Genomic DNA, 72,089 nt, shown 5'->3' on the forward strand with positions numbered 1-72,089 from the left:
CAGAATCCCATGTGCTGATCAGGGGTAGAAGCTGTCAAAATAGGACACAATTGATGTGGAGCACACTACCCTGAATGTACATCTTTAAAAAAATGGTCTCAAAATGTAAGGCTGGTGCTAAGGGAAAGGTTGTTTATGATCCAAAAAAGCAGCACAAATCCTCTACTTCCTCTGATTTTTTTTTCCTTGCGCTGCAAGGATTACAAGTGGTTCTGTTTGTCAGCGTATTTCTAAAACGTTACTAAAGTTTGTAACTTAAGGAACACAGAGCTGCACAGATCTGACTGAGGAAAAAAGAACAACTCTGATTATCCAGCTTATTCCGTGGGTCACTGCACTCAAGCTGTGTCACTATTTCCTGCCCGTCTCAGTGAGTGTGAGGTCAAAACTTTTAATCCAAGAGTTAAGCTTTAGTCAATTATCGGTTAAGTCTTTTCCTTTTGTTGCCTGCTCACTTCTGACTGGCTGACACAACTGAACAGGAATGAGCATGTTGAGGAGGGACTTTGAATGGCATGCTCGGGCTGCAGCAGGCATGCACTAAAATCACTGATTTTATCGATGGGTAATTGAGGTCTATGAAATAGGACTAATCATGCCTAGTTAAACTGTCACAGCTTGTGAAGAAAGAAGCATTTTAAGTCTGGATTTGGTCATAAAAGCAACACTGAATATCAGGAGATCTCAGTTTGGTATTCAGTGTTGGGCTGATGGTTAGCCAACCTCGGGTAGAGCGTGGCTCGTGGACAAGGAACTTCATTCTCCTCTGGTCGTGCTGTGTAGCCTCTGATTGTATTCACCATCATGCTGAGAAGTATTAAGCCAGGGAGGTTGAAAAGGACTACTTCCCTACATTGGCGCTGGTTCCTGGCTTTAGATTGTCAACCCTGAACTTTCTCAATCTATTGGTGAAGTGTTCTGGATGCCAGAGTCCAAAAACTCTTATAACCTAATCCCAGTGCCTGGCCCAGCATTGCTCCCATCTGCTCAGTCACAAGCCAACTCCACCAGAACTTCCCTTAGACAGGCACCTCTTGGCCCATCCCTATGGTCACATCTTCCTTGACTCGGGTGATCAGCAAGCCAACCGCACTCCTTTATGGGTTTCTGTCATCTTGGGTTTAAGTGGCAATGCTATAGGTTTGGCCACAGGTTGATTAGTCACTATATATCTGAAGTCTCCCTTTTCTCACTTCTGCAAGAACAAGCCACCAAGTGTATTTTGTCATCACTGATGTACTTCGTCCAACTGCTACTCCATTTCTAATCGTCAGCACATTTTCATCACCCCACCTCTTGGAGACTGGCCCCACTCACTTTGATCTGAAAATCCTCTTATAAATAGTTCCATATCTGCAGGGGGGAGGAGAAGATGGTGGCGTGACGCAGCGCACACGACCGCTCCGAATTGATATCGTATTTGTGAAATAGGATGCCATGCACAATCCTGATTTAATGGAGACAGCGGTGAGAAGCAAGGAGGAACATCTGGAGAAACTTCTGAAATGCCTGCTTTGCTGCCGCTGCTACTGTGTGATCGAAAATCTCCGGAGGGGAAGGCCCCAAATCCTCAGCCTTGCCTATTGCCTGTTGTCGGGGCTGGGGTCGAAGCGCTCGGCAGAGATGGTGCTCGGTGTCAGAGAACTGGTTGGAGGCTTGAAGTTTTCAGATGGACTCGGAGTTGGACTGTGGTCGGGTGCTTCCAGGATGCTGCATCGGCAAGTTTGCGGCGCTGGAAGCTCATGGCAGGAAGAGTTTTCTTCCTTCAACCGTCTGCGTGAGGTGATGGGACTTTCGAGAGACTTTGAGACATTTTTTTTACCGTGCCCATGGTCTGTTCTTCCATCGCATTACGGTATTGCTTGTGCTGTTGTAACTATATGTTATAATTATGTGGTTTTTGTCAGTTTTTTTTAAGTCTTGGTTTGTCTTGTGTTTCTGTGATATCATTCTGGAGGAACAAATTGTATCATTTCTTAATGCATGCATTACTAAATGACAATAAAAGAGGACTGCGTGTCCTCAGAATCTAATCTAATCTAATATCTCTTGGAACTTAATACCTCTCCTATCAAGTGTATCGATATCTCTCCTAACTCAGTGTTAAATTTTACCTGACGCTCAGTCTCTCACTTAATGTCATCAAAAACGCAGGGCTGATTATTGACAGGAGGAGGAAGAAGAAAGGAGGTCCATCACCAGTCTTCATTAGGGAGCAGAGGTGGAGAGGGTCAGTAGCTTTAAACTCCTTGGTGCTAACAGATCAAAGGATCTGTCCTGGGACCAGCACCTAAGTTCCAACACAAAGTGATGTAGTAATCGACACTCAGTGGCCATTGTATTAGGTACCCCCGGTAACTAATGAAACGGCCACGGTCCACCTGTGGTTAGCTAACTAGCAGCCCAACACTGAATACAAAACTGGGATATCATATAACCATATAACAATTACAGCACGGAAACAGGCCATCTCGGCCCTTCTAGTCCGTGCCGAACTCCTACTCTCACCTAGTCCCACCGACCTGCACTCGGTCCATAACCCTCCGTTCCCTTCCTGTCCATATATCTATCCAATTTAACTTTAAACGACAACATCCAACCTGCCTCAACCACTTCTGCTGGAAGCTCGTTCCACACAGCTACCACTCTCTGAGTAAAAGAGTGTTGCTTTCCCTAACATTCCTAACATTCAGTGTTGCTTTTATGGCCAAATCCACACTTCACATATAACAACAGTGGTGTTGAATTACTGCCAGCTTGAACCAGTTCTGGTCACTTTTATTTGACCTCTCATTAACAAGGCATTTTCACTCACAGAACTGCCACTCACTGGTGCATCATTTTATTTTTTGTACCATTCTGTGTAAAGTCTAGAAACTTGTGTGAAAATCTTAGGAGATGAGCAGTTTCTGAGGTACTCAAACCACCCTGTCTGGCACAAACATCATTCCGTGATCAATGACTTGGATCACATTTCTTCCCTATTGGTTTGAACATCAGCTGAACCTCCTGACAATGCTTACGTGCTTTTATGCATTCATTTGCTGCCATATAATTGTCTGATTAGATATTTGCATTACTGAGCACGTGTACCTAATAAAATGGCCACAAAGTGTATATTTAATGTAAACCCCAAAAGGTAGGGTGAACTGATGCCCGGCACAGGTCTAAGTTTCATTACTGACCCACTGAGAGCCCTCATGATGGAATGCAAGGACATAGTCACATCCCTACGTGGTGCTGGATGGGATGGGTTAGGCCAAGGCTCAGTCTCACTGCAGGAAGATGTTTCCCAGGAGCTGCTCGGCCAAGTGGAAGATTAAGTGAAGTAAACAGGAAAACCAAGAAGTGATGTAAGCAGAGCGTTGACTGTAGTCCAAGCACGTCTACATACCAAGAGCCAATGAAATGTGAGACCAAATGATGCTTCAAGCACCACCAGTGGCAAAGGGTGTAATTACATCCCAATTTCCAATATAAAGTCATCAAGTTTATACTGTACTGGGGAAAAGTGAACACAAAAATTATTTCCAAGTTTATCCTCTAAAGAGGAAGAAAATGTTAAGGATTTATTCATTTATTTGCTTAATTTTGTATAACAATAGGCTTCAGAGCTGGGATGGAGAAAATCTACTTTCTCTTTCTCTTTCCTCCAGATCCACCTGACATCATTGTGCTCTTCCCCAACCGCCAATCCACAACACATTCCTGCCACTGGTTCCCCTACCCAACTCCCCCTTTATTCCATGATCTATCTTCCTCTCCTCCAGCCTTCTCTCACGTCCATCCATCACCTCCCAGCTTCTGACATCATTCCCACTCTCCTCATCATTTGCTTGTTGACCCTTCACCTGGATCCACCCGTCACCTGCCAGCTCTTACTCACCCCTTCCTTCCACTTTTTAAAAAAAAAGCATTTCTCCCCTTTCTTTCAGTCTTGTTAAGGGCCTTGATCCAAAACATTGACTGCCCATTTCCTCTATACATGTTTGCCCCATGAGTGTCTCCAGCACTTTCTGTGTTGCTGGACTAAATGTGATATACAATTTTATGGCTTTCGAGAACCATCTGCCCGATCTTCACCATGGGGTGGAGGAATGCAAATTGGGGATATGCAAGAGAACAGAATCTGAAATACAAACCCCATTTCTAGAAAAGTTGGGATATTTTCCAAAATGCAATAAAAACAAAAATCTGTGATACGTTAATTCACGTGAACCTTTATTTAACTGACAAAAGTACAAAGAAAAGATTTTCAATAGTTTTACTGACCAACTTAATTGTATTTTGTAAATATACACAAATTTAGAATTTGATGGCTGCAACATACTCAACAAAAGTTGGGACAGAGTTAAAAGAAGATTGAAAAGTGCACAGAATATTCAAGTAACACCGGTTTGGAAGACTCCACATTAAGCAGGCTAATTGGTAGCAGGTGAGGTATCATGACTGGGTATAAAAGTAGCGACCATCAAAGGCTCAGCCTTTGTAAGCAAGGATGGGTCGTGGCTCACCCCTTTGTGCCAAAATTCGTGAGAGAATTGTTAGTCAGTTCAAAAGGAACATTTCTCAACACAAGATTGCAGAGAATTTATGTCTTTCAACATCTACAGTACATAATATTGTGAAAAGATTCAGAGAATTCAGAGACATCTCAGTGCGTAAAGGGCAAGGTCGGAAACCACTGTTGAATGCGTGTGATCTTCGAGCCCTCAGGTGGCACTGCCTAAGAAACCGTCATGCTACTGTGACAATTATAGCCACCTGGGCTTGGGAGTACTTCGGAAAACCATTGTCACTCAACACAGTCCGTCGCTGCATCCAGAAATGCAACTTGAAACTGTATTACACAAGGAGGAAGCCATATATCAATTCTATGCAGAAACGCCGGCGAGTTCTCTGGGCCCGAGCTCATCTCAGGTGGACCAAAAGACTGTGGAACCATGTGCTGTGGTCAGATGAGTCCACATTTCAGCTAGTTGTCGGAAAAAACGGGCGTCAAGTTCTCAGTGCCAAAGATGAAAACGACCATCCAGATTGTTATCAGCGAAAGGTGCAAAAGCCAGCATCTGTGATGGTATGGGGGTGCATCAGTGCCCATGGCATGGGTGAGTTGCATGTATGTGAAGGTACCCTTGACTCTGAGGCATATATTAGGATTTTAGAGAGACATATGTTGCCATCAAGGCGACGTCTCTTCCCGGGACGTCCATGCTTATTTCAGCAGGACAATGCCAGACCACATTCTGCACGGGCTACAACAGCGTGGCTTTGTAGACACAGACTGCATGTGCTTGACTGGCCTGCTGCCAGTCCAGATCTATCTCCTATTGAAAATGTATGACGCATCATGAAGAGGAGAATCAGACAACAGAGACCACGGACTGTTGAGCAGCTGAAGTCTTATATCAAGCAAGAATGAACAAAATTTCCAATTGCAAATCTACTACAATTAGTATCCTCAGTTCCAAAACGATTAAAAAGTGTTATTAAAAGGAAAGGTGATGTAACACAATGGTAAACATGCCTCTGTCCCAACTTTTGTTGAGTGTGTTGCAGCCATCAAATTCTAAATTTGTGTATGTTTACAAAATACAATTAAGTTGGTCAGTAAATCTATTGAAAATCTTTTCTTTGTACTTTTGTCAGTTAAATAAAGGTTCACATGAATTAACATGTCACAGATTTTTGTTTTTATTGCATTTTGGAAAATATCCCAACTTTTCTGGAAATGGGTTTTGTAGACTTGGGAAGGTAGCAGATTTGAAAAAAGTTAGAAACAGGGAGACAGGCAGTGTTGGCAACAAGAGTAAGTGGTGGGTAAATGAGACAGTGCAAGACGAGGCATGGTTAGCAATACTTCGAGCTTGGGTTTATGGAGGAAGCAGGACAGGAGGACAGTCAGAATGGTTTGGAGGTAACAGGCACGAGGAAGAGCAGTGGTAGAGGAGTTGAGCTAGAGGCAGGTGAAAAATCAGGCAATTAGAAGCCGCTGCATCATACTGCCAGCGTTAATGGTGTGGAGTGTTGAGACATTTTGAAGAGCTTGTGCAAAAGCCCTTTGAGTCTCAGCAACTTTAAACTGTCTTGATGCCCAGCCACATAAAAATTAAGAGCCAATATAATTTAAGACAGGGATTCCTAACCTGGGGTCATAGCCCCCTTGATTAATGGTATTGGTCCAAGGCATAAAAAAGGTTGGGAACCCCTGATTCAAGGTTTGCCTGTGTACTGACACTGTAAACTGATGAGCAAGCTGTGACAGATGGTTCTTGGGAATAGCAGTGCAAAGAAGCTGTTCCCCTAACTGACAAGTTCCAAAATACAGTATGTTAACATGTTTTAATGAGTTGGAAAGAAAGTAGTTTTGTCTGGGGAAGTAGTGCAAAAATTTAAGGATCTTCAACCATTAAGTTATAGAGACTGCTGCAATGCATCAGCAGGGGTAACGATGCTCTTAGTACTGCTACCTTGCCACTTGTTTTAAAACACTATGCTGTATGACAGACCGACTTCAAGTTAATAAAAAGAACCTTGCATTTGACCTTGCATGCAAAATCTACCTTACTGAGGAATGTTAAAGAATTTCGGCAATGCAAGGCAAATATACCAACTCATGGTCAGTTACAGCTATATAGGACCCTGGTCAGACCCCACTTGGAGTACTGTGCTCAGTTCTGGTCGCCTCACTACTGGAGGAATGTGGAAACTATAGAAAGGGTGCAGAGGAGATTTACAAGGATTTTGCCTTATACTTTATAGTTATAGAGCATGCCTTATGAGAATAGGTTGTGTGAACTTGACCTTTTATCCTTGAAGTGGTGTGGGATGAGAGGTGACCTGAAAGAGGTGTATAAGATGATGACAGGCATTGATCGTGTGGATAGTCAGAGGCTTTTTCCCAGGGCTGAAATGGCTAACACGAGAGGACGTAGTTTTAAGGTGCTTGGAAGCAGGTACAGAGGAGATGTCAGGGGTAAGTTTTTTTTACAGAGAGCGCGCTGTGTGCGTGGAATGGGGTGACGGTGATGGAGGGGGCTACAATAGGATCTTTCAAGAGGCTGCTCGATAGGTACCTGGAGCTTAGAACATAGAACAGTACAGCACAGTACAGGCCCTTCGGCCCATAATGTTGTGCCGACCCTCAAACATGGAGCTTAGAAAATTAGAAAGCTATGGGTAACTCGAAGTAAGTTCTAAAGTAAGTACATGTTTGGCCCAGCATTGTGGGCCGAAGGGCCTGTATTGTGCTGTAGGTTTTCTGTGTTTCTACAGAACAAAGTCTCGAATTCCAAAGTGAAATACGAAGGCCACAGTTAGATTGGTGAAACGGCTGTGGCAGATGTAGCATAAACAGTTCAAAGCCTATCAGTTTATAATGGCAACACACACAAAATGCTGACAGACTCAGCAGGCCAGGCAGCATCTATGGAAAACGTACAGTCAACATTTCGGGCCGAGACCCTTCGAAGGTGAGGAAAACTACTCAAGTGGGTAAAAGGCATTAGGAAACATCTCTGAAGCAAGGTTCATTTCTGATTGGCTATGTCTTTCTACTTGTTCAGACTACAAGCTCTTTAAAAATAAACAGCTCTTGGCCTTATATCACTGCTTTGAGAATGCAAAGATAATCTGTTCTCTCATTTTAGCCATCACAAGATTAAAGTGTTGAAAGAGAATGCAATTTTGGAGGCACTGTCTAGGGTATCGCATGAGAATTCAGACAGAATGTGAAAGACATGATGCTCAGATTGAGAATAGATGAGTTACTGATTACAGCAAGGGAAATAGTTATCTGGGTATGCACCAAATGGCAAACTCCTACAGATACACAGACTTGTAGACACAAAGTCACTTTTCACAAGGAAAAACAGCATAATGTAAATCTAAATATCCAGTTAGAAGGATAGAATAAGCTAGACTTAAGCTTCTCACTTCATCACCCCCACCTTCCTCACCTCCCTCACCTATCACCTGCCAGCTTCTACTCCTTCCCCTTCCACCACCTTATTATTCCGTTCCCCTTCCTTTCCAGTTCCAATAAAGGGTCTCAGCCATAAGAAGTCGACTGTGTATTCCTCTCCATAGATGCCGGCTGACCTGATGAGTTCCTCCAGATTTTTTATTGGCATTATTCTGGACTTCCAGCATCTGCAGAATCCCTTGTATTGAGAGACTTGCCTTAGCAGCTCTCCATTTCTCTAGCAGGCTAGAATTCATTGTATCCCTAGCAAGAACAAGGACTCATGCAGTAGATTCAGAATGAAATTTATAAACACTCATTTTGTGATCAAATAAAACATGAAGATGCTCAATTGTTTTATTCAGCTTCAAGACAGTTGAAGGAATAAAAATGAAGCTGGCCATTGAACTTGGAGTTTGCCTGCTACACAGGTCCTCCAAAAAGAACACCCACATTGTGCAATAGTGGATCTGATGGGAAACCTGTGTTGGTTATTAATGCAAATGACTCACTTCACTGTGTGTTTGGATGCATGTTTGATAAGTAAATCAGGCTGAATTGCCCTCCAACCTTGCTATGGCAATTATATCGAATACATCTGCAGAAGATATACATAGCCTTGTTAGCTGCAGTTGCAAACAGGGCAGTCCCATGGGGCTGAATGGTACATGAAAGATGGTTGGCTCAGCCCACAGGCCAAGGACGTAATCATGATATTGACTGCAGTTTCTTCGTTTGCAATTGCTTCACCATAGCTCATCGACAGAGCGTCTACCGTTTCTACAGTGGAAAAGCTATTACATTATCCAGGAGCATTTAAGAGTAATTTCATAACAACCAATCTCAGTATTGTCCAGACTCGGTACTGTATAATATTCAGTGAAGCTTAAAGTGAGATTGACCAGGATAGCAATGCCAGATCTCAGAATTACAACTACACCGCCCCAGTTTACATTAACAACGGAAACATTGTTAGCTCTAATTGCAACCTCCCACCAGCTGCAATACTGAAGAAACTTCCTATATATTGCAAATAAACAGCTAGAAATTCTAGTTCAATTATCATTCAATCACACATGAATATAGCCAAATGAAACAGTGTCCCTCCGGGGCCAAGATGTAAAACAAATTACCAAAAACACAAGCACAAATAACACGTACACTTACAATTTAAGAAAAATATACAATCACAAAGAAAAAAATATAGCCCTCCTCCGAGTGTCCAGCTTGTACTTCTATGGAGCAAGCATCAGGGTCAGTGCCTAACCCTGAACAGATTCCAGCACGCCCATACCAGTCTCTCCCACACCACCTCAGTGTCTCCTCCCCTGGTCGACTGCAACAGGTGACTCTGTGGCCTAGGCCTATAAATTGGGGACTGCTTTGTTGAGCACCTCTCCTCCGTCTACGAGAAACAGAACTTCCCGATGGCCTCTGATCCCTGTTCTGACATGTCAGTCCATGGCCTCTTCTTGTCCCATGATAAGGCCACTTGCAGGAGGGAGGAACAACACCTTGTATTCCGTCTGGTTAGCCTCCAACCTGATGGCATGAGTGTCAACCTCTCCTTCCAGTTTACAAAAAACCCTCCCCCTTCCCTCTTCTATTCCCCACTCTAGCCTCTTATTTCTTCTCACTTGCCTATCACCTCCCCCTGGGTCCCCTCCTTGTTTCCTGTGATCCACTCTCCTATCCTATCAGATTCCTTCTTTTCCAGCCCTTTACCTTTCTTGCCCACCTGGCTTCACCTATCAGCTTCTAGCTATTCTCCTTTCCCTCCCTCTACCTTTTTGTTCTGGCATCTTCCCCCTTTCTTTCCAGTCCTGAAGAAGTGTCTTGGCCCAAAATGTTAACTGTATTCATTGCTATGGATGCTGCCCGAAGTGCTGAGCTCTGCCAGCATTTTGCGTGTGTTGCTCTGGATTTCCAGCATCTGCAGAATTTCTGGTGTTTATAACCTGCTTCAGATTCCAACCATCTTCTGGGTGAAAGATTTTTCTCAGACCCCCTCAGCTTCGTAATCTAAATCTTTAAGACACCTCTACTATGAGGAGAAAACATTTCCTACGCTCCGAGCCCCTCAATTTTGTATACTTAAGTTCCTCTTCCCTTCCTCGGCCTCCTTTGCTCAAGAGATCCCAGCCTATCTAACCTCTCATTAAACAATCATCTCAAAAACAACCTGGTGAATCTCCTCTCTACCTGCGGCAGAGACATTACGGCCTTCTTAGAGTGCCATCTAGTTTCCTATGGCAACGCTAGAATCAAAATTTGCCCCCTCATTCCAGTGCTTGAACCAACCACACCTAAAGCAGGATTCTGTGCCACCACATCATTCAAATCACCAATGACATTGCGGTAATCTATCCTTCTCAGTTGGTCTACGGGCTAACCATCTCACTGCAAAGCTCCTCTATTCTCACCAATTTAGAGAGTTAAATTTCCGGTTCTGTCAGAGTAACAGCCTGACTTGTCACTCTCACACTTATCCAAGATGGTTAAAGATCTCATTCATGCTGCACTTCTATTCCTTGTCTGTTGTTGTCCCATAAACATACCCCTGGCTTCTTTGCATGCCTACAAACACTCCCAAATTTGAATACCCAGTCATAAGCACTCATGCCTTTTGTTGTAGATTTTTCACCTTGGAAATTGCCACATTTTCTTACCCCCACTACAAAGTGTGGATGTATCATAACTTTTTCTCACACTAAGTTTCTCTCACAATAAGGAGTTGCTGTAGGAAGGAGGGCATAAGATATTTGGATCATTGGGCTCTCTTCAGGGGAAGGTGGGACCTGTACAGAAGCGATAGTTTGTACCTGAACTGGAAGGGGACTAATTTCCTAGTGGGAAAGTTTAATGGTGGGGTTTAAACTAGAGTTACAGGGGGATGGGAGCCAGAGTGCCTGAACAGTTAGTGGAGAGGCTGTGGAGATGGGTGTTTTTAAGACCTCGGACAAAGTCAGGAATCAAAAGGCAGCTCAATATTCCAGGCTTCCATTTTTCAGACACGACAGAGTGGGAGGGATTGAAGGAGGAGGGGTGGTGATACGAGTCAGGGAAAGTATCACAGCTTTGCTCAGACTGGAGAACTCATCTAGCGAGGCAGTATGGATGGAACTGAGAAATAAGAAAGGTATGACCACATTAATGGGGTAATTTTACAGACCACCCAACAATCCATTCAATTTAGAGGAACAAGTTAGTAGAGAGATCGCAGACTGCTGCGAGAAACATGAGGTTGTGAGAGTAGGTGATTCTAACTTTCCACATATTGACTGGGATTCGCATACTGTAAAAGGACAAGTGTGCAATACTTAATCTGCTATCAGGGAACCAGACAGGGCAGGTGACAGAAGTTTGTGTTTGGGAACACTTTGCATCTAGTGATCATAATGTCATTAGTTTCAAAGTAAACATGCAAAAAGATAGGTCTGGCCTGCAGGTTGAGATTCTAAATTGGAGAAAGCCCAATTTTGATGGCATCAGAAAGGATCTGGCAAGTTATAGATTGGGAGAGGCCGTTTTCTGCCAAAGATGTACTTGGTAAGAGGGAGGCATTCAAAGGTGAAATTTTGAGAGCACAAAGCTTGTATGTGCCTGTAAGAATAAAAGGTAAGGATAACTGGTGTAGGGAACCTTGGTGTTCTAGAGATATTGAGGCAGTGGTTTAGAAAAAGGAGGTGCATTGCAGGTATAGGCAGGTAAGAACAAATGCATCTGAGGTATAAGAAATGCAAGACAGCACTTAAAAAAGAAATCAGGAGGGCTGAAAGAAGGCACGAGGTTGCCCTAGCAGACAAGGTTAAGGGGACAGCACAGATTAATCCTAAGGGTTTCTGCAGATATGTTAAGAGCAAAAGGATTGCAAGGGACAAAATTTGTCCTCTGGAAGATTAGAATGGTAATCCATGTGTGGAGCCAAAAGAGGTGGGGGGAGATCTTAAATGATTTTCTTTGCATCTGTATTTACTCAGGAGAATGACAAAGAGTCTACAGAAGTGAAGCAAAGTGGCATTGACTTCATTGACCCTATGCAGATTACAGACAAAGAGGTGGTTGCTATCCTAAGGCAAATTAGGGTGGACAAATCTCCCGGGCTTGACAAGGTGTGCCCTGGGACCCTGCAGGAGGCAAGTGCAGAAATTGACAGGGCCCAAGTGGAGATATTTAAATTATGTTTAACGACACGTGACGTACCAGAGGATTGGAGGATAGCCAATGTTGTTCAGCTGTTTAAGAAAGGTTCTAAAAATTAACCAAAAAGTTATAGGCCAGTGAGTCTGACATTAGTAGTAGTAAAATTATTGGAAGGTATTCTAAAGGATTGGATATTTAAGTACAGGTGTCCCCCGCTTTTCGAACGTTCACTTTACGAAACCTCACTGTTACGAAATACCTACATTAGTACCTTGTTTTCACTTTCAGAAGGTGTTTTCACTGTTAGGAAAAAAAAATCAGCGCGCGATAAAAGGCAGAGCAGCCGCCCTTCCCGGATTCAGAACTGCATTCTGGCCGGCATTGCTTAAACACATGTCTGTGAGCAGCCGTTTGCAAGATGAGTTCTATGGTATCGGAAAAGCCTGAAATAGCTCGTAAGGGTGTTACACAACGTAAAACTAGACATAATTAAGTGTTTTGATCGTGGTGAATGAAGTAAGGACAACGTGAGTTTGCCTTGTGGAAGCTGATGAAGATGATGTTGAAGAGGTTTTGGCATCCCATGACCAAGAACTGATAGATGAAGAGCTGATGCAATTGGAAGAAAAAAGGATAACAATCGAAACCGAATGAGTAATGATAAAGTACGACTTTAATTTTGAAAGGGTACGTCGGTTTAGGGGATATTTGCAGGATGGTTTGCAAAAAACTGTGTGACAGAAAAATGCGCGAGGCTCAACAGTCAAGCAAGCCTTCCACATCAGCCACAGCAGACGACGAACCTCGATCTTCGACATCGAGGCGGGCAGTCATAGGAGAAGATGAGCTGCCTGCTCTAATGGAAACAGACGACGAGATGACACCTCAGTGTCCCACCACCCCAACCCCCAGGCCACGGACAGATAGGGCGATTCGCGGAGAATGCAGCGGTAGCCGGGAGGCACATAGCACATCTTTAAGAAAAAAGCCGAAATAAACATGCTAATTAATTAGGTGCCACCCGACACGTAATTGTCGGCCCAGATCAGAGATGACGCAATCGGAAATCGGCACTGATCTGGGCCAACAATTACGTGCCAGGCAGCACCTAATTAATTAGCATGTTTGTTTCCGCTTTTTTCTTAAAGATGTGCTATGTGCCTCCCGGCTACCGCTGCACCCCTGCAAGCTTCGCGGCAATGTATCGGTCGGCAGCCTGGAGGGTTGGGGCCACTGCACCACCCAAACTCCAACTCAGCCTAACACACCATCATCAGTGTCCTCGGCAAGCTGTCCTCCTGATTCCAGTAAGTGATACTACACTGTACATACATTATTTCTACTTTATATAGACTATGTATTTTTACGTGTTATTTGGTATGATTTGGCAGCTTCATAGCTTAAAGGCTACTGGAGAGCGCTTATGCCGGGTTTTTGCCAACAGCACTTGTGTGAGATTTTCTGCCGATGGTGCTTGTGTGAGATTTTCGCTACGGAGAACGGTGCAGTAATGATTGTGGAAAAGTATTTCTACTTTATATAGGCTGTGTATTTATCATATCATTCCTGCTTTTACTATATGTTACTGTTATTTTAGGTTTTATGTGTTATTTGGCATGATTTGGTAGGTTATTTTTGGGTCTGCGAACGCTCACAAAATTTTCCCATATAAATAAGAGGTAATTGCTTCTTCACTTTACGACATTTCAGCTTATGAACCGTTTCATAGGAACGCTGTACCTTCGGATGGCGGGGGAAACCTGTATTTGGATAGAGATGGACTGATAGTCAGCATGGCTTCGTGTAGGTAGATCATATCTAACCAATCTTGTCGAGTTTTTCGAGGAGTTGACCAGAAAAGTGGAAGAAGGCAAGGCAGTGGATGTTGTCTACGTGGACTTCAGTAAGGCATTTGACAAGATCCTGCATGGGACATTGGTCAAGAAGGTGCAGTTGCTCTGCATTCAAGATGAAGTAGTAAATTGTATTAGACTTTGGCTTTGTCAGAGAAGGCAGAGAGTGGTAGGAAGAGAGGGTGGCCTCTCACTGGAGGCCTGTGACTAGTGGTGTGCCGCAGGGATCTGTGCTGGGTCCTTTGTTGTTTCTCATCTATATCCATGATCTGGATGATAATGTGGTAAACTGGATCAGCAAATTTGCAGATGACCAAAATTGGAGGTGTTGTGGACAGTGAGGAAGACTATAGATGGATTGTAGCAGGATCTGGACCAGCTGGAAAAATGGGCTGAAAAATGGCATATGGAATTTAATGCAGACAAGTGCAAGTTGTTACATGTTGGTAGGACAATCCAGGGTAGGTCTTACACAGTGAATGGTTGGGCATTGAGGAATGTGGTAGAACAAAGAGATCAGGGAATACAGGTCCATAATTCATTGTAATTGGTGTAACAAGTCAATAGGGTCAAAAAGAAAGCTTTTGGCACATTGGCCTTCATAAATCAAAGTATTGAGTACAGGAGATAGGATGCTGTGTTGAAGTTGTATAAGACATTGATGAGGCCTAATTTGGAGTATTGTATGCAGTTTCTGGTCACCTACCTATAGGAAAGATGTAAAGAAGATTGAAAAAGTTCAAAGAAAGTTTACAAGGATGTTGCTGGGACTGGAGGATCTGAGTTATAAGGAAAAGCTGAATAGGTTAGGACTTTATTCCTTGTAACATAGAGATGGAGAGGAGATTTGATAGAGGTATGCAGAATTATGAGGGGTGTAGATAGGGTATATGCTTTTTCTACTGATGTTGGGTTGTGGGTTAAGGGTGAAAGGTGAAAAGTTTAAGGGGAACATGAAGGGAAATTTCTTCACTCAGAGGGTTGTGAGAGCGTGGAACAAGCTGCCAGTGGATGTGGTGCATACGAGAAGTTTGGATAGGTACATAGATGATAGGGCTATGGTCCTGGTGCAGGTTGATGGGAGTAAGCAGTTTAAATGTTTCAGCATAGACTCGATGGGCTGAAGGGCCTGGTGGTGCTGTACAATTTTTTAAAATGATGATGACTTCTTACTACTTTTGCTCAAGTTTCTGGTTATCTGCTCGTGATCTTAAGTGGCAGGGAGTTAGAGAAGTAGCACCTCGGACATGGCTGTTGCGAGCTTATTAAGCCCAAGCTGACAATACTACGCAGTGGTGGCTGATCTCTGCTTGGTATTGTTTTGCATGAATGACTAAAACACTGATGAATACTCAAGGTGTTTACACCAAGAGGACATTAAGAGGTAGTGGAAGCAATGGTGCAGGCATAGGACCAAAAGCCACTGCAAGTTAGTTTTCAGCCATTGACAAGAGTACAGCCCCACCCAGCCAGCACAGTTTCCTCAGAATGACACATCACTAACAGATTTCACCTTTCTGCATCTCACAGCCCACTTCCAAAAAATGTGAGGAAGGTGGTCTAATGTGGTAGAGAATTTTACTTTAAGCTTATTAATATTCTTGCAAAATTAAATGCTGGCAGTTTGCAAATGCAGAATAAAACAAACAAGCCCCATATCAGAAACAGGAACATGTCATTTCATCCATTTACCATTGGGAATATTCAATACAAGTTACCTTTCAAAAACTCATCCGTATATTTAAAATCTAATGCCGGGTTTAATTTGTGAGGTATTTGTTGATTGTTTTTCATATTCTCCAGAGGGAGGGTGAACAGCTAGAAGTCATGGTCCATTTAGATACCAGTGACAAGGTTCTGCACAGGAAGTTCAGAGAAGGAGAAGCTCAAGTCAGATGCATCAGCATTACACTGGAGTAGAGGGAATTACAGAGGCACGAGAGGAGCTGGCCAGGATTGATTGGAAAAGAACTCTGGCAGGGATGTTGGCAGAGCAGCAAAGACTGGAATTTCTGGAAGCAATTTGGAAGGGACAGGATATATACATCCCAAAGAGGAGGTAGATTCTAAAGGAAATATGACACAACCATAACTAACAAGAGAAATCAAAGCCAACATAAAAGCTAAAGAGAGGGCATGCAATAGAGCAAAGATTAGTGGGAAGTTAGAGGATTGGGAAGCTTTTAAAAACCAACAGAAGGTAACTGAAGAAGTCATTAAGGTAAAGGTGAAACACATAAGTCAGCTAGCCAATAATATTAAAGGGGATACCAAAAGTTTCTTCAGATACATAACATGTAAAGGAGAGGCAAGAGTGGATATTGGACCACTGGAAAATGATGCTGGAGAGGTAGTAATGGGATGGGGGGGGAAGGGGTAATAATGAAATGATGGACAAACTGAATAAGTATTTTGCATCAGTTTTCACTGTGGAATCATCAGATTCTGAAATGGTTCCAGAAGCCTAGAAAATTGCAAATGTCACTCCACTCTTCAAGGGAAAGAGGCAAAAGAAACTATAGGCCAGTTAGTCTGACCTCAGTGGTTGGGAAGATATTGGAGTCGATTATTAAGGATGAAGTCTCAGGTACTTGGAGGCACATGATAAAATAGGCCATAGTCAATATGACTTCAGGGGAAAAATCTTGCCTGACGTATCTGTTGGGATTCTTTTAAGTAGTAACAAGCAGGTTAGACAAAGGAGAATCTGTTGATGGTGTGTACTTGGATTTTCAGAAGGCCTTTGATAAGGTGCTGCATATGAGGCTGCTTAACAAGTCCATGGTATTACAGGAAAGATTCTAGCATATATAAAGCAGTGGCTGATTGGCAGGAGGCAAAGATTGGGAATAAAAGGAGCTTCTTCTGTCTGGCTGCCAGTGACGAGAAGAGTTCCACAGAGGTCTGCGTTGGAAGATTCTTTTTACGTTATGTCAATGACTTGGGTGATGGAATTGATGGCATTGTTGCTAAGTTTTCAGACAATGAAGATGGGTGGAGGGGCAGATAGTTTTGAGGAAGTAGAGTGGCTACAGAAGGACCTGGATTAGGAAGAATGGGCAAAGAAACAGCAGATGGAATAGTGTCAGGAAGTGTATGGTCATGTACGGTCATGTACTTTGGTAGAAGAAACAAAATGGTTGACTATTTTCTAAATGAGAGAAAATACAAAAAAACTGAGGCACAAAGGGTCTTGGGAATCCTTGTGCACGATTCCATAAAGTTTATTTTGCAGGTCAAGTGTGTGGTGAGGCAGGCAAATGCAACATTAGCGTTCATTTTAAGAGGACTAGAATATAAAAGCAAGGATGTAATGTCGAGACTTTAAAAAGCACTGGTGAGGCCTCACTTGGAGTATTGGGAGCAGGTTTGGGCCTCTCATCTTAGAAAGAATAATCTGAAACTGGAGAGGGTTCAAAGCAGGTTCACAGAATGATTCCAGGACTTAACTGCTTGTTATATGAAGAGCATCTGATGGCTCTGGCCCTGTATTCACTGGAATTCAGAAAAATGAGGGGTGGCCTCATTGAAACCTATTGAATGAATGGTAAAAGGCCTCAATAGAGTGGATGTTTCCTATGGTAGGAGAGTCTTAAGACCAGAGGACACAGCCACTGAATAGAGGGGTGTCCCTTTAGGATGGAGACTAGGAGAAATTTCTTTAGCCAGAGGGTGACAAATCTATGTAATTCTTTGCCACAGGCAGTTGTGGGAGGGGGGCAAGTCTTTATGTATATTTAAGGCAGAGGATAAATTCTTGATTGGTTAGGGCATGAAGGGATATGGGGAGAAGGCAGAAGCTTGGGGCTGAGAGGAAAATTGGATTGGCCATGATGAAATGGCTGAGCAGATTTGATGGGCCAAATGGCCCAATTCTGCTCCTATATTTTGTTATGTGTGACAACCATGGAGGAAAAAAATCCTATGCTGATCTGATTTGACTATTCCAATGCTTGAATTCGGTTTACCTCATTCACCAAATTTAAACATACAACCCACTATGTTTAGGCATTACATGGATACATGCTGCATGTCTAAATGCTTTACCTAGGAATGAATTCAGCAAGCATATTACCAATGCATCCATCAAGGACCCCCTCTCTTGTCACTGTTGTCATTGGAGGGGGGGTGCGTGTGGAGGAACATGAGCATTAGGTTATCACGCCACCAGGTTCAGGAACTGTTACTATTGTTCTATTTGCAGTTTGTCTCCTTTTGCACATTGTTTGTCAGTCTATATGTGTAGTTTTTCATTGATTCGATTATAGTTCTCTTCTTCTGTGAATACCTGCAAGAAAATGAATCTTAGTATATAGTGACATAGTGATAATAAATCTACTTTGAATTATATTCAACAATTGTTTTGATAAATTCCACCACTGAGCAAAGAACTACAATGCAAGACAGACCTGGGTTCAAGTACAACAGTCATTTTTAGTCTTTCCCTTCAAACTTTGTGGGACTACACCCACTTAGCTCATTAATCTGGAGTTGGGTGTCCACCCTTGTCTTTTTATTGGCAGACAAACTCATGGAATCCATCAGTTCCAAACTTTAGCCATCTCAAAACTCATCTATGTCCAAGCTTGCAGTCTGCTTTATTTTTTCCTTTTTCTATCTTCTCATGTCTTACTACAGAGAAGTACAAAGGAATCATTCAGAATTTTGAAGCCAATCTTCAGCAAAATAACTTGAAGTATAATATGTAAACACCAGCCTTTCTTTGGAAAAAGGTTAACTAGTTCCTTAATTAAAGATAAACATCTGGTTCTAGAATTAAGTGCTTTTGCATTTTCTTCCCCCAGTATTTTAAACCAATGTGTGCATGTTAATTCACAATCAACAAGTCTTCAGATTCTGAAACATTTTATTGATTTTTTCATATTGTAAAATACAACTAACAGACTTAGCTGCAATGCTACCCTGGACAAGTTTTACAACAATATGTTTAAGTGGGCACTGTAGGCAAGAGGCACTTTTCTTTGTTTTGGTAATTGTTGGGCACTTTAGCCCCAGTGGCAGGAACTCTGGCACAAAGCTAAGCAATAAAACCTTAAACTTGCTGGCTGAAGACACTAAGGTACCTGATCAAGTTTACAATTATCTCGATTTACAAAGTCACCTCAACTGATGGTTAAGCAAATTCATTACATAAAGTGTGGCAGATAAATATACTTGAACTTTCTAGTGATGGTTAATTAAAATTCTGATCAAAAAACCCAAAGCCCAATCCAACAAACAGCCCTCAATTCACCCATTTAGCATGCACTTTGGATCAGTTCTGATATTTAGTTTTGTGTTTTTCTTTACATGGAGAGAAGTAGAGTGAATGAGCATCACAAAATATATCAACTGCAGTCATCTTTTCAAAATATCCACCAATTTACTATTCCGTTTTTGTACAGTGCAATACAAAGGCAAGTGCTAGGCAACTTTAAACATTCATCCAAGACCATCACTAGAAAATTGAACAGTAAATACAGGGGAACCAGAGACTAAGAGCAGTTTACTTGCTGTTTGGTATATACATTAAGATGTGTGTGTGCTCACAATTCAAAGTCTATACAGAATATTCATGAACCTAGGCCAATTAGTTACTTACAAATTTAGGACTTACTTTGAATAAAATATTTAGCAAGCCTAGAGCCAAGGTTACTACTACAGTAGCTGCATATTGTACATAAACATTGAAGTTTCTCCTCCATCCTTTTACAAAAACATCTTGTCACACACAAGCTTTGTACATAGTTCATTAAAGTCTATTTCAAGTTAGTAGAGTACAAATTTCCAGTGGCAATCCAGATAAACCTCAACTCAGGTTCTATCCAGAACAATAAGCAGATAAGGCACTAGAGGGTCAAAAATTCTTGGCTAATTTTTTTTTTGGAAATGACTAGGCAACTGGCATATCTTTAATTAAAAAAACTGTTGCTCAAATCTAGTGTTGCAAATTTAAGTTCTTAAGGAGCCTTTGTACTTTTCTGTTGAGGAAAGGATGGATTTTAAGTAGACCACACCTATCACTTGTTACTATTACAGCTCATTTGATCACAGCCTTTCAATGTCCTTTGTTCAAGGAGCACTGTTACAGGAATGGAATCCAAATAAATCTTCACTTGAAATAAGTAGTTGAGGTTACAATTAGCTCATCTAAGCTCAAAAAAACTTTCTCCCAAATGAAACTGGAATAGGGCAAGATTTTCATATTCAGTAAACCCCTATGCTCCAACTCTGGAGATATTTTAAATAGCTACATAAAAGAACCCTCTTAGTGAAGGAACATCAGGTCCTATTATAATCCACCAATGCAACAAGGAATACTGTTTTGACTAGCTGTCTAGTCTGTTCAACCAGTTTGCATCCCTTGTCCAGAACACTCAAGGTTCGATGAAGAGAGAAACTATGCCTCCATTTAGCACTCATGATCCATTACTCAATTTGCCCAAGCTAAGTGGCCAAAACAAGTGGAAGTCAATTCAAGTGTTGACAGGCCACAATCTGGCTTCATCTAAAATCCCTCAAATAGATGGGCTTTAAACTGTCAAAACTCCAAATATGATTTTCATGGTTAGGACAGTACTTGGAAGTGGGAAAACAAGCATGCTTAGTGAGAGAAATACCTCTAAAAGTTTGACCATGATCAGGAGTTGAATTTTGTGGCAACTTCCTTGCTCAGGCTTGGGAGGGAAAAAAAAGGCACAGTAGGATTAAAATATTAGAACTTCAAGTTGCCTGAAGAAGTTTGGTCCCACCAAGTCCAAGATGGTGCTAATATCAAGTTAAAGATTGAGAAATGCCACTTAAGTTTGTTGTGTGATGGCTAAGGATCAGGTGACAAAGATCAATACCTATTATACAACTTTCTAAACTCCTGATTACACTCAATTTTCTCCAATTTTTAATTATGTTAAAGCAGAGACAAAATGAACTTTTAAAACTGTAGATGCTGGGTCAAAACCTTAAAGTCCACCTTCAATTTTCAACAGGCAAGAATCTGGTCAGTTTTTATGTAGTCTGCCAAACTGCAAAAGGAAGAAAAATAGTTGAGCTACAAGGTCATTACATACAATACTGAACTACATCTGCAACTGTCTGTTATGAAAGCAGCAAAGGGCAGATTTTAGCAGAGGGAAACTAAATATTACAGAAGTGCGATACTTTGAAGTTGCTTACAAGCCTTTAGTACATCTTACAGTCAACATTTAAGCTTAGTGCCTTGTTCACACACAAGGTTTGCTGCAAGTCTGCAAATCTCAATTTAAAAAAAAATTCAATGCGAGCATTACTGGCAATATTTATTGCCTGCTCCAATCAGACACAAGTGTAGTTTGGTTGGCTTAACAAATCTTGAAATCAAACACATCAGATGCAGACTGGGAATCATCAGAAGGGATTTGTAAATTGGCCAATTTTTCCTTACAGTCTGAGTTTCATGACCATTTTCAACATATTATAAATTCAATTTTCACAATTATATTTTAATACAACAAGGTCTCGAGGGCAAATTATAAATTAGAAGGGCAGGAAAGAAGGTGTAAAGCAAATAGGCAAGCATGGATACTCACCAATTATGATGATTATGATGATCAGGATGACAGCTATTAATATTGCCCACATCTGTTGAAATAGTTCAGATGAAATATTAATATAGGAGTTACATTTTCAGATAGTGGTAATAAAAACATCAATTCTACATCTTAGGGTACAAATCTAATGTAGCACAATTCATCCATTCCACTTTCAACAACCTTTTTTTTTAGATATTATCCAAACAGCAGATGCCTTGACTGACTGATGTATCCTCATAATAGAAAAAGTTACATAAAATATCCAAGATTCAAGTTTATTTATCACATGTACATCGAAACATCATGAAATGCGTTGTTTGCATTAATGACCAACACACCCGAAGTGTGCTGGGGGCAGCCCACACGTGTTGCCACACAATCCAGTGCAGACATAACGTGCCCACGATGCTCAACAGAACAAAGGACATAACAAGCACCAAAACCAACTCCATTTCCCTCCCATCCACACATATACAAGTTCAGAAGAATATGGCAGCTCTCTTTAAAGTTTAACTTGCTCCAGCAGCTTTCAGAGGAAACAAAAAGTCAATATAATTGACTTCACTTGAACAAGTGCCCCTCAAAACAGCAGCCAACATGGGTTCAAACAAAACCCAACTGTAAATCAGGATTACTGCCCAATAGAAACACAAACACTTCAAAGTGAAGTGTATGAAAAGGACTCAAGCAAATCACTTTTTTTTAAAATGCCTTCGTTACTGCTAATGGAAGAATCACATCCTTACCTTACAGTTTTTCCACCAATATTTACGTTTTAGCTTTGCTGCACTGGTCTCAAACTGTGATGCTCCTGCTTGAAGTGCATCAGCTCGGTCATCCAATTCTGTAAGCTTCTGGTCTCGTTCAAGGACTCTATCTACATTCACGCGCATGATATCAACCACCTAAAAAAAATCAAAAGAGAATGGGGGGGCATGGGGGGGTGGGGGAGGAGTCTCAATTATGAATCTGAAATAAAAAGTGATTGAAACTATCAATGGTACCATCAATGCAAGGCTATTGTGTGAAGGAAACAGGGAGTGGATAAGGAATTGATTCTTTGGAAGCTTGAGTGTGCACTAGATTTCAGGTAATTGGCACAAGTTGGGGGAAATGCAGAAACTAAAACAATTATTACCAGGAATGTAAAGACTACACAGCAAGGTAACAGGGTTTTACTAGTGACTTTCTAAACTATACACATCAAAAAAATTCCACAAGGCTATCAGGAAGATAATAAATATTCATGGTAGTAACTGAATTATTCAAAAATAAATTAGGCTAAAGACATTTTTATGTGAAAATTTTACAGCCATGAATCAAGATACCCTACACTGTTTGATATCAAACTAGAAGTAAGTCCAAATTTTCCACTGGACATGTGTTCAATTGATCCGGTTGTGAAATACAGGCACCTCAAATCTCAGTTCCTTTCATTAGCTGGACATAACTCCAGCAAGAATGAAGTAGCAGCAGAAAACAAAAATCAGATAACGAAGTCATTTGTACAATTTCTATGCAGCCAATTTCTTAAAACAGACTCAGACTTAATTGATAATTATCAATAAAGTCTTCACGAAAATCTCCAAATCCACTTGAAGGATTAGAAAATCAACTCGTGTCTTCTCTCAGGTCAACAGTTACTCAGTTAACACACACAAAATGCTGGAGGAACTCAGCAGGTCAGGCAGCATCTATGGAAAGATACAGTCAACGTTTCAGGCAGAGACCCTTTGGCAGGTGTATGTGTAGTCAGAGCCTGCAGGTAAACGTGAAGGCACTAGTGTGCTCAAGGAATCACTTGTTTCCTGAAGGCTATGACTGAATCAGTTTCAAAGTCTGGTAATGTTTTGATTTCTCACACCCCTCTTGTAGATTTTCATGACATTGAGAATGCACCTTAATTTTAAAAATCAGGTGACTGCAAATGGGCTCAGGATAGGGTGGGGGGAAAAAATCAGTAGTCACATGAATCATAATCCCATTACATTATTTAAGAGGAGCACTGAAGATCAAGGCTTTTGAATATTTACTTTAGGAATATTACCAGGGATAAGACTTGATCACTAGGTGATTAGAAAATTTGGAAGAGCTGTACTTGGAACAAAGTTATACAAAGGAGTGGGTTAACCAGCTTAAAAAAAAGTCTTAAAATCAAAGATCTTACAGAGAAATGTCTCTACTTGTGGCTGAAATCTGAAGTTCTTCAAAATTAGTAATCTTAAGTTAGAACTTGAGGTTGTGCAGTTAGAACAAGATTGCTCTGAACAGGCTGAATGGCTCCTGAGGCTCATGACTATGTGAAACACAATGAACAGGGGATAACCATAATTCACCAGAAGGCAAATGAAATTAGTTGAAGAAACGCATTAGCTTGCCAGAAATTCTAGATTCCTTTGTAGGTCACAAAAAGTCTTATAGTACAACTTCAGAGTAATTCTTGACAAACACAGGTCAACAGGTCAGGTCAGCAAGCATCAGTAACAGCTGCCTAGTTCAGCTCAAGATGGGAATCAAACCATTGGCTTTAGCAGTCACCCAAAGGCAGCTGGCAATTAGAGTAACAAATACAAAATGCTAAAGGGATTCAGTAGGTTAAGCAGCATCTATGGAAATGAAGGGTCTCGGGCCAAAACATCAACAGTTTATTCCTTTCCACAGATGATGCCTGATCTTCGTTCCTCCAGAATTTTGTATGTGTTACTCTGGATAGCCATCATCTACAGAATCAGGCAGCATCTCTAGGAAGAGGTGCAGTCGATGTTTCAGGCCGAGACCCTTCGTCTAGGACTGCACCTCTTCCTAGAGATGCTGCCTGGCCTGCTGCGTTCACCAGCAACTTTTATGTGTGTTCACTGAAAATACTTAGGAACTTTAGATGCAAATGCCCTTTAATTTTTTTTTAAAGATTTATTCCAACAATTAAACAAATTACTGCATTAGGACAAAGTTCTTACCTCATCCACTTGTGCCTGGGTCTGCTGTAATTTCCGGTTGCTGCCATAGGGTCCTGGTGCAACAGGAGGAGTGTTTGAGGGGCCTGGGGCAGACCTGTAACAGAAGGAACAAGATATTCCTTCAGATCACCATAAGTGGTTGACATTTTAGCTTCAGTTAGAAGTGGAAACAAGATCAAGTGTGGTTCATCCTTTTGTTCCGTTGCACAATAATTAGCTTACAAAGTTATCCAGCAGCATAGGCAACTGCTCATCTAAGATACCATACACAGCTAAACAGTCTGCAAATTATGTTAGAATGAAGAATGACTTTTTGGGAAAGATACTAGATCTAGTCTGCAAAACACAAAAAGAGTTCATTTCAACATTGTAGTATTAACGTTTCATAAAAGCACAGCTTAACGCTTCAGTGCCAATGACCGGAATTAAATTTCTGCCACTGTCCGCAAGGAGTTTGTATGATCTCCACATGATCCCAGGTGCTCCAGTTTCCTCCCATATTCCAAAGATATATGGGTTAGTAAGGATCAGCAAGTTGTGGGCATGCTATGTCACGGCTGGAAGTGTGGTGACATTTACAGGCTGCCCCCAGCACATCTCCAGACTGTGTTGGCCGTTGACATAATACATTTGACTGTGTTTTGATGTTCATGTGATAAATAGAGCCAAAGTTCAAAGTATATTCATTATCAGAGAATGTATCAGAGAATCATAGAACTTCGAGATCTAACTGTTCTTTTTGTTATCTGGAAACCACATTACTGGTTACAAAGACCCATTAAGTTCAAAAAGGTGCTCCCACATAAACAACACAAAAATGTAGGCCTTGTTTTCTTAAAGTTGATAAATCTAATTTGAAACACACACCTGATGTAATAAACTGGGGGGAGGCGGGGGCAGGGAGATTCATGACTGCAATACAATCTTACGTCACTAGAGGGAGAAGCAATATACTGACAAACAGTAGAACAGCAAAGCTCTCCAAGGATAAGTTAGCTCATTACTTCATGTTTGCATTTCCTACATTGACTGTTAACAAGTTTGTTCTTATTATTCTTGAATTTCAACTACCCCTATCATGTCTCATGTCAATTAGAGAAATGCCAAGTTGTAGTAAACAAATTTGCTAGACTAAAATTCATCAGAAAACTGCTACAAAACAGAGGTTAATTGAGGTCAAGTGATTATGATCATAGATGCCAGGAAGTTTAGCTTGATCTTGATTTCAGCAGCTCTAATGGAAAAAAACCACGGTTCTGCTCTAAATGTTAGTTCAAGAATAAATACTCGATAGGAATACTAAAAAAAATTCCTATTCAGAACTGTTAGCAACTCATCTAAGGAGCATTTATTCAAGACTAGTGGATTCTCAGTAATTAAAGAATATAGGAACCATCGTACTGGTTCAGACTCGGAGCAAACAATCATGGAATTATATTTTGCAGTAATAATGATGGTGACTGTTATCCCATTAAATCTGTTGGGATTGTTTACATAATTCAGCACTGAAATCCCCCCAAAAGATAGATGTCAGTGACTTAGTAATTCTCCAGAGGCTTCACTGCTTACCATACTCTGCATCAGAAAAATGTAACCCATGTAAATTGTGCAAATTCTGGCTGCCACATTACAGGAAGAATGTGGAGACTATTTTACCAAGATGCGAGTCTGTTGGGGTCATATACTGTGTTCGGTGTTCCTGGTGTGGCCTCCTGTATATTGGAGAGACCTGATATACATTGGGAGACCACCAGAAAAAGTAGGATTTCCTAGTGATCACCCATTTTAATTCTACTTCCCATTCTGATATGTCTATCCATGGCCTCCACTACTGTCGCGATAAGACCACACTCAGGTTGGAGGAACACCACCTTATATTCCATCTGGGTAGTCTCCAGCCTGACGGCATGACATGGATTTCTTGAACTTCTAGTAATGGCCCCCCTCCTTCACCATTCCCTTTTCCTTCTCTCACCTCATCTCCTTGCCTGCCCATTGCCTTGCTCTGCTGCTCCTCCCCCTTTTTTCTTCCACAGCCTTCTGTCCTCTCCTATTAGATTCCCCCCTTCTCCAGCCCTGTACTTCTTTCACCAATTTCCCAGCTCTTTACTTCACCCATCACCTTGTGTTTCTCTCTCCCCTCTTAAAATCTACTCATCTTTTTTTTTCCCTCTAGTCCTGCTGAAGGGTCTCGGCCCGAAACATCGACTGTACTCTTTTTCACAGGTACTGCCTGACCTGCTGAGTTCCTCCAGCATTTTGGGTGCATTACTTTTATGGGAAGGATGTAACAGAGAAATGGAGGTCATTTAAAGGTGAAATTTTGAGGGTTCAGAATCTTTATGTTCCTGTTAGGTTGAAAGGAAAGGTTAAAAGTTTGAGAGAGCCATGGTTTTCAAGAGATATTGGAAACTTGGTTCAGAAAAAAAGAGAGATCTTCAATAAATATAGGCAGCTTGGAGTAAATGAGGTACTCGAGGAATATAAAGAACGTAAAAAGAATCTTAAGAAAGAAATTAGAAAAGCTAAAAGATACAAGGCTGCTTTGGCAAGTAAGGCAAAAATAAATCCAAAGGGTTTCTACAGTTATGTTAGTGGCAAAAGGATAGTGAGGGGTAAAATTGGTCCCTTGGAGAATCAGAGTGGACGGCTATGTGCAGAGCCAAAAGGGATGGGGGAGATATAGAACATAGAAAAGTACAGCCCTTCGGCCCACAATGTTGTGCCGACCCTCAAACCCTGCCTCCTATATAACCCCCCACCTTAAATTCCTCCATATACCTGTCTAGTAGTCTCTTAAACTTCACTAGTGTATCTGCCTCCACCACTGACTCAGGCACTGTATTCCACGCACCAACCACTCTGAGTAAAAAAAACCTTCCTCTAATATCCCCCTTGAACTTCCCACCCCTTACCTTAAAGCCATGTCCTCTTGTATTGAGCAGTGATGCCCTGGGGAAGAGGCACTGGCTATCCACTCTATCTATTCCTCTTATTATCTTGTACACCTCTATCATGTCTCCTCTCATCCTCCTTCTCTCCAAAGAGTACAGCCCTAGCTTCCTTAACCTCTGATCATAATGCATACTCTCTAAACTAGGCAGTATCCTGATTTTGAACAATTTCTTTTCTTGGGCATTCACTAAGGAGAAGGATATTGAATTGTGTAAGGTAAAGGAAACAAGTAGGGTAGTTATGGAAAGTATGACAATTAAAGAAGAGGAAGTACTAACACGTTTAAGGAATATAAAAGTGGATAAGTCTCCGGGTCCAGACAAGATATTCCCTAGGACTTTGAGGGAAGTTAGTGTAGAAATAACAGGGGCTCTGACAGAAATATTTCAAATGTCATTAGAAACGGGGATGGTGCCAGAGGATTGGCATATTGCTCATGTGGTTCCATTGTTTAAAAAGGGTTTTAAGAGTAAACCTGGCAATTATCGGCCTGTGAGTTTGACGTCAGTGGTGGGTAAATTGGTGGAATGTATTCTTAGAGATGGTATCTAGAGATGGTAATTTTCTGGATAGATGGGATCTGATTAGGAACAGTCAACATGGATTTGTGCGTGGAAGGTCATATTTGACAAATCTTATTGAATTTTTTGATGAGGTTACTAAGAAAGTTGACGAGGGTAAAACGGTGGATATTGTCTATATGGACTTCAGTAAGGCCTTTGACAAGGTTCCACACAGAAGGTTAGTTAGGAAGGTTCAATCGTTAGGCATTAATATGGAAGTAGTAAAATGGATTTAGCAGTGGCTAGATGGGAGACACCAAAGAGTAGTGGTGGATATGTGTCAGATTGGAGGATGGTGTGTAACGGTGTGCCTCAGGGATCTGTACTGGGTCCAATGTTGTTTGTCATATACATTAATGATCTGGATAATGGGGTGGTAAATTGGATGAGTAAGTATGCAGATGATACTAAGATAGGTGGTGTTGTGGATGATGAGGTAGGTTTTCAAAACTTGCAGAGAGATTTAGGACAGTTAGAAGAGTGGGCTGAAAGATGGCAGATGGAGTTTAATGCTGAAAAATGTGAGGTGCTACATTTTGGTAGAGCTAATCAAAATAGGACATACATGGTAAATGGTAGGGCATTAAAGAATGCTTTAGAACAGAGGGATCTAGGAATAATGGTGCATAGTTCCCTGACGGTGGAATCTCATGTGGATAGGGTGATGAAGAAAGCTTTTGATATGCTGGCCTTTATAAATCAGAGCATTGAGTATAGGAGTTGGGATGTAATGTTGAAATTGTACAAGGCATTGGTGAGGCCAAATCTGGAGTATTGTGTACAGTTCTGGTCACTGAATTATAGGAAAGGTGTCAATAAAATTGAGAGAGTACAGAGGAGGTTTACTAAAATGTTGCCTGAGTTTGATCTCCTAAGTTACAGAGAAAGGTTGAACAAGTTAGGTCTTTATTCTTTGGAGTGTAGAAGGTTGAGGGGAGACTTGATAGAGGTGTTTAAAATTATGAGGGGGATTGATAGAGTTGACGTGGTTAGACTTTTTCCATTGAGAGTGGGGAAGATTCAAACAAGAGAGCATGGGTTAAGAATTAGAGGACAAAAGTTTAGGGGTAACATGAGGGGGAACTTCTTTACTCAGGGAGTGGTAGCTGTGTGGAATGAGCTTCCAGCAGAAGTGGTTGAGGCAGGTTCTATGTTGTCGTTTAAAGTTAAATTGGATAGATATATGGACAGGAAAGGAATGGAGGGTTATGGGCTGAGTGCAGGTCGGTGGGAATAGGATATGGTAAGAGTTCAGCACAGACTAGAAGGGCCGAGATGGCCTGTTTCCGTGCTGTAATTGTTATATGGTTATAACCAAGATGCTGCCAGGATTAGAGGGCATGATATACAAGTTGAACAAACCTGGACTGGTTGTTCTGGAGTGTCAAGAAGCTAGGGGGTGAGGAAGACCTGATAGATGGGTAGTAAAATATGAGAGGCAGAATCTTTTTCCCAGGGGAGATTAGAGGATGCACATTTAAAGGTGAGGGGGAGAAAGTTTAGTTTTTTAAAAATGCATATAGGCTGTCAGGGACAGTGGTGGAAGCAGATACCATAGGCTTAAGAGGCTATTTGGCTCAAGAATATGTAGGAAATGGAGGGATAGGGATCACATACAGGCAGGAGATTTAGTTTAACTTGGCACCATTTACAGTGCAGCCACGAGCCAAAAGGGCCTGTGCTATGCAAGTGAACCAAAGCGAGCTGTAAACTTGTCTCAGTGAATAGTTTTGAACATTGTGCATCTCAAAATTCAAACTTTAAAAATGATGTACAGCGATAATTACTACTTAGCACCCAAGCCCTCCGAAAGCGTATTGAAACTTTTGAGATGTAATGAGCGATATTTAACTGGCCTATCTTTATTTCTTTACAGCCAGGAAGATTGAGAATATTTTAATATGACAAGCTGCTTAGCCAGCTGTTGAATACCAAGGATCCCCTGACAGCTGACAGCAACAGATGGTGGAAAGGGAAGTGCTTGGCACAGATCATTATGCTCCTACTTGGAGGTCTGTGGTAATCACTCAGGCTTTGCTATTAACCACAAATACTTGGCCAAAAGTGTGCATTTTGTGCTTGGCCTCTATGGGTCTTGAACACGTCTCTAATCACAAGCAACAGTCACAGGTGGAACTTATTTTAGCAATCAGCTTAAGCAACTGTTGCTGATTCCCAACTCCAGATGGATTTAAAGTCTCACGTCATTTCAGCCAACCGAAGATCAGTAAGAGAATGGATTCACCAGGCAGATTGGCTTTGCTTGTGACATTCACCACAGTCCAAACTGATTCAAATTAACTATCAAACCAAAGAATCAAATTAATTTTACAGCACAAACAGCCTTGTGTACACAAATGTAACTAATACACACACCCTCTTCCTTCCATAGAAGCACAGGTGCTTTCTGCTCCAATCACATTCCACTAATGCTTAGCTCAAAATGGCGGTACAGATTAGAGGGGAGCAAAATTGGGCAATTTGGCCCATGTCTTTCGGTATTACTGTCTAAAACTCCTCTCCACTAGCCCCAGATCTAATCATATTTATACGATATCTTTTTCTGAACCACTTACCTGAACAACTTCTGTCTCTGTACTTTATAAAATGTTAGTAACTAATGGTTTAGCAATATTTCTATTAATTGCATTTACTCGTGTCAGGTAAAAGTACACATTATCCTACCCACGAGTCCAACAGAGCAAACTTGTTCCAAATTAGTGAAAAAAAAGTTGCAACACATCAACTCGAGTGCTTCTTGTATCCATAGAATTTAAATGAAAGTGACCGCATCTACGCAAAAGCTTTGGCCATCTTGAACTTAAATGGCAACCTTTCTGCACAAGGTAAAAAAACTGGACCAGAAACAATTTCTTGTGAAATGTCCCCATAAGCTGGAAGATCACAAGATCACAAGACAAAGGAGCAGAAGTAGGCCATTCGGCCCATTGAGTCTGCTCCGCAGCTCCCCCATGAGCTAAACTATTCATCCATCTAGTTCCAATTTCCGGCTTTTTCCCCATATCTCTTGATATCCTGACTAATTAGATACCTGTCAATCTCCTCCTTAAGCACCCTCAATGATCGGGCCTCCACAGCTGTATGTGGAAACGAATTCCATAAATCCACGACCCTCTGGCTAAAAAAATTTCTCCTCATCTCTGTTTTAACTGGGTACCCTCTAATTCTAAGACTTTGGCCTCTTGTCCTGGACTCACCCACCAAGGGAAACAACCTTTCCACATCTACTCTGTCGAACCCTTTATGTGTCATGTTATTCAAACTCTTGCTTCATATTACAGCTCAGGGCATTGAAGTTTGGGGTTCAATTCCTGTGCTATCTATAAGGAGTTAGTATATTCTCCCCATGACTATGTGGGTTTCCTCTGGGTGCTCTGGTTTCCTCCTGTACTCTTTAGACTGTAGGAGGAAACTAGTAGGGTAATTGATCACTAAATTGTCCTGCAATTAGGCTAGTGTTAAATAGATGAGTTGCTGAGTGATAGCTTGTTGGGCTGGATTAAATAAATATAAAGGTTCTAAACACAAATTGGGAACATTTTACAAATGCTTTTATTAAATCAAAAAGCTTCAACTGGCACAATCCACTTCTTATCTTACCATAAAGTATACTAAGAAATGTAGAAAAACTAAAAATAATTTCGGCTGACTCTGCACAATAGCTTAAGGATTTGACTTCTAGGAGGTCAGCATCTCCTAGCAGAGAATTGCTGTGCAATAATTTTATACTCGCTGGGCCTTTGCTCTGTACTAACATCCTTTGAACAAGATTGGGCATTCCTTCGTTGTTGTTTGTGGGAATACAAGATGCCCAAAACAGTTTCCATTGACAACAAAAGTGCATAGCCAACGGCATCAGGGGAAACAATATTTTGATGTCTGTACATTTAACAATTATAATTGGATCAGCAATGAACTCGGGATTCAGACAGGAAAGGTTTGGTCAGTTGTTTTCTCACAAGTGGTTGATTATGGAAATCAATGAATAAAAACCTACAGGGTTCAGATCACCTTGAGGGAAATAAATTTAAGGCAATCATGAGGGTGTTTCCCCAAAGGCATCTATTACACACCATTAATACTACCAGCAGATGGAGCTTGGAGAGAAAGTGGTACCATATCCCTTACTACTGTTGTCTGATTTATTAAGAGCACAGATTAAATCTAGAAGAAGGAAAGCAAAGTGCTGACATCTGCTTTTAAGTGCATGTCAATTTAAGCAAAGAACAGCCTTAAAATGCTCAGCTCTGAATTAACCACTTAAAAGTTCTAGTCAAACTTTTATGCAACAACTGTTGAGATGATTAGAAAACAGTCATGAATAAATTACTGATGTCGTCAGTAAAGGAAATCATGTTCAGTGTTCGAATCCAGAAACAATGAACCTCCTCATTCATTTGGTGATCCTGCTTTTTGGAGTCAGTCTCCAATGTCTCCTGCTCTCACATCTGCACAGCTTATTCAAGAGGAAAAATGTTGCATTTAGTCAATATTTAAGAATGATGCCTTGACAGAAGGCTCAAATGAAATACAAATTCAAGACACATAACAAGGCTGTACAGAGTTCTACAAGATCCTCAAAAAAAAAAAAAAAAAAATAAATCTACTGGACACTAATTCCCATCACTATCCTGCAGCATGTCACCAGTGCCAGCCAGAATTTACCCAAACCTCACTAGTCTTTTCAGAAAAAAGTCATCTCAAAACCCTGAAGTCCAAGTGACTGCAAAAGCTGCTCCCCCACCATGTCATTAGGCAGAATGCCGGGAGTTTTGCTTCATCACAGGATGCCCACATTAGGATGTTAAGCAGCTTGGGGATGTTAGATAGCACAGAGTTCCAACATGTGGTGATAGAATATTCTAGTCAAAGGTGGTGACAAATCAGCATATTGGAGGGAGATTGGAAATCTGGTCGAATCATGACAAAGCAACAACTCACTCGATGTCAGCAAAACCATAGAGCTTATTTTTGACTACAGGAGAAAGCCAGAGATCCATGAGCCAGTCCTCATCAGGGAACTGGAGTTCAAATGAATTCCTTGATGTTATCATTTCAGGGGATGTCCTGGGACCAGCACATAAATGCCACTATAAAAGGAGGTACGGCAACACCTCTACTTCCTTATAAGTTTGTGTCAGGTCAGCCCGCCATCTAAAATTTTGTCCAAATTCTATAGACACACAGTGGAGAGTATACTGACTGCATCAGTCTGGTATAGAAACACTCAGGAATGGAGTGCCACAAATGGAATATCCTATAGAAAGTAGAGGATATGGCCCTCACAGGGAAATCCCTCCCCACCACTGAGCACTTCTACAAGGAGTGCTGCCAAAGGAAAGCAGCATCAAGGGCCTTCACCATCCAGGCCATGCTCTCTTCTTGCTGATGCCACTGGGAAGGAGGTGCAGGAGCCCAAGGTCTCTCCACCACCAGGTTCAGGAAGTCATTACCCTTCAACCAGACTCCTGAACAAGGATAACTGCACTCATCTTAACACTAAACAGGTTCCATATCCGATGGACTCACTTTCAAGGAACCTATAATTCATGTTCTCAATTTTTTTTTGTATTTGTATAACTTGTCTTTTACACAATGGTTGTTTGTCAATCTTTGTGTGTAGTTTTTCAGTTCCATTTTATTTATATCCACTATGAATGCCCATAAGAAAATGAATCTCAGGGTAGCATATAGCACTTTAGTATAATTTGACTGAAAATGTGTATATTTGTACTCAAGTCTTGCTGCAGGACCTGGGGAACAACATTAAATGCAAAGACTAACAAACTGACCAGGAGCTTCCTACTCAAGTCATAAACTTAAAAATAATCATCTTCCTTTATATGTCAAACAAAATTAGATTAGAGAGAAGAGATGGGATCTTCTAATACACCTATAAATGAAAAAAATCTAATTGGTTGCATCTTTCCCACAACTTGACTTTGCAAACATCTTCACAATATTTGCCAGATCTTTAATACAATTCAAAGAAAATTCTATGTGCTGATTTTACAAGATATGCAACAAAGTGCAAGGTCAAATTGGAAACAAGCAGAATAAATGTCTGTTCTAATGCCCAGACATCAGAATATGCTGCCCTGGTGCCTCTGAATAATAAAATGGAACTCCCAGCTTAAAAATACTCTAAAATACTACCTGCAAAGAGTTCAATGGAACTTTTTTCCCCAGTTTGGGGGGGAGGGGGGGGGGAGGGGTGAAGAAACTGGATCCAAATCCTTTCTACTCAGCACTTCCTTGTTAGTGAAAAAAATAGGCCAACTGACTTATTACATCTCACTCCCAATCACAAGCTTTTTAAGGCAATTGTAGCATGAAGCCCAATTCTAGCTGAAAATTATTCTAAAACTGTCCATGCACAAGCAGGAAAAAAAACCTTACTGCAGCATGTACCCACTAAGCCATACAACTTGAAAACAAGTCATGGATAAAACTGTCCTCCAAGACGAGAAAATATAAGATTAACAATTCAAGCAAGGTGGGGACAATAGAAGTGATGGGACAGAATTTACTGTATTGTCTAAAGGTACTATCTTTCTGACAGATATACACCCTTCAGCTTGATTAGTTCCAATATTACATTCAAAAGGCAAGAGCGCTGTGTCTAGAGCTGCAATTATTACAAAACAGGATCATCATATCACTGCTGCTTTTCTGAGGGGGGGCCTTTTTTATAAATTAGCTTTGCATTACTAAAAAAGTGCAAATATTGTAAAAGTACTGTAGTAAGCTTTCTGAAATTCTGCAGTTGTAATTGGTGCATCAGAATAAAGTCTTCAATATACTTCTACTATAGGACCAAGAATGATGAAAAAGTCAGAGTAGATGCAAAGTACTCTTAACCGCATACTCAAATGAGTAGGCAGACAATTTGGGACGCCAATTTTCAGTCATAACTAACAGAAGATTTTTATAATGTCTTTAGAGATGGAGAGGGTGTGGTACATTATTCCCAAATGATATTACATACAAAGTATGGAATCTTTTTTTTCCATCTTCATTGGCTCCAACATGTAAACTTAGTCCACCCTGTTCAACTCAATGCAAATCAAGACAACAGTGTTACCCTGGAGATCTGCAAAACACTGGTATTTTAACTCATGCCAAATTTACTTCTCACGAACTAGAATCTTGGTCAGGCACATTTCAAGACCAAGGAACTAATTATTGGAGTTCAGGAAGAGGAAACCAGAAATCCATGAACCATTCAGAGGATCAGAGGTGGAGAGAGTCAGTAACTTTAAATTCCTGTGTTTATCATTTTGGAGGACCTGCCCTGAGCCCAGTGTACAAGTGCAATTACGAGGCAAGCACAGCAGCACCTCTATTTCCTTCGAAGTTTGCAAAGATTCTGCATGACATCTACAACTTTGACAAACTTCTGTAGATGTCTGGAAAAATCCTACAAAAAGCAGTGGATATGGCATCTAAGAGTGAAACAACTGCTAAATTTCACACAAACACACAGCCCAGGTATCTGGGAATCCTCTTCTCTGCCAGCTATTTATTGAGCTAAATCTATGCTGGCTACAACACTTGAATAAATTGACCATCGCAGAAGAGGTTTACCAGGATGCTGCCTGGGTTAGAGGGCATGTACCATAACAAGATACTGGGACAAACATGGGTTGTTTTCTCTAGAGCAGCAGAGGCTGAAGTGAGATCTGATGGAGATTATGAGAGGCACAGACAGACAGTATCATTTTCCCAGGGTTGAAAAGTCTAACATTAGAGGGCATGCATTTAAGGGGAGAGGGGAAATTCAGAGGAGGTGAGAAGGGCAAGATAAAAAAAGAGTGGAGGGTGCCCAGAATGCACCGCTTGGGGACTTGGTAGAGCAGATACATTAGGAAATTTTAAGAGACATTTAGGTAGGACAGGAATGTGAGGGAAATGGAAGGATACGGGCATTGTGCAGACAGAAGGGATAGTTTAATTTGATTACAAATTTAATTGGTTCTGTTAGGGCCTGTTCCTGTGTTGTACTGTTCCATGTTCTAGGTTTTATCTGGAGAAATATTTAGTGGTCTCAGTGAAGGAACAGCTAAAGCTATACACCCATTGATCCAAGAGCAAGCCTCCTGTGCAGAGACAGATAATGTTATCCAGAAGCTTTAAATCCATTGCTGAAAAACACGCATGCTGCCTCTCCAGGCTAACACCCATTTTCCTCCATCTCAGCAGGTCCAGAATAATAATTGGAAACAAGCAAACTTCAGATCACGCAAGTCAGCCGTTCACAAAGATAACTGCCTTCCTATGAAATCATTCCACGTGGTAAAGTGCTCATTGTTTCAGAGGAACAGAAGCAGGATTTATCAAGTGTTAATCACAAGTCTTCTTCAGGTTTAGTTCTAAAATTTGGGGTCTGGACATCTCAAGACAATTCCCATCCCTTTACTCTTCACTGGCAGTTTTCCCTTCAGATTTTTTAGTTCTAATCTTGGATATTCTTCAATTACCTCTTCCCAAAACATCTCTGGTCAAATATCCCAATCTCTCTTCACCTGGTTCCCGTAGTGAATTATTCAATGCGGTTACAATGCTGCTGCAGCAAAATTCATTCAAATACAAGTACCACTGCATCAAATACACTACATGCCTGGCCACAAACAACAAAATCAGACAAAAGTCAACATATTTCAAATGCTGATGACAACCGCACATGATTTTAATCACTTTCCTGGCTTTAGTAGCTGTAAGGCATGCGACTCCAGACAATTACTGTATTTTAAAAAAACACTGAACAGTTTAGGCAAATTTAATGAAGCCCAGTAGGGAAATTAACCCACCCCCGCTTTTTTCTTTTAAGGATTTGACATCCCCAGAGGGGTTGTGACAGACCCTAAAGGCTCACGTTGATTTAACAAGTTCAAACATGGGAAGATGACTACCTATTGGGGATAAAAACAGTCAATGAGCAAGCTTCTGTTTGGCCAATATGGATGAAAGCAGAGATTGAGCAGAATGCATGGAAGCTTGATTGCAACCAGCACACAAACTGATTTGCCTAATGCAAATAAATTCACAGCAATTCTGGGAAATCACTGTAGCCATCAATTGGCAATATCTTTGCTTCCCAAAAACAATTTAATTCAAGCCCCAAATGAAAGAGACAAAGCCCAAATAGTCCAAATTAAGCCGCCAGATGGCTCAGTCACTAGATGCAAACAACCAACTAGTTGCAAATCAAAATTGACATCAAATATTTCATTATGAACAGCACATATAAATCCAAGGAATGTTTTAGCCAGAGGGTGGTGAATCTGTAGAATTCAGTCATAGATGGCTGTAGCAGTTACGTTATTGGGTACCTTTAAAGCGGACGTTGCTAGGTTCTTGATCAATAAGGTTGAAGGCAGGAGAATGGTTTGAACCAAAAAATTGTCATAGACATGATTGAAAAAACAGAGCAGATTCAATGAGCTGAATGACCCAATTCTGCTCCTATATCTTTTTGGTTTTATGCAATTATGCCAATCTGAAAGCCGTCAAACCAAACTAAATACTTAAAAAATCATTTTACATACATTTTAAAATGATAATTTGCTCATGGAAATGACAATAGATCTATTGACTTTACTCCAATGCATTTTTACTTAATTACATTTAAAATTCTTACACAGTATGGTGGAAATTGGACTCCAGCAAATTTAGACCAAGTTTTGGATTACTAGTGCAGTAAATTTCTTCCACTCTATTTGCAACACACACTCAATATGAAGTATTAGCTTTAAGAATAGGAAGGGCAGAGTAAGGAAATATATTTTGACATTCGGACCACAACTCCTCAAACAGGTGGTCAGAATATTTGAATAAAGAAATGTGTCACAAGAGTTTGAGCTTTATATCAGATTGATCACAACACTTTTCTTCAATATTATTTTACATTTCTCCATCATGCCATTCATAATATGGTCATGGTCTTATAATATTTCAAGTGAGTTCAGCAGAACGCTACCCTACTTTGTAAACCCCATCTTCACTGGGTCAGGTTACACAAATTTAAAGAAAAGCACGTTTAGATTGAGTCTAATCCTAAAAGTTCCTAAGAGTAAAAAGAAACACACTAACTTTCCTTCAAATAAAAATGTATGAAGTAGTATTTGATCTCCATCAAACCTCCTCGTTTTCAATTAAGTGTAACGTTGTTTTGATACGTTTTTCTTTGGTTATCCATGATTGAAAGCAGCAACCAATGAATCTTCCGGGGGAAAAAAAGCAGTTTTAATTTTTCCGAAATAGTGAGCAACATGAAATTACAAAAAAAGGACACAGCATTTCCGAAAGTGATTCCACCACGCCCGCCCCTCTAACCCACAAAATTATGCCAGGAAGGAAACCTAGATTGCGAAGTCGCGGACGGTTATAAACTGCAGCATAATGTAAAAACTCAAACCAAACGCGAGCACTTGGAACACAAGTTGAGAATTACTCTCTTCCTTTAAAACGCCCACCAAATGAAGGTCTTAAAGTTTGTTGCTAAACTTCGACAAAAGCTCGGAGCGAGGTTTCCGGATTCTGAAACTAAACAAACCTCACCCTGCGGCCTTGCCTCAGCACAAGCCTACGAATTCACCTAGAAACCGGAGAGCACGGACGCCTCCGGCCGGGGCCCCGCCGCAAAACGGGGCCGATCCAGAAACAGTGGGAAGAAAGTGTGGAAAAAAAAATAAAGATTATACAAAAAGTAGAGTCCCCAAAGAAGCACAAGCTGAAAAACTTAAGCACTTACATGTTGTTTAAACAATGGAGTGTCGACGCAGGAGTTGGGTGTTGTCAGCTCAGCTGGTCGGAAACGTCACGGCCACCCAGCACAGGCTGCACTTCCCTCTCACCAGCACTGAGCCGATTGCATCGGATGCTCCTGATTAATATGCGTGCAAGGGAGGGAATAAGTAACTTGTCACAATTGGAAGAGGGGAGAAACGATTCGGATAAGTAGCTGTGTTGTTAAAATGCAGTGATGAGGGGAAATAGGGTTTTGCTCTTGCTGAAAACTAATCGAAAATGATGTAAACGTTCAACAGGTCAGGGAGTATTTCTGGGAAATAAAAGCAACTGACGTTTCGAGTTAAAGAACCCTGATCAGAATTTGGTTCTTATTTCAGATTAACGCCGTCTGCAGATTTTTGCTTTAGAATTCCTCTTACTTACAGTTCTCATGGACTTGATGCACCAACTCTGTGGGATAATAGTATATGCAGTATATAAATAAATAAACGGCCAGTTTAAATGGTTTTGGCATGGACTAGATGGGCTGAAGGGCCTGTCTCTGTGCTCTACTTCTCTAAGACTATCTCTCTTTGTAGTCGATTCTGAAATTATTTAAACCACCTACACCCATCAACCTGCATGGACTAGATGGGCTGAAGGGCCTGTTTCTGTGCTCTAGTTCTCAAAGACTATCTCTCTTTGTAGTCGATGCTGAAATTATTTAAACCACCTACACCCACCAACCTGCACAGGGACCATAACCCTCCATACCCATACGATCCATGTACCTATTCAAACTTCTCTTAAATGGTGAAATCAAGCTTGCAAGCACCACTTGTGCTGGCAGCTCATTCCACACTCTCACGACCCTCTGAGTAGAGAAGTTTCCCCTCATGTTCCCCTTAAACTTCTTACCTTTCACCCTTAACCCATGACGTCTGGTTGTAGTCCCACCCAACCTCAGTAGAAAATGCCTGCTTGCATTTACCCTATCTATACCCCTCATAATTTTGTATACCTCTCTAAAATCTCTCAACCTTCTATGCTGTAAAGAATACATTCCCAACCTATTCAATCTTTCCTTATAACTCAGGTCCTCCAGACCCAGCAACATCCTTGTAAGTTTTCTCTGCACTCTTTCAACCTTGTTTACATCTTTCCTGTAGGTAGGTGATCAAAACAGCACATGGTACTCAAATTACGCTTCACCAATGTCTTATACAACTTCAACATAACATCCCATCTCCTGTACTCAATACATTGATTTATGAAGGCCAATATGCCAAAAGCTTTCTTTATGACCCTATCTATCTATCTGTGATGCCACTTTCAATGAATTATGTACCTATGTTCCCGGATTCCTCTGTTCTAACACACTCCTCGGTGCTCTACTGTTCACTGTGCAAGATCTACCTTGGTTAGTCCTACTGAAGTGCAAAGCCATGTTCTTGTCTGCATTAAATTCCATCTGCCATTTTCAGCCCATTTTTCCAGCTGATGCAGATCCCTCTGCAAGCCATAACACCCTTCCTCACTGTCCACTAATCTCCTCACCTTGGTGTCATCTGCCAATTTGCTGATCCAGTTAACTACATTATCATCCAGATCATTGATATAGATGACAAGCAACAAACGACCAAGCACTGATCCCTGCAGCACACCACTGTGAAAGGCAACACTCTGCTGCCACTCTCTGGCTTCTGCATAAAGCCAATGTCCAATCCAATTTACTACCTCATGCTGAAAGCTGAGAGACTGAACCTTCTTGACCAGCCTCCCATGCAGGACCTTCTCAAAGGCCTTACTAAAGTCCATGAAGACAACATCCACTGCCTTGCCTTTGCCCACTTTCCTGGTAACTTCCTCGAAAAACTCTGTAAGATTGGTTAGACATGACCGATATCCACAAAGCCATGCAGACTATCCTTAATCAGCCCATGTCTATCCGATGACTTTCCCACAACTACTGTCAGAGTCACTGGCCTATAATTTCCTGGTTTATGTTTAGAGCCTTTTTTAAACAGTGGAACAACATTGGCTATCCTCCAATCCTTTGGTACCTCCCCTGTCTCCAAGGATGATATAAATATCTCTGCTAAGGCCCCAGCAACTTCTGCACTTGTTTCCTGTAGGGTCTGAGGGAACACATTCTCAGGCCCTGGGGATTTATCCACACTGGTTTGCCTCAGGGCAGCAAACAGCTCCTGCTCTGCAATCTGAAGTTCATGCCACTTTGTTTCACTTCGACAGACTGTGTCTGTCTCCTGAGTAAATACAGATGCAAAGAATCCACTTAAGATCTCCCTCATCTTTTTTGGCTCCACACATGGATTACCATTCTGGTGTTCCAGAGGACCAGTTTTGTCCCTTGCATTCCTTTTGTTCTTAACATATCTGTAGAATCTCTTAGGATTCTCCTTCACCTTGTCTGCTAGAGTAACTGCATAGGTTCTTCTAGCCTTCCTGATTTCTTTCTTAAGTGTTCTCTTGCATTTCTTATACTCCATCAGCACCTCATTTGTTCCTACCTGCCTATATCTGCTATGCATCTCCTGTTTTGCTCTTAACCAGGCCCTCAATATCTCTTGAAAATCGAGATTCCCGACACTTGTTATCTTTACCTTTTAGTTTGACAGGCACATACAAACTTTGTACTCTCGAAATTTCATTTTTGAAGGCCTCCCACTTACCAAGTACACATTTGACAGAAAACAGCCTGTCCCAATCCACACTTGCCAGATAATTTCTGATACCACATATACATACTTACACAAAGTAAGCTAGTCCATTCTTTCTCGCTTTGGGCACAAGACCATCTCCAAAGGAACAAAACATCTTAGCAAGTTTTCAAGCAGGAGTTACTACTTAAGAGAGCTAAAAGAGAACTTTTTTTTTGTTTCAATATTCACTCACAGATTCTGAGCATTTACTGACATTTGATTGGTGATCCCCAACTATTTTTGAAATGTGCCAGTTCAGAGTTAGTCATTTTGATTCTTTCTCGCTGAGCTGAAAATAATTTGTGTGCTAAGCAGTTGGAAGTAGGATAACCCATACTGGAATAATATTGTTCCCATTCCTTAGCATCAGGCGGAACTTCAACCCCAGAATAGAATACTGAACACTACTGCACAGTACACTTCAGACCCTTTGGCCCACTATATTGTGCCAACTGTTAAACCTACCCATCTCTTCCACATAGCTCTCCATTTTTCTTTCAACCATGTGTCCATCTAAGACCCTTAAACGCCTCTAATGTATCTGCCTCTACCACCACTTCTGATAGTGCGTTCCATGCACTGACCAGTTTCTGTGTAAAGAAAATGTACTTCAGACATCTCCAGTCAACTGTCCTCCAACAACCTTAAAAGCACATCCTTTTGCATTCGCCACTGCCACCCTGGTAAAAAGGAGCTAGCTGTCCAATCTATCCCTTTTATCATCTTATACACTTCTCATCCTCCTTTGCTCCAAAGAGAAAATCCCTAGAAGGTGCAGAACTCCTGAAAATAATGTAAACAGAAATGCAACATTCAGTATTTGTCCCCAGCATGATTTGTATCTGAAAAATGATGGTTGTTGTTTGCTAATCCTGTTTCCCCAAAACTATGGACACTGAAAAAGGTTTTCTAAGATTAAAATAGGATCTAGATCAATTTGGAAAGTGGGCAAAGGAATGCCAGATAGAATTTAACTTTGACAAACAGATACATTTTGGGAAGTTAATCCAGGGCAGGATGTACACAGCAAATGGCAGGACCCTGTAGAGTGTTGGAGAACAGAAGGACCTTAGACTACAAGTACATAGTCCCCTGAAAGTGGCAACACAAATAGACAGGGTGGTGAAGAGTGTGTTTTGAAGTAGTATTGTGTGTAATTCTGGTGGCCTAGCTATAGGAAGGATGTGATTAAACTGGAGAGGGTACAGAAAAGTTTCACAAGGATCATGCATTGACTGGGTAGCTTGTGTTATAAAGACAGAGTGGATAGCCTGGGGTTGTTTCCCCTGGAGCTTAAGAAGCTGAGGAATGACCTTATAGAGGAATATAAAATCACGACAGGCAAAGATAGGTGGTCACAGTCTTCTCCTTACAGTAGGGTGTGAGGGCACAGATTTAAGGTGAGAGAAGGAGAAAGATTTAAAGGGGATTTCTGTGACAAGTCTTTTAAATAGATAGTAGTGCCAGATGAAACAGTAAAGGTGGTAATAATTACTATGGTTAAGAGACATTAAGAAAAAATTAAAAGGCATTTAAACAGGTACATGGATGGGAATGGCTTAGAGGGATATGGGCCACATGCAGGAAAATGGGATTAGCTCAGAAAGGCACTTTGGATGGCATTGATGAGTTGGCCTAAAAGCCCTTTCTCTGTGCTCTATGATTCTAAAGGATCAACACTCAAATAACTTTCTTTGCCAGGCTGCTCCATGGCACTTTGCAGCCCCACTGCGTACTCTGTATGGCCGCTCACACTTAAAAACTGACCCTTCTTGCACCTTTGATGAGTTTCTTATACTTACAACTGCCTTCCAAAGGGGTTTTGTTTACACATAATATATCTTTTGCTGGGTCAGATGGAAATGAACTATAAACATCTGAGGCATCTCAAGGCAGACACAGGGACATTCTGTAGGTAGAGGTACAGAAGAGTTCATCTTCCAAGATCTTGCCCACCCAGAATTTAGAGACTCACTCTTGAAGTTAGACTTCTGTAATAAGCAGGCAAAGGTTCAGATGGCAGTTCTCACTGACAAATGTGATTTCCTGCAATGTTAATATTATGTTCATACATGTCTGGACTACGTTGCCTATAAGGATTCAGTGTGTGTCCACTTTCAGTTTCCCAGCATAAAGATCATCCTTAGTTGCTGCTGATCTCAAAGTTCAAAGTTCGAAGTAAATGTATTATCAATGTTTTGTATGTATACTACATACATATATACATCGAGATTCATTTGCTTGCAGGCGCTTACAGGAAAAAAGAAATACAATAGAATTTTACGAAAAACTATACATAAACGAAGACTACACATAACCAAAAGTGCAAAATAAACTGTGCATGTAAAAATAATACTCAGAACATGAGTTGTGAAGAGTCCCTGAAATTCAGTCTATAGGTCATAGAATCAGTTCAGAGTAGTGGTGAATGAAGTTATCCAGCTCAGGAGCCTGATGGTTGAAGGGTAATAACCTGGCGGCATGGGACCCACGGCTCCTGTACCTCTTGCCCGATGGTAGTAGCAGAAAGAGGGCATGGCTTAGATGGTGGAGGTCTCTGATGATGGATGTAGCTTTCTCATGGCAGTGCTCAATGTAAATACACACAGTAGTGGGGAGGGCTTTCCCTGTGATGGACTGGGCTCTCTGTCGTCTTTTCCATTCCTTGGCATTGGTGCTTTTATATCAGGCCATGATACAACCAATTACGATGCTCTCCATTGTGCATCTATAGAAGTTGGTCGATATGCCAAATCTACACAAACTTCAAAGAAAGTGGAAGCACTGTTATGCCTTATTTGTAATGATGCTTACGTGCTGGTCTCTGGACGGATCCTCTGATAAGTTAATGCCAAGAAATTTAAATCTACTGACCCTCTCCACCTCCGTTCCCCTAATGAGGACTGGCTCATGGACCTCCAGGTTCTTCCTGCTGTAGTCGATAATCAGCTCTTTTGTTTCGCTGATGTTGAGTGAGAGGTTGTTGTTGTGGCACCACTCAGCCATGATTTCAATTTCCCTTCTAGCTGCCTATTCAATACCACTTATAACTTGACCAACAACAGCGGTGTTGTCATCAAAGTTAAATATGGCATTGGGGTTGCAGCCACATAACCAGAAGTATAAAGTGAGTGGAGCAGGGGGCTAAGCACAGAGCTCTGTGGCGCACCTGTGATGATGGCGAGGGCGTAGGAGATGCTGTTGCCAATCTGTACTAACTGGAGTCCGCAAGTGAGGAAATCGAGGATCCAGTTGCACAAGGATGTACCAAGGCCCAGCTCTTGGAGTTTAGTGATAGGTTTTGTGGGGATGATAAATGTTGAATGCTGAGCTGTAGTCAGTGAAGGCATATGGAATTTGAGGTGTTCCAGAACTGAGCAAAGAGCCAGTGAAATGGCACCGGTTGTTGATCTTCTATGACAGTAGGCAAATTGGAGTGGATCCAGGTCACTCCTCTGGCAGGAGCTGATGTTTCATGATCAACATTTTGAAGCACTTTGTCACAGTGGATGTAAGCACAATTGGACAATAGTCATTGAGGCAGTTTACCAAGTTCTTGGGCACTGTATGATCGATGCCTGCTTGAAGCCAGTGGGTACTTCAGACGGTTGAAATGAAAGATAGAAGATGTACATAAACATTCCAGCCAGTTATCTAGACAGGTCTTCTGTATTTCTCCAGGTACACTGTCTGGGCCTGATGCTTTCCATGGATTCACCCTCCTGAAGGGTGCTCTCATATCAGCCTCACAGACCGAGATCACAGAGCCTTCAGGGACTGTGGGTGTTCATGACAGCATCTCCATGTTCTGTCAGTCAAAGTGAGCACAAAAGTTATTGAGCTCATCTGGGAGCAAAGTTTTGTTGCTATTTATGTTTTCAACTCCATCTCCATAGTTTGCTGCTCCCAGCTGTGTTATGGAGGACAACAAGCTTCATGTAGAAAAAGAGAATACCATCTACTTTTCCTTCAGCTAATATGGATCAAGTACAGCAATGGTCCTGGTGGAAAATGACAGGAGCTAGCTGTCTAGATCATAGCTACAGAGATAAATGTTAGCATCTGTGCAACCCACAATGGATCAATACAATTGCATGCACTGAAACTGATTGAAATGTGGCCTAACGCAGGAAAACCTAAACAATATTTTTGGGTAACTTACAACAGAAGATGGAGGACTGCATGAAACTTTTGAAAACAGATTATATTGAAATATATTGCTGTTTTAACACCTTTAAAAAGAAGAAAATGACCTTCTCTAGTAGGTCAACCATTCTGTAGATCTGGAGTGATAAATAGACCAGATCATATTTCCTTCCATAAAATGATTTTAAGGATTTCTACAATAATCTCTATTACTGCTCATAATTTATGACAGATTTTTGTAATTAATATGTGCTGCGGGTACTGCGCAAAGCCATAGTCTGAATCCAGAGAATAACGATGACTGACAAACGTTACAGAGATGCCCCTGTGACACTGCCTCCAAGAATTAATCTCTAAGTGCGCTGATAGACAAACTAGTAGAGGTATTATGAGAAGTACGGTATTTCATTGAAGAGCTATTAAAGCTCAGTTGGTTAGAGCGTGGTGATAACAAAACCAGGGTTGCAGGTTCGATCCCTGTATGGGCCACTGCTTTGGGGTGCCATGGAAACCTAGAGGTTAGCGTGATGCTTTTACAGTTCAGAGCATTGGAGTTTGGAGTTCAATTCAGGCACCATCTATAAGGAGTTTGTATGTTCTCCTTGTGACCGCATAGGTTTCCTCTGGGTGTTCTGATTTCTACCTACAGTTCAAAGATGTACCATTTAGTACATTAATTGGCCACTGTAAATTGTCCCATGATTAGATTAGTGTTAAATAGTGTTGCTGGGTTGTTGGGCCGGAAAGGCTTGTTCCACACAGTATCTCTAAATAAACAAATAAAATAATAGTGACAGACTATACAGTCATCCAATCAGATGATTGTGAATCTGCATGATTTCCAGTTGGTTAAAGGAACACAGACACTGAGAGGATGGGTGCATCAGGTGAACAATGATAGAAGTCTATGAGGTGGTTGAGATGAAACATTCAGCAGTATGTCCAAGCAGGTTTGGGAAACCTGTAAAGGATTTTGTAGGGAATATAGGGGTATTTGTCAAAACCACACTGCAGGAAGATTTGAAGAATTATGACCCACATGTCTCAAATGGCATGGCTCCCAGAAGTTAGACCACTTTTGTGTCTCCAAACTAGACAAGTTAAAGAAATATTCAAGGCTTCCAGCTTTTGATCCAGGGATTTTTGCTGGTAAGTGGATTCATCTGGTTGCCTTCTGATTCTGATATTCAGCTATAATGTTTTGCCCTGTAATTAACCTTATAGGTACAGTCACTAACAACAGGCTGATTACATGCCTCAGCAGTACCACACAATATGAATGAAATAGGACGATAAAAAAATGAGGTTATCAGGAAATGAAATTCAGTTAATGTAGAGGCAAAATACTGTAAGTGTTCAGAATATGAAATGAAATAAAAATCATTCAAAAAATCAGAAAAGCCAAGCCAGGTGCTTAACCTGTTCAATACTTCTAGTATTTTCTCTCTTTATTCTAAAAGAAATGTAAAAGTAAAATGCCAATGTTTACACAGATGAGCTATGTCAAGGTTGGTGCTAGAACACCACGAACTACTTTCTCAACGAAGTGATAATAAATTAATGTAATACTGTATTGCAAGAATTCAAGATGTGCGGCTGGTGAATGTTACTTGAAGTGCCAAGGCAAAGATTAATCTCTTCAGAGTAAAGATAAGTATTTTAGAATGATACAGGACTAAAGAATGAAACAACCAAGGCCTTTCAGCCCACCAAGCCCATGCCAGAGATACATGGTATTATTTTCTCATCTCCTGATGGCCGAGGAATGACTTTTGTGGTCACTGTTGTAATGTAGGAAGCAAAGCATGGGATTTATGTGCAGCAAACTCCCACAGACAGCACTAAAGTAAAAAGGCAAAGACCACTTACATTCGTTGATGGTTCAGTATTGGCTTCAGTCTGAAAGGAGTCACCTCTGATTGGGGCCAACCATAGCCAGCAAAGCCACAGAACTGCGAAAGTTTCAAGAGAGTGCACATGGGGATATCAGAAGGAGCTGATGCCCTCTCTGAATGAATTGAGAGCCACTGCTCTCAATCAGGTCTCACCATTGTTGGATAAAATTCTCCGAAGCATGGGAGTTCACTTTACACTTACCATAATTCAGTTTTTTTCCCTATATTATCACGTATTGCATTGTACTGCTGCCACAAAGACAACAAATTTTTATGACATATGACGGTGATATTAAACCTGATTCTGATCCTGGAAGTGCAATAGTGTGAAGAAATATGAAATGAGTCTGCAGTCCATTACACTTCATCCTCACAATACTAAACTGTAATCTAGCAAAATCAGACGAGAATGTTAAATAAGTCACTTCATTTAAGTTCCATGAAGACCTACATCTCCTGTTGCAAGATAGCCAGAAAGTGTTGTCAGGGTTTCCCACATTTTGCCACGTTTTATTCAGTTTACAGAAATTGAAAATTAAACTTTATGATTTTTGAACTGAGGCAATTTATATTGGACAAACCCAACAAATATGAATGAGAAGCTAATTTAGTGCAATATAACTTCATAAGATGTTATAGTGCAGAAACTTAAGTCTGCCAGGGAAATACAGACAAATGTTATTCTGCCTTGTGAGTCTCTGGAGAACTTGCTCTTCCTATGTTTACAGCAGCTTTTGTTTCTAAAGTTCTGTTCATCATGTTTCCCTGACAGTAACATCTGTATCCTCAGAGGTAAACACTCAACAACATCCCAACATAACCTCAATCAACCTCTTATTAAAGGAATCAATGGGTACTTAGTGTCAGGCTTCCCTCTGAGTCAGAAGATTCCAGTCCTTTTCTGTGATAGGAACACTTTATCCAAGCAGGCACTCCCTGTGCAGAACTGCTGGAGTGCCATCTTTTAGATGAGACAATGCACTGTGGCCCCATATGCAGATACTAAAAAAATAGGAAGCTATTCATTATGCCTAATGTGACAAAATATCAATGCTTTTCTGCTATCAGTAAATTGATTATTTAATTGAGGTTGCTACAACAGATGTGAGGTTTAGGGTGTGGCCTAGATTCTGAGCATGAACGATGTGTTTTTGAGCACCTGGGACGGATTAAAATCTCCATCCTCTTTAATTCCCATTAGTCACCAATTACTATTACCAACAGACCGGCAGAGGTAGATAAATTGGACCAAATGGCTTCATTTTGCCCCCTTGTGCCTGTGTAATCCTGGGCAGATTTGGCCATTTTATTGGGAATTTATCCATCAATGCTAAGAACAGCTTTCCCATGAAAATCAAACAACTGATTACAGAGTAAATGTTAGTAAATGAAAGGATAGAGCTATCATGAGCTTTGATGCAAGGCACCTCTTCAGAAACACAAGAGGTTCTGCGGATGCTGGAAACCTAGAGCAAGGATTTAATCACGTAGAACCCAAATGATGGGGTGGGGCAGCAGGTGGGGCAAGATCACATGTGGAAAATAGAACACACAAATCCAGTGGGCAGTACAGGTATGGAAGAATGAAAGGGCTGGTGGGCTTAACTGATAAACACACAAGATTATGCAGATGCTGTAAATCTTGAGGAACACACACAGAGTGCTGGTGAAATTTAGCAGGTCAGGCAGCATTTATGGAGCAAAATAAGCAGTTGACGTTTTGGGCTGGGACTCCATCACAGAGGTTCCCAAATTGGGGTCCATGCCACCTTGCTTAATGGTTTTGATCCATAGCATACAGAAAGGTTGGGAACTCCTGCTCTTTCAGGACTTGAAAGGAAGGGGGCAGAAGCCAGAGTAAGAAACTGGGGGAGGAGTGAGGATGGAGGTAATAGGCGAGCCAGATGAAGGAGAAGGTGGGTGGCTGGGGGAAGGGAATGAAGTGAGAAGCTGGGAGGTGATGGGTGGAAGAAGTAAAGGGCTGAAGAAGAAAGAATCTAGTAGAAGAAGACAATGAACAGTGGAAAAAAGAGGAGAAATTAAACCTGTGATGAAAATCCTTGATGAAGGATGGTTAGGACCTAAATGCTGGAGTATCCGAGGCACAGATCAAGGTATGGAATGAGAACTGAACACAAAACTAAATGCTAGATGATATCTCTAGTCGAGCTTACAAGTAACCATTGAGGCTCTGTTCAGATCCTCTTTAAATACCGAATTCTTGGCACCAAAATGTGATTGCCAATTAGTGGGATGGCTGTAAACCCTTAAAAGGGCCGCACCAGCTGTCCATACTCCGGAGAGTTAGAGCGTCTAAACCCCGGAAGCTGGTGTAGTGGGGTGCATCTCGAAACAAAACCAAAGGAAGGTGATGGGCAGGTGAGGAGAAGGGAAGGAGAGAGAGGGTAACCAGAATGGGGAAGGGAAGAAAACAGAAGGGAGGAGGGCAGAGTGATTACCAGAAGTTAGGGAAATTGGTGATCATGCCATCAAGTTAGAGCCTAATCAGATGGAATATGAAGTCTTGTTCCTCCAACCTGAGTTTGGCCTTGTCAGTGCAGGAGGCCAGGAAAAGACATGTCAGAATACTGACATGGAAAACCACCGGAGATCTTATCTAATGTGGCAGAAAGAGCAAAGATGCTCAACGAAGCAGTCCCCCGATCTGCAACAGGATCACCAATGTAGAGGAGGCTGCGCTGGGAGCACAGGATACAAGATGACCCGATAGACTTGCAAGTGAGATGTTGCCTCACCTGGAAGGGCAGTTTAGGGCCCTGAATGGAGGTGAGGGAGAAGGTATAGAGGCAGATGTAGCATTTGTCCTGTTTGCAGGGATAAGTGCCAGGAAGGAGATTAGTGGGGAGGGATTAGTGGACAAGGGAGTCACATAAAGATCCTTTGAAAGCCAGAAAGGGGAGAAAGAGAAAAAGATGTGCTTGATGGTAGGACCCTGTTGGAGATTGCAGAAGTTACAGAGATTGCTGTGCTGTGTACAGTGGCTCATGGGACGGTAGGTAAGGACCATAAGAAATAGAAGCAGAATGAGGTCATTCAGCCCATTTAGTCTGTTCTGCCATTCAATCATAGCTGAATTATCCCCCCCCCCCCCCCACCAAATCAACTCCATTCTTCGGCTTCTCTCCATGACCTTTGATGCTCATACTAATCAGGAACCTATCAGCCACCACTTTAAATATATCCAGTGAGCTGTCTTACACAGCTGTAGGTGGCAATGATTCACCATGCTCCGGTGAAAGAAATTTCTTCTCATCACTGTTCTAAAGGGACACCCCTCTATTTTGAGGCTGCACCCTCTGGTCTTAGACTCCCCACCACTGGAAACATCTGCTCCATGACTGTCCAGGCTTTTTAATATTTGGTAGGTTTCAATGAAATCCCCCCCCTTCATTCTTCTAAACCCCAGTGAGCACAGGCCCTGAACGTCTCATATATTAGTCCTTTCATTCTACACAAGGGGAACCCTATCCCTGTTATGACGACAGAAAGATGGGGAGAAGGCAGATGTGAGGGAAATGGAGGAGATGTGGATGGGGTAAGTATTGATGGTAGTAGAAGGGAAACCTGTTCTTTAAAAAAAAAGGATATCTTTGATTTTCTGGAATGGAAAGCCTCATCCTGAGAACAGATGTGGTGGAGACAGAGGAACTGAGAGAAAAGAATAGCAGCATTTTGTTTATGAAGCCTCCATTTTAGTGCAGGACTGAGGAAATGCTACATTTTTGAAAGTGTTGTCTTGCAGGTTACATAGTTCATTAGGTTTATGTTGAGCCATTTTGGTGTACAGGCAGATCACAGCAAACCCTACTCAAAAAGGAGCCTAGAAATTCTCCCCTGAAACCTGGCAAACTCCTTATCCAACACTTTGCAACAAATGTTTACATTCCTGCATGTGGAAATATGCAGGATGTAAACTGGCAATGGAGCTTTCTCAGACTGTAAGTGATCGCCCTTTGAATTAAAAAAGCCGATTTAAATATTCAACTCAAATGCCTTTCATTTGAAAGACAGGTTCTTTTTAATCTCTACAAATAGCACAACCCCTCACACCCTGGGAATCAAATTGGTTAAACTTTACTACACTGCCTTCACTGCAACTATATTTTTCCTTAGGTTAAGAGACCAGATTGATCTGCAAAATTCTCAGTACAGTATTATTTATAATAGCTAAAATATGTCTTTAATCTTGTACTGAAAACAATACACTGGCTTGCAATAAAGAGCAAGTTTCAGTGGTTCTCTACAAGGACATCAAGAACCCTCTGAATACCAACACCTTTCAATCCCTCACCATTAAATATAGTATTTTTTCCATTTAAATAGGTAACCATTTCTTTTCCAAATTATATTTCATTTACCATATCCTCACCCATTCACTTATCCTGTACATAGTCCCTTGGAGCCTCACTGTATCCTCCTCAAAACTTTCTACCCAGCTTTATATCAGCAGCAAACTTGGTCATATTACAGCTGGCTTTCTCATCCAGATCATCAAAATAGATCATGGACAGCTATGGTTCCATCAATGATCCCTAAAGCATCCCTTTGGTCACCACCTCCCAATTTACAAATGACCCTGTAATACTTGCTCATCCCTATAAGCCCCTGAATAAGATTATTAATTAACCCTTCATTATTGCATAATATTAGATCCAAAATAGCTTTTAGTTTGCTTTTCCACGTACTCAACTGGAAAATCATCTCATGTGCCCCCCAAAGTTCAAAGTAAATTTATTATGGAAGTACACACGTCATCATATACAACCCTGAGATTCTTTCTCTTGTGGGCGCACTGAACAAAGAGAACGATAATCATAACAGACCAATGAAAGACCACCCAAACAGGGTGTTATCCAGAAAACATCAAACTGTGCAAATAGAAAAATAAGAAATACAGTAATAATAATGAATAAATAAGCAATAAGCATTGAGAACATGAAGTTTTTGTGCTGGGGGGGAGGGGAGGGGTGTTGATGTTTTTCTTTTGAAAGGCTTCCATGGTTTTCTTTGTTTTGAGGCCGTCTGGAGAAGACAAATCTCAGAGTTGTATACTGCACACCTACTTTGATAATAAACATACTTTCAACCTTGAACCTTATCCCCTTTGGTTCAAAAGCCTGATGGTTGAAGGGTGGTAACTGTTTCTGAACCTGGTGGTGTGATTCCTCAGGCTCCTGTGTCTTCTGCCTGATGACAGCAATGAGAAGAGACCGTGTCCTGGGTGGTGAGGAACCCTGATGATGGATGCTGCTTTCCTGCGACAGCATTTCATGTTGATGTGCTGAATTTTGGGGAGGGCTTTATCTATGATCGACTGGGCTGTATCCACTACTTTTTGTAGGATTTTCAATTCAAGGGCATTGGTGTTTCCATATTAGGCTGTGATGCAACCACTCTCCACGACACATCTATGGAAGTTTGTCAAAGTTCTAGATGTCATGCTGAATCTCCACAAACTTCTAAGGAAGTAGAGGCATTGCAGTGCTTTCTTCATAATTGTACTTAAGTACTGGGTTCAGAACAGGTTCTCCAAAATAATAACACTGAGGAATTTAAAGTTGCTGATCCTCTCCACCTCTGATTCCCCAATGAGAACTGGCTCATGGACTTCTGGTTTCCTTCTCCAGAAGTGAATAATCAACTCCTTGGTCTTGCTGACATTGAGTAAGAAATTGTTGAACTGGCACTACTCAGCCAGATATTCAATCTTGCTCCTATATACTGATTCATCACCATCTTTGATTTGGCCTACAACAGTGGTGAATACATCTGTGAATACATCCTCCACATTATTATTGCTAATTTGGTTTCCCATTCTATATGTAGATTTTAATTCCCATGATTAATGTAATGATTTTATTATATGTGCTCTAATTTCATAGTTTATACTGCCTTACATTCTCACATCTGTTTAAGCCTTAAACTTTAAGGACTTCTTAAATAACTCCCTCCAATTGTTCTGCCTCCTGCCTTTTCTTAGCTTCATCCAAACTGATTTATCTTTTAGATTCATTTCTCTCTATTGCTTTTATCCTGTGTGTTATTCTGAGGTTTAACCCCCTCGGCTCTGCATTTTGCCCATCATTTCTAGAAAGTAAGCAGCCAGGAATCTTACTTCCCTACCTAGGTCAGTATTACTGTCTCTGTGAGGGGGGCAATGAGATTGTACCTATTTGGTTCTATGTGTACCATTAATTTGTCTATAATAAATGCATAGCACATTACAATAGACCTCTAAATTCCATTGTTTTACCACTTTCCCCAATGACACAATACCCAGTTTGGCAATCCTTCCTGTGGTTTCTTCTTTCATCTTCCTAGCCACTTTGCTGTCTGCTAGTAAATCATACCTGTTGGATCAGTGTAAGGTTGAAGCTCCATCAAAACTATTTTTTGGATCAGCACTTATGGTCATAATGTCCTTGCTGATCAATTCTACAATAGGGGTGTGACTGCTTCCTGTTAGAAAGTGTCCAGATAATCTTCCCCTTCCCTGATGTCCCATAGTGTCTGTATCTCAGACTTCAGCTGATAAACTCCAAAATTCCTTGAGCTGCAGTCACTTGTGGTAGAAGTGACTGCCATCGATTTCAATAGCTTCCATCAGTTCCCACAAACTGTGTCTGGAACTCAACATCTGCCTTGCCAGATGCTCTGACAAAGGGTCTTGGACCTTAAATATTCTCTTTCCATAGATGCTTCCTGACCTTTTTTTAAATGTATTTCTGTTTTTATGTCAGATTTTCCGTGTCTACATCTTTTTAAATGTTTCACTTGTCCTGCCATTTCCTCTTACTTCAATAGATTTACTTAATTAATTTATTTCTTTAAATATTAACTTGCATTATCAAAGCAGCCATGCCACTCACACTGCAATCAGTGGGCATTTATACCGTGCTTTTGCAGAATCTACAAGTTCACATTCTCATGTCAGAGGTAGTTGACAATATTTTCAGTTAGCCAGCTCTACCTTATTATCTAATTAATTGGGAAGCAGATGGACATTTGTTAACTCCCTTTTTTTTAAATCAAAACGACAAGGTAAGCAAATCTAATAGTAAAACTAAAGAAAACAAATATTTAAAATGAAATCACCCAAGTGTCAACTGTACACTGTGCTAAAACACTGAAAAACTGGATAGTACTGAATGTACTACCATCAACAAGATCGCGCCAGTGAACAGCGATTCCTTGGGAGACATCTTCCAGATAGCAAATCTCTCCAATTATTTCACTTCTTCAATGTCTTCTGCTTGTTCTTTTTGTCTTGTTTGTGTTACGGAAACTGATGCAGCCTGCAACGTATAGTTTGGAACTCGATCAAAGGATCCAGCGCTCTGCTCTGTCTGGAGAGCTGCCTCATGGAGATTAGAGATCCAGGGGTGGGGGGGGTGCTGAAAAGGACCAAGAACACCAGCTGACCTGCGGAAAAGACCAGAGTCGAGCCGCTGGGTCGTGAATGACTTGATCTCGAAGCAGTGAGGAAGACTGAAGCATCATGGTGAATCAGGAGGGGTTCAGTAATGGCTCCCAATGGACCCGTTCCATCCTGGGTCAGCAGTCACACTTTATGGGAGGACTGAGTTCATGTGGCTGCTCTCCTCCTATGCAGACGAAACGATGTTTCTGATATTCTGAGATCTATATGATTATTGAACTGTACTTTAGATTAGTTTCCTTCAGTTTTTCTGTGTTTTCTTTCTTGTGGCCAATTGGCGGGTGAGTGATCTGTTATTTTTGTGTGTAAGAGGGGGGTTGGGGGTTATGATGTTGTTGTCGCTGTTCTTTTCTCAGAGCGAGGGGGTTGGGGATTGTTATTGTCACTTTTTTTTCTGCAAGTGAGAGGAGGGGGTCGGGGATTGTTATTGACAATGTTTTTTTCCTGCAGGAGATGGGTGGGGGATTTGATGCTATTGTCGCTGATTTTTTTCTGTGGGGAAGGGTGTGGGGGATTTTGGGGTCTGTGAGTTTTGTTTCTTTTCTTTTTCGTGCCAGGAGGTGGGGGAATTGATGTCTTTTCGCTTATCAATTTCCATGGTCTTTCGGTATTTCATGGTTATCTGGAGAAGACTAATATCAGAGTTGTATTGTACACACAATAAAGCAGATAAGGCAGAAAGTAATGGCTGATGTCAAAAGAGACAGGAAATTTAAAACACCATAATTTTTCAGTACCTCTTTCTCTGCAGTTGGGATGCTGCTATTAATGGGTGGGAAAAAGATCTCTGCTTGCTGCCATTCACCATGGTTGGAAGAACATCACTGAAATTCAAGCTTCAGACACCAGGAATGGGCACTGTTAAGAAAATGATTTAAAATATTAGAATGTGGCATCAGGAAAAGAAAACCAATTTTGGCCTTCCCTATTGGATCAAAGATGCACTTTTATTTCAGCTATTTGTACCCATTCCTCTCAATAGGTTTCACCACCAAGGAACCTTGGTCCTTTCAAGGCCAAGCTGGGGATTATACCAAAATGGATAAGCAGAAGATCATGGTTTGACTTTTTCATTGCCCACATTAGTTCAGTCAAATAATGCTGATATTGAAGTGCTAGTCATAGCAAAGCTGTGATGACTTTTGTATCATTCTCCTGCATTGAGATGAAAGGTCAGAACCTAACCTGCCAGTCAGCCACTAGGGAAAAGACTGTGGTCCTACCTTATAACTCGAGAACTATAAAAAATATTATGGACACTATAAAAATTGTTGACTTTTATTGGAAAAATAATCGTGAAAGTTGAAGAGCAGGTGAATAACAACAGCTATCCATAAAAATATTCTTGAGCTTCAGCATATCTAGTTTAATGACAAATGACTTCAATCCCATACAACATGGCTGAAATACCCTCAGAGCCATTAGCAGTATGTAGTCAGCGATAAATCCAACCAGGGAGATGCTGAGAATATGGAACTCCCTACAACTGGGAGGCAGATAGCATTGATACTTCTATATACAAACTAGATAAGCAGAAAAGAGCAAAAAATAAGTTGGTAGGATAATAGAGTTACATGAAATTGAGTGAGAGGTGATTCATGAGGAACATAATCACAGAATAAGCATATTGGGCCAAATAGCCTGTTTCTGCACTTTAGATTCTAAGCTTTTCTTACAACTCATTACTATTTAATTTGGTCATTTGCCTCAACAAATAATACCTTGCATTTATATAATACACTTAATGTTGTAAAATCTCCCAAGAAAAAAAAGCAAAGGGAGACATTAGCCCGGATGACTAAAAGCTTGGCCAACTAGGTAGCTTTTAGGTGTAATCTTAAAAAATGACAATGAGAATCTAAGGAATGTGTGCTCTACTTAGTGATGGGTAATTATTAATTTGGACTGGAGCAAAGGAACATGCAGAATTATGTGGAAGTTACAGTACAGGAACAGATTATCTAACTCAATGAAACCACACTCCTGGTTTATTCTCCATACAGTCTCCCAGTTAACTTTCCTTCATCTGATTGGCACTGGAGAACCAAGTGCTCACAGCATTTCTTTGCACCTGCTCCTATAGATAATGGTTGGGATTGATTCTCACCACTCTCTCTTGTTAGAGATAGTTTAGAAAGCAAGAAAACTAAACTGGATTTTTTCTTTTTGCCAGAATTGTAATTGGCTCCTCACAGAGTCAGCTGTGTTTTGCATTCCAAAATTCTACACCACCAGAAAAAAAACACTGGCCATCAGGACAGAGATCAACATTTATTTCGGATTTGGTTTCAATTAGTAAATTATCAAGCTTCACTGAATTTTTAAAAGTTAACTCTCCATGGGGAGACCAGTGGTTGTTGAGGTGAGATAGTTGAGGAGATGCAGCTGACAAGTCTGTTAATATCCAAACAATCTTTCCAGCTTTCCTTACAACACAGGACACCATTCAGCTTATCGAGTCCTTGCTGGCTCACATTAATTTTCCTATTATCTGTTCTCCCTAAATTTCCATCAACTTTCCCAAACACTATAGGCAATTTAAAGTGGTCAATTTAATTACCATCACACACATCTTTGGGACGTGGAAGGCAAATGGAACATCCACTTAGCACTGGAAGTTGGAGCTGAACTGGATCACTGACACTGTGAAGCAGCAGCTCTACCAGCTGCTAATACACATAGGTGTCCACTTGGGGCACTTCAGGGGTCAGCGGGATCCATCATTGTGATGTGGAACTGGAATCATACGTATGTCCAAGGGTCACTAGTTGACCAGATGAGTTTCTAACCCGTTACTTTTACTGATGGTTTTATCCCCAATTTATCCTCAACTGAATTTCAATTCCCAAACTGGAATTTTTTGTCAGCTTCCCTGGATACATAATCAGGAATTTTACCATTATAATATTGATCTATTCTTGTCTATAATCTGAATCTTAATACAGAGTGTTGAGATTTCAAAATCAGGAAATTTTAAATAAAACCTCCACATTTAATAATTTTTACTAACATTTACCTACTTTGGTTTTCATTCTTGAACATGCCAATATAGACTTAATTGTTTCTTAACACTGAACAAATTGTGAAAATTTCTGGAGAGTGAAGACTCTGGGAAAAAAAATACCTCTGGATTTCACAAGCAGTTGAACACCTCAAATTCCTTTGAAAAAGGAATCCATCATTCCAACTCACCTCCAAAAGTGTCTTTCACTCTTTTTTCTCATCTTTTCATCACAATCCATTGCCTCCAAACCTTGCCCAATCTGCTGGTAGACATGCTCTATTTGAAAGGTATTATTTAGCTTTGACAAAGCTAATCCACTTCATGGATCTGAAACCAAGATTACCCCTCATTGTGATGGAGTAAATAACTAGAAACTGTTTCAAGTGACACCATAAAACAGAAGTTTAAGATAAATTGCAAAAGAACCTAAGTGTTATGAGGGCATTCTTTTACAGAGCAAGCTGAGATCCGGAACATGCTGTTGGAACAGTGGAAGCAGATTCAGTAGTAACTTTGGAAAAGAGAACTGTATAAAGGTTGAATAGAAAGAAAACAGAGACTAGGGTGGGGGTGGGGAAACAAGAGAATTAGGTTAGGTAGCACAAAAACGATGGGCCAAAAGATCTTCTTTGATTCTTTGGGAGTAATTTTATATGAATTCTCTAGGCATAGCATTTAACCAATGAGGAATGGGCATACATTCAATGTTACAGCTCACCTAGTATTATTAATCTATGGAGCATGAAATGAATCCAGTCGTGCTCCCTATGCCATTAGCTTTCTGATGGGCCGATTTTACTCCTGCTCAGCCCAGTACCACTGCAGGGATATACAATCTATGCTGAGATACTACATCACAATGCAGCTCTATTTATCTATATAGTTTAGCAACTTTGGGGCTCGTATGTTCAAAGTTCAAAGTAAATTGACCATCTTAATTATGTTAACAAACTTTTAATTGAAACTTGTTGCCCATTAATTGGAGAAGGGAGGGGTTTCCTGATTACTGTCAGGCCTTCTGGGTCAGCAGTCCATGTCTCCTGATAGCCAGGCCACTGAAGTCCAGACATGGCTATCGTCAAATGATGCAACGGGCATCATCTTCTACCACTGCCATACCACCATTTGATAAACACACAATGCATATTGCCTATACAAGTCCACAGCTATGTTACCTGCAAACAGCGTCATTGTGAGGGAGATGATAAAGAGATTTGAGAGTCCATACAATATTAATTTACTTCCTGACATCACTCCTGAATAACCTGGCTTTAATTTTAACACTTGATGGAGAGTCCCCCATGAGAAGAAATCATTCTGCTCATCATTGGAGTATTCAACATGATACAAAACACTTACCATCTCATTCTTTCCCCCGAGGCACTGAACCTCCCATTGGACGCAAAAGGAAACAAAGAAAAACTCAGGAAATAATGACTCAAAAAATGTCTTCCCACTCCTTTGGACGATTGAAATCCAGTTCAGAAGACTAGCTGGTATCACGAGAAACATTCTTTGTCATGTCATATTTTCCAGAACAAGCCTGGCTTTAAGACCAGTACTCACTTTATCAGTTGGCAACATATTTCACAGACACAGATATTCTCTTACAATAGGTTCTCAGCACATCCTGATACTCGATACACATAGAATGTGTGTTACAGTAGCTTTTAAATTAGCACAATATTAACAAAGGAGTCCCAATGATATTGCTGGTTCCTGTATGAAACTAACCACAAAGTAATTCAATAATTAGATAAGAAGGGAGCAACACAACAAAGCTGTGGATAAACTTTTATCTGTCACAAGGCTCAAAATTACAAATCCATTTTACATTTTGGCTTTCTACACAGTTTGTCTCCCCTCAACCAGCTTCAGATATACCGATGAAAGCTTTGGAGATTAGATAAAGAGACCACTGCCTGAAAGCCCCTGATGAAGTAGACAGGAATGAGTTGGATGCATTAGTCTTTCTTCAATGTTTACTCGCTCCATGGAAACATCTGATTGGTGAAATTATTACGGTGCTGTAATAATTACTAAATGCTTAATGCCTCCATGGTTCTTTATGTTAGGCCACAAATTCCAATGGGGTGTTTTGCAGATGAAGAGATGGCTGATTGAGAAGGTTGATTCACTGTTGATTCTGCTGTTGAACTGAATATCCAGTGGCTGGTGAAGAACATGTTGAGTTCGCCTCCAATACTTCAACCTGCTGAAAGCACAATTTCTCTGCTCTGATATTCCCGTCTGCTCATACCAATTACAACCACAGTGGCAGGAAGGTGACCAACCTGGTTAGAACTATGTTGCTTTGAAATAAGCCATCATGATTTTGAAGGAGAGGGATCAAAAAGTGAAACATCTCTCTGATCTATCTTGACTCCTTTTGACAGCACTGGTGCTCTGTCTGAGTGGCCAACCATCACAATCTGTACCTCCATTTTGATCACTGCTTTATTTAGTCAAATGTTACAGTAATCCTGTCTGCTTGTGGGGCTGATTCCAGTGCCCACATTTGACCATTTGTTACAGGAGCAGTATCAGGCCACTTGGCCCATTGAGTATGCTCCGTCATTCAATCATGTCTGATTTATTTTCCCTCTCAACCATTCTCCTGCCTTCTCCCCATAACCTTTGATGCCCTTATTAATCAAGAACCTACCAACCTCCTCTTCAAATATATCCAATGAGTTAGCTTCCACAATCATCTGTGGCAATGAATTCCACAGATTCACCACCCTCTGGCTAAAGAAATTCATCTTCATCTCTGTTCTAAAGGGACGTCCTTCTGTTCTAAGGCAGTGCCCTCTGGTCCTAGACCTTCCCACCAATGGAAATATGCTCTGCACATCCACTCTATCTAAGCCTTCAATATTCGGTAAGTTTCAATGAGATTCCCCCTCATTTGTCTAAATTCCAGTGAATGCAGGCTCACTGTGCATTTGCCTTCAACATCCCAGGTTTGGTCCTTCCCAAAGATGTATCAAAAAGGGGTCTAACATATTTCGCATTTAAATTAGTGATTTCCACCTTCATTTAAAGTGCTTTTCCCATCCTTTTATGCTTACAACCATTTTCTAGAGTTAGCCTGCTCTGCTTTTGAGGTTGTCAGGGGCGGGAGCTAATAAGAACAACAACAATATGCTTGAAATACTTTTCAAGCATACCTTTCAGCACACATAACAGCTGCTGGGGTGACATCTCATCAGTACTCTTAAGAATATGTAATACAAGTGCAAGATGAGACAGTCTCACAGAGGTTTGTAAAGATTTGCCCAGACAAGCAGGAAGTACGTTAATCCTTTGATAAAGGGTTCCTGCATTGCAGATGGAAGGAGGCACAAATGCAAATTACACAATTACCCATGAAGATAATGGCAGGGAGACAATGTGAAAGTCCAATATATAACTGTGTCCCTCCAGTGCAAGATCAACTATATGTAGGCAGAGGAGTATCTACCTCACTGGCACAGAAAAACATTTGACAATACTGGGGACAAAAATTCAGAGATTCTTTTGAGGCATACAAACTCAACATGTGAAAATAAGATGCCCAGTCTGTGGTAGGATACAAGGGGAGAAAATCTCAACCTGATCATAATCCATGATTTCTTCTGGGAAAAGGGATCTGTGCTAGAGAACGCTGGAGTCTGCTGTATAATCCTTCATGGCCTAACAGCATACTGACATTATTTGGTTAGGCCTAATGAGGAAGGCAGGGTTACTAACCTTTCAGGATTGCTGGCGAACTCCATAAATTAAAGACGAATCTGTGGGCAATGTTCTGAATAACTTAGAGAGACAATAAATAAAAATGGATATCTTTTTTAATTTTCTCAATGTAAATTTTGCTTCTTAGTTTTTTAAAATATTGGGGACAGTATATCGAGTTTTTTGATGAGGAGAGTGATGGGTTAAACCTCTAGGGTCCATCAACCAGAAGTGGAGCTCTGGATTCTTGTGAGGTGCCAGAGGATATTGTGAAGCTGCATGCAACTAGGAAAAAGTAAGGGGAAGGTGAAGGGGAAATTTCAGAAATAGGAAAGCAGGAAAGCGAACAGTAAGATAAGATCAGGAATGGAAGGGAAGGAAGAGGAAGACTGCTGACAGGAAAGTGACATCCAGGGTAGAAAAGGCGAGGCCCAGAACAATAATAAAAAGACACAGGAAAGAAACCTGACAGAAATAACTAGATGACCAACCCACTGGAGGGCACCTTGGTGCCAAGAGTCAAAAAGGTGTCCAGAGAACGAGAAAGTTAGTATCAAACAATATATATATTCAGAAATAAATTTAACAAACTAACATGAAGAGATTTTTCTTTTTTTTTAATTTACAGCAGAAAGGATTATAAAGCATTCAAAAACATCTTACATAATTTTGAAGGGGAATTTTAAATGTTTGCATGACTCTGGCAGCTGGGCTATCCCTTGTAAAGATCCTAAACGACCCAGTGACACTCTCACATGCAGACATACAAAAATAGGAAAAATTGAACCAAAAGGTAAAAATCAAAAAAGGTTAAAAACAAAAGAGTGAAGAGGGAGAAAGAGAAGAGAGGGGACAAGAAAATAGAGACAAAAAAAGGAGAATCTACACTAGTATCACATGCAATTGTGAGCAACCCCAGGAGTGTCTGTCGTAGCTTACGTCTCTGGGCTGTTGCAGTGTGCAACAAAGCTTTGCATTTTCTAGAATTTTCTTTTTTTAATTTTTTTTTTGTGCAATGTTGTGACCTGTTTTTCTAATCTCAGATGAACAGATGAAGTGGACATTCTCTCCAATACTGTCAAGTTTGTTTTCAAAATTTATTATGTTTTGTGTGTGTGTGTGTGTGTGTGTGTGTGCGTGCGCGTGCTTGTGTATGGGTGTGTGTGCGCGTGCGTGTGTGAGTGTATGCACGTGTGTATGTGTGTGCACATGTGTGTGAGTGTGTGTGCATGTGTGTGTGTTTGTATGTCTGTATTTGTATGTGTATGTGTGTATCATTTCCCACTGTATTTATCGCACAGTATTTAACATAAAAATGCCTGTTAATCTTTCTTTTCAAAGAGTGATTTATGGTATAATGCTATATATATATATATTATATCCTTACAGTAACCTGCTCAGCAAAGATTATAACTTAATGTTGTGTCTTTTCATTTAGCAATACAGCATTCACATTACTTGGCACCCATTGGCAAAGGAGATAAGTCTTGGTAGCCAAACAGAAAAGAAATATGTAAACATAAACTTTTCAGTTATATCATTTTGCTGTTTGTTTTCTAATTCTAAGTACAGTAGTTTTTTTTGCAAGTAATCATGCTTTAGCAAAAATGTCCTTCTAAAGAACATTTAAAATAAGGAATTCTTACAGTGAATTTTTTTTTCATTTTACAGGTCGTTTGCTTCTAATACTTCCTTTTGTTATTTTTTCATTACAGTCATGCACATATCTCCATTGTTTTTTTCCATCATTTTAAGTATATATACATTATTTACAAACAGTATATCCACATTGCTAGCTCATTCAAATAAAACTATACAAATTCCCATTCTGCCATCACCAATCTCATAACCACTCACAGTAAAATAATTCATTGTTGGCATCCCACGTTTTATTCATTGTTTGCATTCATTTACCTATCATGTTCTTCTATATATACAGAGTCCACCCAGGTTACTGACAGTAGCCAAGAATATGGACATTACTGGCCAGCAGAATACATCATACTAGACCTTACTGTCTTGTATGATGTCAAGGCAATGAATGTGACCCCACAAAAAAAAAATTGTCCTATTTTTGAAAGGCTAAAAAAGCTTAAATGCTTTTTGAAATAAAGAAAGAACAAAGGAAAATAAATTAAATAATCAAAGCTTTAAATAAATTATTTATATATTTTATATATATATATTTTAAAAAAAAGTTCAGACTAAAAAAAAAGTTAAAAAGTAAGGCAAAATAAAGTGCTGGACGTGACAGGACACTAGCTAGGTGACAGTGACTGTTGAGGAAGAAAGGTTTCGGGAGTTTTTGGAAAAGGTTAATATCCAGCTTATGTGGACCTTCCTGCCCCAAACTGCTCACCATCCCAGCAAACCCAACCCCCTCCATTTTCACGTGGTCAGGTAGAAAAATAACTCGAGTGCATTTCAATCTCAAATACATGTGGTGTAATAACCTCACCTGTTGTACTCAATATACCTGGGCTCCATATGCCCTCTCAAATTCAAATAATGTCAAACAACACATATCATTCTGTCATGAGCTGACTTTTCATTCATCGAAAACTCAATGGTGAGATATTGAGAGCACATTTTTCTACAAAAATGTTTTAAAATAACTTCCAACCTGTGAAGCAACATAATAAGCACTCCAAAGGCTTTTTCAATGGTGCCTCATAAGGTTTAATGTATCATTGAAGGGTGGGAGGAGAGAGAGAGAGAATCAAGTGGAAGGAGAAAGCAATTTGCACTTTGTTCAATTTTATTTGTTCATTAGTTTGAAAGACCTTTTATGTGGTGAAGGGTCTTGCATTAAAAACTTCATGCACTAAACTGTCAGCAATAATGTTTGCTGAGTTATCAACAGGTAGCATGCCTGTGGCCAGGCAAAAGAATTTTGCTGCCTACTGATGTGTTTTATACTTCCCAAATATAATTTTGTTTTAGATAGCGCAGGCAGTTCTGGAAGCCATCCTGACAGTAAATTAAAACAAAGCTAAAAGGGATAAAGGTACATGGCTTTCTCAATGCAAATCATGTCCATTGAGTGCTCATCCATTTTTTTTTACTTGACCATAGCAAAGGGCTCTTTATCTATAATGAGCTTGTGGAGGGTTGATTGGGTTTCTGCCTGTATCTCAGTACAAACCTAATCCAAGTTTCCTGTCCCTTTACAACAGCAAAATAGATGGTCCAATAGAAGACATTGCCTTTCTTCAACTTCCCCAATTGGCATGCAATCTGGAAAATAAGTCTGTGCCACCTTCAACACTGTTAGCCTTGGAGGGCTTTGTTTGACTTTGGAAAGTAGGGACAGCTTAAATCTCTTCGCACTAGCCACTCACACTTGGGAAAATCGAATCCTCTCTCTCACTGACCTTTGCCTTGGGAAGACCAGGCCAATTGCTGGCAGTTGGTGAAAGGATATGTCCCTCATAGCTGATTTTCAACATAACATTGATAATTGACCAGCATGGAGAAACAGGAACTGATGCTATCAGTCTCTTTTCTTGGAGCCAGAAAGATCAGGGCTCCTCAGGTCAACACCATCAAGATGCTGGCTTGGGCAGAGATAACTCCTTGTCCCTTGTACAAAAGAAGTAAGTGCTTGGATGAAGCAACCTCAGCATGTCTCAAGATGCTTTACAGCCAATGAATTAGTGTTTAATCAGTGTCATAATGTAAGAAACACAGCAGCCAATTTAATAAAGATTTTGTTAGTTGAGAGCTGAATATTGGCCAGTACATACTGTAGACAGCACCTAGGGCTTGAACTGTAACCAGTAATGCCCTTCAAGAGACAAGGAGAAGAGAAGAGAAGACGGGAAATAAATGGCAATAGAAAGATGGAAGGGTGCATTTGCAGACAAGCCAGGGTCTCTCGTGTCAGTTTTCGGTATCTATCTTGAGGTGACTCAAAAAGCATCTTAAAATCTCTGTTCCAGCAACTCCCTAAGATTTGATAGTACATTAAAAAAACTCTACAATAATAATTTATACATGGAGCCACTGCATTACTTCATTATTTTTTAAAACTTACTTAAATCACTCACACATATCAATGTAGCACCTGAGGGGGTTATGAATACTTGGCTGGATTTATATGCTGCATGCTGTTTGTGTAGTGTAGGTTACTCCACCAAGCTCCACCAATGCATAAAGCATTGATTGAAATGAAGATGTGATATATCCACATTGTACATTGCACATAATTACTTAAATTGGGAGTGACTTAGTCTCCAAGGAGTCTGGAGGCAAGAAGATAAAGTGCTCTCTGAACATATAACACAGTGTCTCTCTGAGGAACTCCCTGGTCCTGCTCTGGGATCTGCTGCATTCATGCACGCTGCAGATTTCGAAACAACATCAAACTGAAGTCTACATGGACTCTGTAATGTGATGATCCTTCCTTGTCTGCATGGGATCAAGGGAAAAACCAGCTGGCTTTTCTGCTCTCACCATGATCTACTGAGCCCAGTTGAAAAATGTTGCATAGGGTAACAGTGGGTCTTAACTGTGACATCCCTTGTAGGCAAGCAGCCTGCCAAATTCCACTCTTTGGGCTCACATATGAACTATGGATCTAATGCCAGAGGATGCGCAGATAGTACTCTGACAGGAACTCTTTTGAGCAGTGACAATTATCACTGCATAGTCTTGACTGTTCATCTTTGCCCCTCCATATCAGTGAGGAGAGTACCTAAACTTTAGAATTGGGCTCTTCTTGTTAATAAATCACCTTTCATTGCACTGCATAACCCATTAGGGCTGACTCTGGTGTAAAATTAACAGCAGATTTACTAAATAACTTTCAGCTGTCTGGGACATATTAAAGCACCTTGATTTAGTCCAGTTTACTACCTGATCTTACAGTAATGACTAGCTCCAAAATAGCAAGGCTCTGGGACTTCAGAAGCTGTTAAGCCTCTGATTTCCTTCACAGTTTACAACCAGGTGTGGGTTGAAGGATGACCAAAACATTGACTGGTTTAGGCACACATACACACAAACACACCAAATATCTACAATGTTGGACTAATGTATAGAAAACAAATCATAGCTCAAGCTGCTCTCTATGTCTGGCCCCAAGAAGCTATCACTGGTCCTTCAAGAGTTTTTTAAGACCGCAGTACTTCTGGTCCAGAGGGTTCTAGTCAGAAAAGGAGAGAACATATAAGGGAAATATACCAGACTTTTAGGCACTTTGACCCAATTAACTGAATGAAGAATTAATATGCAGCCACTGACCACCTCCATAATTTGGCAAATTGCACATTTCCTGCATCAAGCATCTGGAGGCAGGGTTCTTTTCCACTTCTTACTCCTCTCTCCTACCATTAGAGTAATTTCTTTCCCAGTATATACCAACAGAAGGATTTGATGAAAACAGGGAAGAAGTTAGAAGAGAGAAAGTCCCATGCCTAGTATTGGACCAATCTCTATCACCACAGTGCAGCCATAAACACACCCAAGAGAACAACATGCAAAACCTGTGTCTCCCTGGTTCAGGGTCCACATAAGCTGCGCAACACCTTTCCTTTCAGTTTAACACTCCCTTCAGTGCACTGACCTGCTCTTCTTCACACTTTGATATCTCTACATTTACTTAATCCTGACAAAAAAGCCCCCTTTTTTGTGTTGCAAACCTTCACACAAGTTTACAGTACTACGCACCAGGCTGGTAAAGAGGTTATTTCATTCTACAAGTTAGATTTCAAGTTCTTAAAACAATAAATTGCAAGTTCTATGGTGCCTTGTTTCGATTTCTTTAAAAAAAGTTCCATAAAAGTGCCGATGTGGTCGAGAGAAAAAAAGTTTCTAGAGCCTTGTTGCGATGAGAGTGTTACTAATCTTCCCAAATCTCTAGTGATCTTTTGTAAATGTCTCTGATATAAACATAAAGAAAACAGTCAGGAAGCAATGTTACATTGCTATGGGGTCCTTCTGTAAATCTTCAGGTTCCTTGGCCTTTCTCAATTCTTTCACTCTGAAGGGAGAGGGGAAGAAAGAAAGGGTAAAATCATGTTACAGATATTAGAACCAATTTATAAACCAAGGACACGTCAACAAGGAATAACCAGTAATATTGGTGGTTAAAGGATAACAACTGTACGAAAAGGCTACAATCATAGAATGATACAGCACAGAAAGAGGCCTCTCAAGTGTTATTTTTTGCAAGACAACAATCACCTTTAAAAAAAAAGGTTTAAGTTTAATGGTAAACATGGACACAGCATGGACTGAAGCAATCAGTTACACTTTTTACCTCCATGACCCTGGCTTCAAGTCCCAACACTGTAGAGGCAGCAGGAATGTTATTCTTCTAACAGCCCAGAGGATTGGACTACTAATCCATAAAATACAAGTTCAAGTTCTGTCATGATTGTCTGATAGTTTATTAAAAACTAACTGTAATTAAAGGGGAGTATGAATGCATTGAATTGTTCTGAAAATAAAGCTGCTGGGGATTGTTAAGGAAGTATACCTGGCTCATATGTGACTCCTTGTGAAGTCATGACTGCTGTCAGAACATCAAGGCAGGCCCTTCAGCACTAGATCAAGGAATACAGGCATAGGTAATAAATGCCCGTCTTACCAGCAATACCCACTTCGCAAGAATGAAACCTGCTGTTTCCTAAGTGTCAATCCTAGGCTTTTTGGAGCTCATTCTGATTAGTTCATATGTGCCAAAAGCAGCTCTGTATGGCTTGATGACTGATTCTACAAATAATGTGTTTTTGAGAGCTTCATAATTTTAGAAACGTTGGGATGAACTCTTCATGTCTTCGTGTCTCTACGTGTTTCATAACTCTACATGTCTGTCTGATACCCCCAGTCCTTCCAAGTGAGAAATGGTACTGTTCATGTGGTTTCTGGTGTGATTGGCTGCTGTGTTGTGACATGGTTGGCAAGATAATAAAAATAATGTTTGGCAACCCATGATTTTACTCTTCACAGCTTTTCCAGAACCCATTCAGTTATCATTCCAAATTTTTCCAATTTGTTCCTTTCTCCTCCTGAGTTGCCTGAGGGACCTAACTGATGACTCCACCACCTTCATGTTTAAGGGGTGAGGAAGGAGGCTGGGTGGTCTCCAGCCTCAGTGGGTGGTCTGACCAGCCTTTTGGCTATGCAGGCCAAAGAACAATCTTTCTCACACTGGAGGGAGAGGTGTAATGCTGCCAAGGCCTAGTGATCCACCCAGCCCTATCTTGAGTGTAGGTCACCTAACTCTGGATGAATTCTGAGACCTTATTCCATGAACCTTAGCCCCATTGTTGGCCAAGTGAGAAACAGCTGTTGGATATTGGATTGACCAGACATTGAGTTTTCATCACCAGTAGCTGAACTCATATCTAGCCTACTGTGAGTGAATGAGACTTGGACACTGCAGAAATAATGACCAACAGCCACGAAGCTGCTGTGGGCAACAACTTAGGAGAAAAAAAACATATAGTCATAAATAAATTATTTGCACATAGTTTATAAAGTTATTAATAACATAAAGGAGACAGCATAAAGAAGGCTGTTTGAAAGATTATACATCAAACAATCCTGTAATTAAAAGTCTCTTTGCTTCCTGAAAGCTGTGGTAAGGCATATGAGCAATGGCTAGGAAGGGAAAAATTAACTTCATCACGAAGAAACCTTCAGGAACATTTCTATCAAGCCTGGCAACCCTCATTCCTAATGGACTTGATCCAATGGCAAAACAAAACTGCCCTTAGACTGAGGTATTGGCACATGAAATAATATAGAAAAAGGAATTCTTCTAAAATACAGAGGGAACAAAATTGGATGGTTGTCAAAAATCCTGCGTGGTGATCTTGTACCTGCCATGTATCTCCTGAGATTGTGATAATTTCAGTATGCTGTCCAGAGGGGTGTTTGTCCTTTTTGTTGGTGTGCTGCTTTTACAGAGGGCCCAATCTTGAGAGTGGCAAATAACAAATAAAGCAAGTTAACTCTACTTAAAGTTAGTCTGCACTTCTTAAAGGGAAGATTTAGTCAATACTTCCTCTATCTGTGCTAAACATTCCCTAATTCAATTTAAAGTTGTTCATAGAGCACATATGTCCAAAGATAAATTAGCTCGCTTTTATTCTCATATTAATCCTTTTTGTGATAGATGTCCGGGGCAGATAGCCTCTTTAACTCATATGTTTTGGTCTTGTCCTACTTTGGAAACTTTTTGGAGAGACATTTTTAATATTATCTCCAAGGTATTGAATATAGATATCTCTCCTCACCCTATTACTGCTATCTTTGGACTACCTAAAATTTCCAGTAATCTTTCTCCTTCAGCCCGTAGAATGATTGCATTTCTTACTTTAATGGCGAAAAGATGTATTTTACAACATTGGAAAGAGCTTAATGCTCCAACTACCTTTTTTTGGTTTTCTCAGACGATATTATGCTTGAATTTGGAGAAAATTAGAAGCAATCTTTATGATTCCTCATTTAAATTTGAACAGACCTGGAGATCTTTTATTCAATATTTTCATTTAATGTAATATATACCCTTCTTGTTTTTTTTTACTGTTTTTAATGGAGGTCGGGATTGAGGACGTGATTTTAAGTTTTTTTAACTCTGTTTGGTTTCAAGTTAGCCCATTGCTTTGCTTTTAGTTAGTTGCACGGTGGTTTTTTTGGGTTTTTTTTTTCTTTTCTCTATTGATATATATATTAAAATTAGTATACTATTATGTTACCTTGGTACGTTATGTTTAAATTACATTGTTTGTATCATTTTTTTGTATTACTATCTCCTGTAATTTTATTATATTCTAACAGTGTATTAGTGCCTATATGGCTTACCTTTTTGTATACTTATTCAATAAAAAGATTTAAAAAGAAAAAAAAAGGGAAGGTTTTCTGAGGAAGGCATATATGCTGGCATGTGTTCTAGTCTTGAAGCTGACCTGTGAGACTTTCAGGAGTTGGACAGCAGGTTCTGTGGTTCTATGTTCTATGGCTTTGGGGCAGAAGGTGGAGAGGAGGGATGTCCTCTTCTTGGGGGTGATGCAGGAGGGGTGGGACTGAGTAGTCCTCCAGTCTCAAACAGAAGGCAACAGGAACAGATAGTTGTGGGAGTCAAGGCAAAGATTTAAGCACCAAGGATCTTGATGCAGTGCCATTAGAAATTCAATGACTTCACATCAGTGATCGAAGCCATGAATACAACTTCAATTGCCACCAACAGTACCAGCAGTCTCAAACACTTCTCAGTGCATCACACCCTCATCAATCAACCACCAGCAATCTTTTACAATTAAGCTTAGGTCTATTATTCATACGTTCTACCATATTTTGCTATTCTTTGTATAACAACTCTCATAACCACACCTCACAGCTTTCACAAACTGCAGGTTTTTTTATAAATGTGAAAGTTGTTACAGCCAAAGAGCACCCAAAATCCTTGACGTAACAATGTCCAATCTGACAACGCAAAATTACAGCCTGGGCAGACGTTCATGGAAGGGTATGAATAGAGTGTTGATAAAGTCTCATTTGTTTGTCATTCAGAGCTCAGTAAATAACAATGCACGTCATTTAAGGGTGAACCTGAAAGCAGAGCTCACTGACGCTGAGACACTGGGCCAGCAGCAAAGCCAAACAGTGCAGAGTGGGATTTTGCAAGGTCGGCTGCAGATGTGAAGTGGCTTGTACAGCTACTGAGGTCAGATGATCTGCACGTTAAAATGCAGAGGCAACTTTGTGAGAAAACTCACGTGGATTACCTAGGAGCAGCACTGCACGATTATGCATTACGGGATTAGAATAACAGGAACGTATACAAGTGATGAGTTAAATTTTGTTAGCAATTGACAGATTTTGACTTTTAATTTTTATTCTATAATTTCCTTTATTTTAGAATTGTTGCTAAGCAGAAGCTGTGAGGGACAGTGTGACAATAGGTGGCTGGTGAATGGAAAACTGGGCTTGAACTTATTGGACAGATGGTTACACTTTGCTCTGGCAAAAAGTGGCTTTCCTTTTGTCTTGCCAACTACTGCAGGGCTGCCCACTGTACAGTTTCATTATTAATCTGATAAGGCTATGGAGCATGCAGCAAATTATGATGAATGTTGAGACTCAATTCCACATGGTTTCCCCAAAATATTCCAGCCAATGAGGTACTATTTGAAAACACCTCACCACGCTTCTTGTGACATAGTATTTATTCGATGTGCATTGCCCACCTATGAATAGGTTGTGCATTGAAGCCTGCAGACAGTCCTTATCATGAAACAATTATTCTTTGACAGATACTCAGAAACAAATGTATTTTTACTGAAGGGCTTCAGAATGGATACACTCTGACCGCTGTTAGGGAATCAAGAATCGACCTGCATGATGCACTGTTTGGTCACAAACCAGCTGCCAAATAAGGAAGT

General features: G+C 40.7%; 2 protein-coding genes and 1 long non-coding RNA gene across 6 annotated transcripts in view; all 3 read right to left on the bottom strand.

The window, feature by feature from the left end:
* Positions 1-18,808: 18,808 nt before the first annotated feature.
* On the bottom strand, positions 18,809-38,992 carry LOC140188464 (vesicle-associated membrane protein 3-like). The gene is made up of 5 exons (XM_072244754.1): positions 38,777-38,992; positions 24,485-24,578; positions 22,274-22,432; positions 21,525-21,576; positions 18,809-20,981 (listed from the first exon to the last, which is right to left on the bottom strand). Coding segments are annotated over exons 1-5 (324 nt in total). The 5' UTR covers positions 38,779-38,992; the 3' UTR covers positions 18,809-20,964.
* A 16,732-nt stretch (positions 38,993-55,724) lies between these two features.
* Positions 55,725-59,463, bottom strand: LOC140188767 (uncharacterized). The gene is made up of 3 exons (XR_011883384.1): positions 59,341-59,463; positions 58,170-58,308; positions 55,725-55,835 (listed from the first exon to the last, which is right to left on the bottom strand). It is a non-coding gene; the product is annotated as an uncharacterized lncRNA (long non-coding RNA).
* A 2,839-nt stretch (positions 59,464-62,302) lies between these two features.
* Positions 62,303-72,089, bottom strand: part of LOC140188529 (calmodulin-binding transcription activator 1-like) — a 1,232,669-nt gene continuing 1,222,882 nt past the window's right edge. For all 4 annotated transcript variants that reach the window (XM_072244898.1, XM_072244897.1, XM_072244896.1 and 1 more), the window contains one exon: positions 62,303-67,678. In XM_072244898.1, coding sequence (XP_072100999.1) covers positions 67,646-67,678 — 33 coding nt within the window. In that variant the 3' untranslated portion in view covers positions 62,303-67,645. The remainder of the gene's footprint in view (positions 67,679-72,089) is intronic.

This window comes from Mobula birostris, chromosome 27 (assembly GCF_030028105.1).
Source record: "Mobula birostris isolate sMobBir1 chromosome 27, sMobBir1.hap1, whole genome shotgun sequence".
Lineage (NCBI taxonomy): Eukaryota > Metazoa > Chordata > Chondrichthyes > Myliobatiformes > Myliobatidae > Mobula > Mobula birostris.

Excerpts from the sequence above, each read along its gene's own strand:
- LOC140188464 (XM_072244754.1), bottom strand. Across the intron at positions 22,433-24,484 it reads CCCAGGCACAAGTGGATGAG|GTGGTTGATATCATGCGCGT; the intron begins GTAAGAACTTTG and ends GATTTTTTTTAG. Across the intron at positions 21,577-22,273 it reads ATTGGTGGAAAAACTGTAAG|ATGTGGGCAATATTAATAGC; the intron begins GTAAGGATGTGA and ends CTATTTCAACAG.